The following is a 72,089-nucleotide window of genomic DNA, read 5'->3' as shown; positions in this document are numbered from 1 at the left end:
CAAAATTGTTTCAAGATATACAGAATTTGCATAACTCTTACATACAAACTTGGAACTAAGTTAATAGCTGTTATATTTTCCCCGTTCAGTCTTATATTCCTATATCTTCTTCTGTTTCTTCGTGTATTTCTTTGAAATTAGTAGCTGTGCGTAACTCTAGTCTCTAGGCTTGCTCTTCTTCCATTAGCCTCCAAGGTAATCTGCTTTTTGCAAGCATGGGATTATTGCAGAAAGGAAAGGGCAATTCATTAAGAAATCCAAAGCATAATTTTTGCTGCTAAGCTTCTTTGTGGTAAAATTTTATTGAAAATGTCAGAGTAATATAAGAAGGGATATTTCTAGAGTATGCGATTGAGAGGCACATAAGCAGATCAACTTATGAGCTCGCCCTCCATACAGAAGTATTACTGATTACAGTCTGTTCGTACGGAAAGACTCTTAAATACGGTACATTCGTAAATAGACCTAATATGTGTCATAGAATGACATCCTGGGAATTATTTCGGTACTATTAAAGCACTACTGTTCACTAAGAACAGAACATCTGCTTTAAATGCTGCTCATTTTACAGAGAGTGCACATCATACTGACTAAATTGAAGCGCCCTGCACACCAAGTCAGTAAGTTATGTGGTCACTTTTGGCATCTCAATGCCTACTGTACGTGCCGAGGCATTAAATTTCATATATATACATATACTACCTTCTATGCCCGGCTCCATGGCTGAATGGTTAGCGTGCTGGCCTTTGGCTAAGGGGTCCCGGGTTCGATTCCCGGCAGGGTAGGGAATTTTAACCATCATTTGTTAATTTCGCTGGTACGGGGCTGGGTGTGTGTGCCGTCTTCATCAACATTTCATCTTTATCACGACGCGCAGGTCGGCTACGGGCGTCAAATCAAAAGACCTGCACCTGGCGAGCCGAACGTGTCCTCGGACACTCCCGACACTAAAAGCCATACGTCATAAGCCTACACTAAGGGTACAACTTTACTATTTCTCCCCTGTCGATACTGACTGTAGTGATTTATAGTTATTCTCTAACTGTTGGGTTTGATGCAGTGTATCTAACCATACAGTTTAGGGACCCTAATTGCGATACGACGTCTTACGGTGTTTTTATTAATCTCGCACGTTGAGACTGTAGAGCCATGAGTTTTTCATGACTTACGAGAATTACGAATTGCCACTGCCTTATTGTGAAAATCCCTAGTGTTGCATTTGTGGTTATAAGGAAAGCATATTTTCTTTCTCTGTAGGGTTGTAAATCTTTTCTGGTAATACCAGGTAAGTAGAATTCTGACAGGTTCGAATAATACATTTTAATAACGTACTTGGTATGCAATGACGAGTTCAGCATTTCGTCCATTTCGTATTATAGAATGCATCTAGGATATATAAAAAGGAAGAAAACTCCGCGTAAATTCCTCCGAAAAATAAACAACTTTAACTCGTTAACCCCTCTATAAAGATCAGTTCAGTTGAAATGGAAGGAAATTTCGTTATCAACCTAACCTAACCTAACCTTACCTTGTTACGAATTTGGTACGGTTTGGAGACTTAGTCTTTGTGTATTCTTATTGAATTACGGCATAAGTACATGTAATATATTATATTCTGGAAATCCATGGATGGTGAAATCCGAGAACTCATAAAACCTAGTAAAATCAGCCATATTAGCAAGCCTTCCTTATACACCCACTTGTTTTTACTCTCTTCTGATAAAGCTACACAACCCATGGAACAACAGTACATTGAATACACTGGGACTTTTCCCCTGTCAAGAGGAAATGGAAATATATTTGCCCTGGTTTGCGTTGATGGGTTAACCTGTTTTACATGGATATTTTCTACTAGACTGGCTACTGACCAATTAACTATAAATTGCTTAAATTCTAACTTTGCATCATTCGGTCCAATTTCTTGTGCCTAGCAGTGCTAAAGCTTTTACCTCTAACCTGTTTAATAATGTTATTTGCTTTACGTCCCACTAACTACTCCTTTACGGTTTTCGGAGACGCCGAGGTGCCGGAATTTAGTCCCGCAGGAGTTCTTTTACGTGCCAGTAAATCTATCGACACGAGGCTGACGTATTTGAACACCTTCAAATACTACCGGATTGAGCCAGGACCGAACCTCCCAAGTTGGGGTCAGCGCCTCAACCGTCTGAGCCACTCAGCCCGGCTAACCTGTTTCGAAAGTTCTGCTTTGAATATTCTATATCTTATGTCACTGTCTCTACGTATTACCTCCAGCTTTCGTATGCTGAGAGATTGTACCGTTATCTTTGTTCAGTTATCATTGCTTTTCATCAGGATGATATCCGGCTTCATGGCTAAATGGTTAGCGTGCTGACCTTTGGCCACAGGGGTCCCGGGTTCGATTTCCGGCAAGGTCGAGAATTTTAAACTTAATTGGTTAATTTAGTTGGCACTGGGGTTGGGTGTATGTGTCGTCTTCATCATCATTTCATCCTCATCACGACGCGCAGATCGCCTACGGGCGTCAACTCAAAAGACCTACATCAGGCGAGCCTAACATGGCCTCGGACACTCCCGGCACTAAAAGTCATGCGCCGTTTCATATCAGGATAATCATTCCCTTTGGGTTACACCTTTACATCGGTTGTCGTACGCATTGAACTCTGCTGTTCGCAAGTCTCATAAATTCACCCCGATGTATTTAATGTTTTCCTTTGTGCCTAAATCCCCATTTCAAATTTCTGGCCATGAGTTGTTACTAGAGACAATAGTTCCTGGAAAAATCAAAGTCTGTAGAAAAGATCTAGAGAAAATCTTAGGGCCGCTCATAACAGAGTCGAGGAAATATACGGTCATGGCCGGGGACCCACCAGACTGGTTTATGGTGATAAGGTGTTTGTCAAACATTTCCCTGCCAGCAGTGGTAGGGCCCACGTTTCGGCCAACCTTGCCCTAGAGATATGATGGACCTTGCACCATTTTAGAGTTTTTGAACCAGTTACTCTTTCTTGTGGGTAATTTGGAGACTCAGAACACGTTGATGGTTAATCTGTGTCAATTTCTTCGTGAACCGAATCCAGCAACCCTAGTGGGTGTAATATTTTAAAAGGATGCACGAGTGTGGACTCCTCGTTTCCCGCTCTCATACTCTTCTCTTTTATCTCTTCTATTTCGGCAGTAGCTTTTTAATTCTCCTTGTCACAAAGTAGCATAGGCTTATCGCCTGATTCATTGGGCTTCGCGCCCCATGAGGTTCTATATGAGAGTAATGTCTTGGGGTCGCTTGGTAGGTGTCAGCAACCCTTTCATAATATGCGCCGGCCGATTTCTAAAATTTCATTTCTGACCTTCTTTCGAAATTGAAATATTTCTTCGCATATACGCAGTATGAGGTTTTCTCATATTTAAGTTCGTATTTTGTCCCTTTCACATGTTGCTTGTCATTGCCTTTCTTTACCGTTAAGAGGACAGCCAGTATTTAACTGTGTTTGTACTGGTACCTACGGTATTTCTAAAGATAGTAGGCAACTTGGATATATTTGGAGTGTACAGACCGGGAAAGGGTAGCACTGACGCGGATTCGGAATTATTTAATAGGATAGTCGGCTATGTGGGAAACGACATGGAAAGAAATGTGATTGTAGCGGGAGATCTGAATTTGCCAGGTGTCAATTGGAAAGGAAATACGAACGACAGGAAGCATGACCAACAAATGGCAAATAAGTTAATATGGGAAGGACAGCTGATTTAGAAAGTGATGGAACCAACCAGAGGGAAAAATATCCTGGATGTGGTGCTGAAAAAACCAGATGAGCTTTATAGGGAAACTGAGGTAATAGATGGTATTAGTGATCATGAAGCGGTTTTTGTCGTAGTCAAAAATAAATGTAATAGAAAGGAAGGTCTTAAAAGTAGGACTATTAGGCAGTACCATATGGCTGATAAAGCAGGCATGAGGCAGTTTCTAAAAAGTAACTATGATCGGTGGAAACGGTAAATAAAAATGTAAACAGACTCTGGGATGGGTTTAAAGCAATTGTTGAGGAATGAGAAAACAGGTTTGTACCTTTTAGAGTGGTAAGGATTGGTAAAGACCCACCTTATTATAATACAGAAATAAAGAGACTAAGAAGGAGGTGCAGAATGGAAAGAAATAGAGTTAGAAATGGCCGTGGAAGTAAGGAGAAATTGAAGGAACTTACTAGAAAATTATATCTAGCAAAGAAGGCAGCTAAGGATAACATGATGGCAAGCATATTGGCAGTCATACAAATTTTAGTGAAAAATGGAAGGGTATGTATAGGTATTTTAAGGCAGAAACAGGTTCCAAAAAGGACATTCCAGGAATAATTAATGAACAAGGGGAGTGTGTATGTGAGGATCTTCAAGAGGCAGAAGTATTCAGTCAGCAGTATGTAAAGATTGTTGGTTACAAGGAAAATGTCCAGATAGAGGAGGAGACTAAGGCCAATGAAGTATTAAAATTTACATGTGATAACAATGACATTTACAATAAGATACAAAAGTTGAAAACTAGAAAAGCGGCTGGAATTGATCAGATTTCAGGGGATATACTAAAGACAATGGGTTGGGATATAGTACCATATCTGAGGTACTTATTTGATTATTGTTTGGTCGGAGGAGCTATACCAGATGAATGGAGAGTTGCTATAGTAGCCCCTGTGTACAAAGGAAAGGGTGATAGACGTAAAGCTGAAAATTACAGGCCAGTAAGTTTGACATGCGTTGTATGTAAGCTTTGGGAAGGCATTCTTTCTGATTATATTAGACATGTTTGTGAAATTAATAACTGGTTCGATAGAAGGCAGTTCGGTTTTAGGAAAGGTTATTCCACTGACGCTCAACTTGTAGGATTCCAGCAAGATATAGCAGATATCATGGATTCTGGAGGTCAAATGGACTGTATCGCGATTGACCTGTCTAAAGCATTTGATAGGGTGGGTCATGGGAGACTACTGAAAAAAATGAGTGCAATTGGACTAGACAAAAGAGTGACTGAATGGGTTGCTATATTTCTAGAAAATAGATCTCAGAGAATTAGAGTAGGTGAAGCTTTATCTGACCCTGTAATAATTAAGAGGGGAATTCCTCAAGGCAATATTATTGGACCTTTATATTTTCTTATATATGTAAATGATATGAGTAAGGGAGTGGAATCGGAGGTAAGGCTTTTTGCGGATGATGTTATTCTGTATAGAGTAATAAATCATTTATAAGATTCTGAGCATCTGCAACGTGACCTCGATAATGTTGTGAGATGGACAGCGGGCAATGGTATGTTGATAAACGAGGTTCAAAGTCAGGTTGAGTTTCACAAATAGAAAACGTCCTCTCAGTTTTAATTACTGCGTTGATGGGGTGAAAGTTCCTGTTGGGGATCATTGTAAGTATCTAGGTGTTAATATAAGGAAAGATCTTCATTGGGGTAATCACATAAATGGGATTGTAAATAAAGGGTACAGATCTCTACACATGGTCATGAGGGTGTTTAGGGGTTGTAGTAAGGATGTAAAGGAGAGTGCATATAAGGCTCTGGTAAGACCCCAACTAGAGTATGGTTCCAGTGTATGGGACCCTCACCAGGATTACCTGATTCAAGAATTGGAAAAAATCCAAAGAAAAGCAGCTCGATTTGTTCTGGGCGATTTCCGACAAAAGAGTAGCGTTACAAAAATGTTGCAAAGTTTGAATTGGGAAGAATTGAGAGAAAGAAGAAAGGCTGCTCGACTAAGTGGTATGTTCCGAGCTGTCAGCGGAGAGATGGCGTGGAATGACATTAGTAGACGAATAAGTTTGAGTGGCGTTTATAAAAGTAGGAAAGATCACAATATGAAGATAAAGTTGGAATTCAGGAGGACAAACTGGGGCAAATATTCATTTATAGGAAGGGGAGTTAGGGATTGGAATAACTTACCAAGGGAGACGTTTAATAAATTTTCAATTTCTTTGAAATCATTTAGGAAAAGGCTAGGAAAGCAACAGATAGGGAATCTGCCACCTGGGCGACTGCCCTAAATGCAGATCAGTATTGATTGATTGATTGATTGATTGTACATGGTTCTTGGGAAATAGGAACACAAGTTAGCTCTTGTTATTAATAATGCTCTGAGAGCACTCGACCTGTTATAAGTTTTTCATTCTAAAAGTCGTATTCTCACATCAATTGTTGTTTAGAATGATCGAACACCGACTATTGCAATAATGGAAACAAACAAATAAACAAATAAACAAACAAACAAACAAACAAACAAACAAACAAACAAGTGAAACAAAGGGAGTAAAAGTGAGAAAAACAGAGACTAATTGTATTATAGTTTTGTTGTTTTGTGGTATTATTTTATTCAACGAGCCCTGTGATCCTGCCATTTCTTCCTGCACACACTGTGGACCATTGTTACAACTATTATTAAGAAGGCATGGACGAGCAAAGTAATGCTAAAAATATATGTAAAGGGCATAGGTTGTGATAATTATGGCACATTAACCGCAAAGTTTCTGGGAAATTTGTGTAGGGGACCTGTAAGATTGGCTGGCACACAAAGAGTTTAACTGCAAATGAAAGAAATACAATTTTGGAAAGATGGGTGCAATATCATGTAAATATTTTGAGTGTTCACTGCGTATAAAATGAGCTACATATCGACACATAATATTGATCTGAAAGTTGCGCAAAAACTGAAGTAATTCTATTGCAGATTGCTTTGCTTAATTAATATATTATATACCGGTGAACAGTTTGCAGCACCGAGTGTCATCACATTACAGTGAAACAGTACAGCGTAAACATTGAATAATTTATATTTCATTACCAGTAACTGTTCTAAAATAGAAACAACCTATCAATAGTGAGGTCAACTGGTTGTAACCTGTGTAGCTCCTGGTATGTTCACAGCCACGTCAGATTTTAGTGACTAGAGAAAAATTATTTCTTCTCGATTCTGTTAAAATACTTATATTGCACCTTGTAATTTTCTACCTATATTTTGTGATGAGTTATTTCATTCAGTGACCCGAAAAAGTACGTACAGTCATAATAACATGACCATGTTAGAATTTTTCTTTCATGAACAAGTTACTGAAAGCCATGTACGGTAGTTCATAAACGTGAACTGTTCAACGAATATTTCATAAACATAAATTTTAAATAAATAATGTAGTACGGCATCTGCAGCCTGTAATTCCGTTCAGTTTGTCAGTTCTTGAGATATTATCTATCCATTTCTGGTTACGTCAAGCCCGTATCATTGGTTTGTAGCTTTCGTACCTGTTTATTCCGCCTTCACGGGAACGGTTAGATAGATCTCGACCAAATTTCAATTTTAGACTACTCACACAGGAGCAGGTTTTGATATGGATATAATTTAAAACTTGGTGGGCAGACTGGGTGTTTTTATAGGAAGACTAAACAAGTTATTTTATATTTTATCACGCACTATTGATTTTCTGTAAAATCTGTAGACAATATGTGAAACGTTCCTCCATTTCAAGTCTTTCTTTTGTGCACATAATTTCGCTTCATCTACAAATAACGGAGAAAATTACTATTTTCCATGGGTTTAATGCTCTGCAGAGAGTGACGGACACCGTCGCAGAACGACAGTAACAGTTGCGATGGCAACAACACTGTCTTCCTGCAAGCAGGAAAGTAAGGTAATACAATTTTCGTATTCACTCCTGTACACTCGTGGTTGTTCGTTAGGTAGAAGGAGAGAGGGGCGTCATGTTGCCATTCTGCGGGATATTTGTGGAATACCATTGGAGGTTACAATCGTCTTCGATTAGTGCTGAGCGTGGCTGTTAATATTTGAAGAGTACCGTGGAGTTTAGCCCATTATTTTACATTGTAAGGTGTTATTTGTTATAATTTTTTACAATATTTCTCATCTACTTCCATTATCTATCTACTTGCTTCTAGCTTACTTCTTTAGGCTTATGTAATAAGTCATATTCTGATCCGAATACTTCTCCTCTGTTGTCACTTCCTAAAATCCATAACTCATATAATGAGAATTTAGTGAGGGACATTTAATTGAAAAAGTATTCTAAAATTAAGTTAGAAGAAGGGATACGAGGGTAAACACTTGTGCTTCCTTATATTCATCACGTCCTCACCGGAGGAAGAATTATGAAAGTGCGAAGACTGGCAGTAGCAATGTATATTTGCATTAAGATTGAAAAGAGAAAACCCTACATTTAAATTAAGGAAAGTCGGACGACCTAGCATTTACATTCTAAATGGTTACGCTGGAATGTTCCAGAACTTCACATACAGAGAGTTCACATGTTTAAAATTCTTTCATACCTTGTTAAAGTCACCTGGCAGTTACCCCGCTCCCCAGCAATTCCTACTAAGATATCTCTCCTTCAACTCACACACTCAATAATCCACTGTCGCAACAATTTAGTCTCAAAAGACTCACTCCTTTTATAGAGGACTGGCAGAGATTTCCAGAAGGAATTAAGTGAACCTAATTTTAATAGGCTGATATAATTTTGATATCAAGCCCTAATATTGGTAGATGAATTTGATCATAGTGGGGTGATAACTGCAAAAATGTTAATAAATCATTGAAGACAAATTAAGTATCGAACATCAAAATACAAAAGAAATCTTGGTAGTAGTTAGAGTTTCTGAACACTAGACACCGCTAGAACATAGATACTAGAAACATCTTGTCCCAAAAGATAAAACTTCTGCCCGTGCTTTTGCAATATGATGGTTCAGTCAGTAGATCATAGGTAACATCACAGTAGAGATCAGGCAATTTTTAAACGGACGGGGAGGCCTAACTCATAGCTCATATAAGAATTCACGAAATGGGTTGAGAGGTACCTTCATCTTAAAGATATCTTAAGTCAGGATAAGGGGTTCATTCTTTTCGAGCAGTCTCATCGGACTACCTTCGTACAATCGAGTACATGAATGAACTCTGTATAATATATGTGTAACTAATCCTGAACAGAACTTTCTATTACAAGTACAATGAACCCAAAATGGGATGAAAACCCAATTAAAAAGGTCAGCCACCCAATAATCGTCACAAGATTACATAACTTGTATTTATTTTTAAATTAAAAGCGCTCATAGGCTTATAAACAAAGGTCAAATATGTGGACATACTCTTTGTTATATGTCCTCAGTTGAGTGGCAGAGGTGAGATTTGCCTATACTGTTACGGACCAAAGTTGGCTTACTAGCTAATTACCTTATTAGCGCTGAACTGCCAGAAAAATATAATGAATAACATAGAGCTCTTCAGCTTTGTTAGGAGTCACATTTTGTAGTGCATTGACTATGGGGTTATCTAAAGTGGCTGAAAATGGCGCAGGAAGGCCAAGGGATCAGGATAACAAACGATCAGGGGGACGTAGAATATACTGGTCATGTTGTGATAAAAGGATTGGCTCAGAATACAATAGCGTAGAGATCTACTTCAAACTGGGTAATACCTTAGCGTTCGCAGTACTTCATCAGGCCATAGGGCAGCGCTACAGACATGCGTTTCCTAAATTTTGGTGAGGTGACCCATAGGGAGAGTGCGTACAGTATATGTCTCTGATAAGACTCTAACTAGAGTAGAGTTCCAGTGAAAGGGGCCCTCACCAGTATTACTTGATTCGGTAACCGGAAAAATATCCAAAGACTTCAGCTAGAATTGTTACGGGCGATTTCCTACAAAAGAGGGGTGTTACGAAAATGTTGCATAATTTCGTCTGGGAAGACTTAGGAGAAAGGAGGCAAGCTGTTCGACTAAGCGGAATGTTCCGTGATGTCAGTGGAGAGATGGCATGGAATGTCATTAGTAGACGAATAAGTTTGAGTGGTGTTTTTAAAAGTAGGGAAGATCACAATGTGAAGATAAAAGTTCGAATTCTTTGAGCATATATTCGTTGATAGGAAGAGGAATTAGGTATCGGAATAATTTATCAAGGGAAATGTTCGATTGATTTCTAAGTCCTTTGAAATCATTTAAGGAAAGACTAGGTAAATATTCCTATAGGGAATCTGGCACGTGGGTGACAACCCTAAATACAGATCAATGATTATTAATTAATTGAATTGATTGATGGTTGATGTTACTGTCCATTTATCTGCAGCCAAGAGAAACGTGTCATATTTGTTTCCTCCACTAATGCTCATGCACGTCATGTGGTTAGTCTCATGATACATGTCACACTTTCCTGTAATACAGAAGCAAGCGCATCAGAACAAGTATGGCTCTCTACAACACTACCCATTCATCATCACGTTCCAGTCCAAGTTCGTTGTCTTGTGATATTCTTAAACGAATATTCATTCCTTTTTACGCAACAAGGATAATAAGCATCTTATGAAAACACGAGGTCATTGCTTTTAAATACTTCCATAGTTTTCATAATGAATTGCCATCGTCTATGCAGTTCCGGGATGTTTATCGGTAAGGGATGTTCAGAGATGATTATTGCTTTAGTCCGTAGTACAACTAGATAACCATCCTCGGGCCGCTCAGAAATACCTCCAATGCTTCAGGAGTAGAGCATTTTTAACTTTTAATCTGTTTTTATTTTATTTTGACATATAAAATCATGTTGGCATGCCTGGAAGTTTTATAGCAAGGGAAATGTATATTTTAAACATTCCATGTCTTCAGTTTAAAGCGCAAAGAGACGTTTTGGCAAGTTTTATGTATGGTACATCATGCATAAACATTAGTTTCACAATCGAGATGTTACTATGTTCAATACATTCAGTCTATACAAAATGTGTAATTTATATTTTCTTGAAACTCATTTCATACAGATTATTTTCATCTAGGGTGTTGTTCATTCAATGATAGCAAATCAATTCATCACTCAGTCTACTTTCATAGTTTTAGTTTCTCCCACCTGAGAGGAACTGTATCGTCACGACAACAATTACCAGTAATCACTCCAGGCTACTGATTGGAAATCTGTACAGCAGTTCTTGTCGAAACAAAGAAACACTTCACATTTTGTGCAACAGACCAATGTGAATACGCAGAATCTAGGATACATTCGTCGCTTTTATTCGGTATGCCTCTTGGGGCAGTGATCGGTTGAGCTTTGAATCTTCAAACGTGGCTTTAAATGCGGTAAAACGAATTCCAAACTTCAAGTAAGTGTAGTATAATGTAACCTCTTCCGGCTCATCATATCGTGGTTGCGCCTAGAACAACCGCTATGTGTTATATTTCAGGTTTGAACTGTGACCAGAAAGGTTCTGTCATCTAATGCTCAGTATTGCATGAACTATGTATACCAGAGAATTTTCGTTCAAAGTGATAGATTTGCAACGGGTCAGTATTCTTGCGATAACTTTGTCACATAACGGTACTTTCGAGGAACAATAAGGGTATTTCAGAAGCATGCAATAGTTCAAGAATTTCACTCCATCTTTTTAAACCTTGTTGAACGCTATACCATGAATGTAATGTTTAACAGTTAGTCATTATCGATCATTCCTGGATACAGATATGATTATAATATAGGGTTGTTCTTACAATTTTCGTCTACAGTACAGAGGTTTGTCATTTACAGAGAGAAGCTCATGCCTGTAGCCAAAAGCTTTTGCACTCATTTTTATTGGTGAGATTCTTACACATAGTTTTACACAAAACACACACACACACACACACACACACACACACACACACACACACACACACACACACACACACAGAGAGAGAGAGAGTGTGGGAAAGCTATTGCTCATAGCTGACTACTATTCACGCCGAAACTGAACGTTTTGTGACTGATTCCTCTAATCAGGGTTTATTCAATTTGATACGAGAGGAATTATATGATCAACTGAACACACCTGAAAAGGAGAATGCATAGGGTCGATTGCCATACAGGATGCAATGAGACTTATTGAATGGTAATTTGATTAGCTTAATTCATTGCCCAGTGAGTTTGTAATAGGAACTGAAGTATGTGGTCAATTGTATACACATTACGAGTAATTTCTCGATGATAAGTTGAATGGGAATAACATTTTTAGACTTAGAATATGGAGTAAAATATTTATTGTTCTGTTTCATAACGGTACAAATCCTCATGATGCAGGAATTTGGACGGATACCGTTAAGAACTTAGTGTTTTCATCTAATTCTTCACGGTAATCTTTCATGAAGGCATGTACGGATGGCTTTGTCAGCTCAGTCTTTACCTTTAAATTGTCTACGTTTGTAAGTTTTTCGCCTAGATGATACAAAGTTATCAGCCTGATAAATACATTGTGAACATTTATTTATTAACAACATAGCCACTTGCGCTTGTGGAGACATGGACCTACAGCTAGCCGAGGAATTCTAAGCGCGGAGAATGGTCTTCCCTCAACAATGGGGTTATAATATATTCCCACATGTGTTATGGCTGTGACAATAGCATTAGTAGCACGATGATGTGATGAGCGTGAAGAGACAAAGCACGACCAACGCCATGAAGTGATAACAGCAGAATACCATGAGACAACAATCGCTATACATGAGGTCATTTGCTTCAGAACCTCACTACACTAAGTACAGTTCACGGAGTCACGCTAAGGCATGACTCACATCTCAGCATTCTCCACTGCACATGGATGAAGAACAACTAATTAAATCGCACTACTCAGTACCTTTAACTATTCTTCAATACCTGGGACAAGTTCAACATACATACCGGGAAGGCGGCCTGAAACACGCTTTTACTAATGAAGTGTGAAAGTAAGCCTTGGTCATTTCCTTAGGTATCCTGTGGTGCCATTTGTATGGCTAATGTACAATTCATGTACGATATAATTGATAAATATAATTTAATATAATTAATTGTAATTTATAATAACTTGGGAGCGTGTGTTGACGATCACTTACTTGTGCCAGGCTCCCCACTTTAGTCTATCCTATCCGATCTCCCATGATCAACTCTAGTCCTTTCCCGATTCCGACGATATTAGATGTCGAGGCCTACGGAGTCATTTTCACGTCCTCTGTGACCCTTGATTTTCTTTAGCCGATACCTTAATTTTTGGAAATGTTGGACTCCTTTCACTTTCTCGAGTGGGGCTGGTGGAATGCATCCACGATATCCCCTGTCTGTCGTAAGAGGCGGCTGAAAGGGGCCCAGGGGCTCTTGACTTGAGAGCGTGGATTGGCGACCGCCGGGACCTTAGCTGAGCCGTGGCATTGTTTCCAGTTACTTATGACAGACTACTTATTTTCACCAGTTCTATTGGAAATCCCTTGGTCAACTGTTTTCTTCTCAGACTGCAATGGTATTAGAGCATTCGAGGCCTAGGGGTTCTTTCATTTTCACGCCTTCGTGGTTCTTGTCTTTCTTTGTCCAACATCTTCATTTTTCCAAGTATCGGATCACTTCAATATACATATATATTTACAATCTGCTCTACGTCGCACCGACAGAGATAGGTTTTATGGCGACATGGGATAGGAAAGGGCTCAGTTTGGGAAGGAAGTGACCGTGGCCTTAATTAATGTACAGCGTGGTGTGAAAATGGGAAACCAGGGAATAACATCTTCAGGGTTGCCGACAGTGAGGTTCGAACCCACTATCTCCCGAATGCAAACTGATAGTCACGTAACCAAAACCACATAGAAACTTGCTGGGTTCCAAAATTTTCTCTCTGATTCGTATTAATAGAGGAGGGTTACCTGGTTGTAGCTTACTTTCTCTTAAAACAATGAACACCACCACCACCACCACCACCACCACCACCACCACCACCACCACCACCACCACCACCACCACCACCACCACCACCACTTTTCGCACCACGTGCACATCAAACTCTTCATTAAATACTGCGTCAGTGTCTACCTTGTAAAATGACGCACAACTTTGTACGAGCGATCGAAGACTCACTGCCAGTTGACCGCGTGAAATTAGTGGAGCCATTTGAAGGATTCGGCATAGACATCGCAGGCCGCCTTTATGCAAAGGTTGGAAGCGCACCACAGAAATATTACCTTACCTCTTCACATGCGCATCGACTAGGGCGTTGCGCCTGGAACTGTGTTCTGATATGACTATATACACCAGAGGCGGATCCAAGATTCCCTAGGGGGAAGAAATGATGAGTTTACATTTTGTAGTAAAACGACATCACAGAACCGTACTTACAGGCTACATACTCCCTTCAAAACATTAAATGCTTATAGTTCCATACATATTAATGAATATTAAAGCATTTAGAATTCTCATTGCACTAAGCATGCAATATTAAACATTTTCATACATAAGCAATGTGAAGGAAAATCTTCAAAGAAAGCGAATTCTTATCATATGTACACTGTTCTACCCTTTCAGCCTACAAGATGGGAGCCAGCTGTCCCAGGGCCGAATACAGGTGATCCAAGGAGATATTTTGAAATTAAAAATCTATAGTTAAATAAAGAGACACGAAAGGTAAAGGGTAAAACAAATAAAATATTGTGAATGAAAACTCTTTGCAAAACTAATTTTATTTCAAACTTCGGCGGTACGACAAAAAATGAAGCACTATATAAAAAATAAGTCATTGTTAAAAATTCACAAGGCAAATTGACATGAAAGTCTACTAACAATCCATTCAGATATTGAATACATCCATTATTTCTTACAAATCTCATTGTTCAATTGAGCACAAAAGCATCAGTTATTGAATATGTTAAGTCGGTTTGTTTTAATCCCATTTCCACTCATTAATTCTTTCGTCGCCATAAGACCTGTCTGCGTCGGTGCGACGTAAAGTCACTAGCAAAAATAATCTTTAACACAGTACAACACTCCCTCAAAATCTTGAAATCCTAGAGAAAAATATTCATCGAATGGTTTACAGTTTGTTCACATCACTTTAAAAATATCTCTTCACGGTCTGTTTATAACAAAATAATTCACCGACGTATTGTTGGGATATATATTAAATCATCATTTTGCAGAATCATTCCTAAGACTTACTAATGTGAACCGAACACGGACTGAACGAGTATATCTGATCTAATTCACTGACATGAGTAGATCCAACAAAAAATTGAATCACATTAACAAACACAACTAGCTGTCTAATTACTATATTCCTCCAACAAGGAAATTTACGTTAACAAAATCACACTAATAATAATTCTGTAGCGAAAGATCCTACGTGATATAAATCCTCCAAAAACTTATAACTGCACTGGCTTTACAGATGGGAATGGAACCCCCGCCTCAAAATGAGGGCAACCAAATGGAACTGAGTCAACAATCAACAAACTACCACAACCATAAAACAGAACTTGTATTGTCAAACACACGTACAAGAAATGTAAACCACACATGTAAACAAATAAATCTATGATGACAACCATCAGTGAAAACCAAAGTCCATTTAACTGGTTGAGAATCGAAGCGATGTCCCTTAAGACATCCAATTACAGCATACCTTAAATGCCCTGACTTATAAACAAATATGATGTTCAGATGACGTTAATTAATTAAATAAATTGTGCTGTGGTTCTACTGAATCAATTAGAATTGTTTATGAAATAACGTATTTCATATCCTTCAATGACACTATCTCTCTGTTGAAGTAACACACATACCAGCATTTCCTCTCGCTATCTCCATAAATGGCAAGTACATGTTAGCTCTTTATTAAGAATACCTTATAATTTTTGGCCTACCTCTGGCTCTTTCTCAATTTCCACTGGTTCAATATCTCACCTGGATTAACATAATATTCCTCAAATCACGATGATCTGGAATACACAATTTCTTGCCTCTGTTGTAGATCTCATGGTATCTTATCTCATGTCTCTCATTTACTTGTCTTCCCCTCACTGTCGTTCTGATGTTTAAAGTAAATCTTATCTCAACATGTCCCTAAATAAATCACATAAAGAAACGTCGAAAAACATGAGTTACCTCACAGCACAAATCTTTATCTCAACCTAAAATCAAATCATCTCTTCACATACGATGACTCTATATATAAGCTGTATTATTGGGTACTGGGTCGAGTCCATTGCACAACACTGATGGGTTTTCTCGAAGAACAAAATACACATTTAACATGATGCAATTACATTAACATGCTCACAGAGACTACTTTAAGTGTACATAATGACATCTGATCATTATCCCCATTACATTAATACACGCTGTCCGACTCGTTGGCTGAATGGTCAGCGTACTGATCTTCGGTTCAGAGGGTCCCGGGTTCGATTCCCGGCCGGGTCGGGGATTTTAACCTTAACTGGTTAATTCCAATGGCCCGGGGGCTGGGTGTTTGTGCTGTTCCCAACATCCCTGCAACTCGCACACCACACATAACACTATCCTCCACCACAATAACACGCAGACACATGGCAGATGCCGCCCACCCTCATCGTAGGCTCTGCCTTACAAGGGCTGCATTCGGCTAGAAATAGCCATAAGAAATTAAATTAAATTTATACACACTGATATACGTGTTTCATTAACACAGAAGATTGTTTCGACACGCGCTCAGGAACATACTTTAAAGATAAAATTAACACCATTACTCTAGAATTATTTGCACAAAAAATAACGCCCCCAAGGCATTAGTACTACGAAATAACGTATTCAAGCCTAACTGTCCCTTGCTACATAATTAATTCAGATAAATTCAAATGTTACATGCATTAAATGACTATGTACAGATTTACATGATAACTAGCTGGTATTGTTCATAAATTAAATTAAATCAAATGTACTCATCCTCGTCCGCGTCGTTCCATGTTTCAGTGATGCACGAGTTTAGGCCATCAGGTCAGCCCAACGATGCCATGTTCATTCACTCCATTATCGCACTTGAAGTACGATGGTCCTTAGAGTTCTTCTGCATGGTCAGATTCTGATGGGAACTGTGCCGAAACGATACGATTCACGACACAGTTTTGCAGTTCGCGTCGCGCAAAATTCGAAATACACCGAGTATAGAAAAAACAGACAGTATCAATTTTCAAACAGCACAGACAAATACACAATAAAATAATCATTTTCACGATTCCGTCTGCGTAATATTTCAGTCCTGTAGTCTATTCTCCATGGGAATTTCTGAATTATATGTGTTATTTCGTGCGTGTCCTACTTTTCACAGCGAGGAAAGAGATGCTTCGTATTTTGACTTACCGCTCAGAAAAAAAGTTTTTTTATTATTGATGTAATTCTCACTCATCGCAACGCTTCCATGACGTCTCAGTGTATTTAAAAGATAGTTTTCTAATTGAAAGGAAATTGACTACGCACATGGTATTCCTTGGACAGAACATGTAAGTCATTTGTTATTTGTGTCCGCAGCTTTTGTTCATTAGCTTATTTCATTTCATTTTTATTTTAATAAACCCTTTTATTGGATCCTGTTTGTTTTATTGGGGGTTATGCCTCTGTTACTTCCTCCCCGTAATTTAAGAGGCACAGGTTCTGCTCCAGGCAGTTTTTCGCCTGTTCCTGCCGAGTCCACGAGGTAAGTATTCGTGTTGTGGTGAGTATAAATTTACTATTGACCGGTGTGGGTTGGCGGAGAGTTGAGACGTTTCCATGAAGACAGGCGTCAACCAGGCAACGTCCCTCATCTGACAGTTGGGGATATAGTCCTCCTCCTAGAAGGCCTTCGACCCAGACACATATAGGAAAAGTCCAGCATAGAAGAGCTCCGATTTGGAAGGGATGCGGTGATTAGGACCACCATTGTTAGGGATATGAACGGGGTCAAAGTAACGAATCCAATTTATTCAGCTGGTCTTCCCCCTGAAGATTGATCACGGTGGGTAGGATGCTGGGAAGAGTAAGTGACATATTTCGGACATATTCAAACACGACAACTAAATGTTGCATCTCTATACAATATCTTTATTGACGTTCTAATGAAATGTAATAGGGCCTAGTATATATAATTGCTACGTAGGTTGTCCAAGAATAACTGTGCTGTGCAGTGTAGAAAAGAAATGGGATTACCACGGTGGCTTAATCTGACCGGATATGTCAACAGTCAGAACATTCGTGTCTGGAGAGCACCGATAACCCCGACGCGTGGAAGGAAATGCCTCTACTCGAACAGAAGGTCGGGGTATGTTTTGCCTTAAGTCGGTAGCGTGTTATCGAACCGTATTTCTTCCACGATACCATCAACGAACGACGTTAACTCACTGAAATTTTGGTAACATTCGTGGGTCAGCTCAATTAGTGTGAGTTATGGAGGGCTGGTTCCAATAATAGGAGGCAGCTACCCACTCAACAAATAAAAAATTTAAATTAAAACTATGTTCTAATCGTCCCGTGCAGACTTATTTGCAGGCCGGAGGATCGCTTTTTCAACATCTACTGTAGATAATATTTCACTGCTCTAAGTACAGCATCAAATTTTGAATGTCACACTTCTACTTCACTTTTCAATTTGGGAGTATTCTAGTTCCGTCCCTCACAGCACGATGTGCCAATTTTAAATGAATTGAGAAAAATTAAAAATGGTCTATAATGGAGTTACGTACATTTTCCACTAACCGGCTGGATTATTTATGACTAAAGCAAAAGTGTAACGAAAAAGAAACATAACACATCCTAAAATAACACAAAAACTCCTATGAATATATGCCCTATGGTCCATCGTTTACGATCTACACCTGTCTTAGCTATTAACTGGAATGGGAGAGGGGTGAGTTCGTATTTAGAATTACGTTTGTAGTCACGCATGCTGTTACGGACATTGCAGTACTTCGTCACCGAATACGACGCTTGGACAATCTTTTTTTTTTTTTTTTTTTTGCTATTTGCTTTACGTCGCACCGACACAGATACATCTTACGGTGACGATGGGATATGAAGGGCCTAGGAATTAGAAGGAAGCGGCCGTAGCCTCCGTACGCCCTAATATACAGTATGTTTAATTATTATCTATATTCTTTTAGCTATGTTCTAATGTAGTTCCATTTACAGCTTCGCTCCTCGCTGAATAATCTAATCTTCCATCATCACTTGTGTATCATCAAAATAATACTATCCTAACTGGTTTAAATGAAGGTTTACTTTATTTCGTACCTCCACCACACCTCAGGCATAATAACTGAAATTGCTTCTTTTGACAATCTATACATATATGTGAAACGTAGGAGTCACCAGTTGCTAGAAATCTTAAAGTTATACCTAGCCTGTCCATTATGGAGGCGGCTTTCCGATAGTATGCATCATTTCTTGCAATTTCAGGCCCAATTGATGTCAACAATAAACGAAATTAATGTGGGGGCGCTCTCAAGGAAAGTTTCAAAGACTGCTGCTTCATAAAATAAAAGTGCTCTCTTCAATCTAACCACCTTTACAGTATTTTTCTTTGGCACACTTTGTGTATGCGTTTGCGTCCAATTGTACTCACTAAAGTAATGAAAATTGCAGTTGTAGGTATTTTCTTCTTTCTGACTCTATGCATCGTAAACTCACAAACAGCTTTGTTGGTATGGACATACTGTTGAAGAAGTTTGTTAACAAAAATATATTAACTATGTTGAGAAATGTTTGCATTAACATTGTTTACTAATTTTGTTTTGTTAGCATTGTTTATTAACTTTGGCGTGAACTATTAGTCGTAAACGATCCACGTGGGGGATGTATTCATGGGGGAATTTTGTTGTTGTTTTGGGATTCCCTATCCAGCCCCGTATTGCTTCCCACACGTTTGGAAACATTCTGTATATCAATTTAACATGCCTTTGCTGGCGAGGTGTAGTGTTTACAGTGCACTATGTCTTCTGGTATGGGCTATATCAAATTTGTTACTTTCATTGACCTGTCTCAGTCTCATCCTTGGCTTTGACAATATGAAAGTGACTGAGGTATGAGTGATGCTAGTAATACCATTGCTTATGCAGACAGTCCCTGTTATGAATGGTGTGAAAATATCGCTCATAGGGTTGGTTGGTGCATGCATTTCAGTGGGCTTGGCAGACTGATATGTAATAGCAACGGCTGGCTCTGTGAGGAAAGCAACGGGAAACTACCTCACTCCTCATTTCCCTAGTACGCCTCTTCAGTGATGCCTAGGCTATTTATGACAGCTGTTGGTGGAGCTGCAGAGGATCAAACCAGCCTTCGGGCTGAATACCCAACATACATACATACATACATCAATTTAACGTGTCAGCGAGATATATTAGGAGGATAAGAAAGAAAACATAGTTAGTAAGATAGAAAGGAAATTACACTAATATGGGTATACGGAAACTCCCAGACAGCTGCTTATTCAGCCTTTCCGGATTTGTATCTCTCTGACATTTTCAGGAAATTGTCCAATTCATGAGATGCGAAAACTGTGGGAGAGTAAGTTGGCATGGTAATTCTATAGGCGAGTTAATAATAATTAATTTAATGTTATTTGCTTTACGTCCCACTAAGTACTTTTACAGCTTTCGGAGACGCTGAGGTGCCGGAATTTAGTCCCGCAGATGTACTTTTACGTGCCAGTAAATCTAAGGACACGAGGCTGACATATTTGAGCACCTTCAAATACTACCGAATTGAGCCAGGATCGAACCTGTCACGTTGGGGTCAGAAGGCCAGCACCTCAACCGCCTGAGCCACTCAACCCGGCCGTGGGTGAGTAATGCAAAGAGGATGGTTTTACTTGCTTGGGCATTTCCGTCATGGTGTGAGGACTCGTATTGAAGGAATTGATCAGATAGATACGATGTGAAGAATTTAATGTCTTATGAACGATACTGAATGAGCAGCATAGTGGCTTTCATTTCCGAGGGTCCCGAATTTAATTCCTAACAGGGTGAGGGATTTATCCAGATCTCGTTAATTCCCATAGTTCAGGTGTTTTTAACATACCCCACATCACACCACTAACCACCACAGATAAACGCTATAATGAAAGCATTCCTCCAGATGGGATTAGCATCAGGAAAGACATTCGCTCCTAAAACTGGCCTTAATACACATCTAGTGCCCACCCCAAGTAATTGGGAAAAGTCGAGGAAGAAGAAGAAGATAAATAATAATAATAATAATAATAATAATAATAATAATAATAATAATAATAATAAAAAGAAGAAGCTAACGAAGGATAATTATTACGTTGTAAGTACGTGGCACGCTCAGACATGGCCGAGATCGATAAGCATCTGATGACAATTGGGCGTAACAACTAGAAGCTCAAAGTAGTCAAAGGAAAACGCGGGTTGCCGGGTTAAGTAGGAAGTCTAAGAGAGAGAAAGTCTCCCATCTGCTCTTATCGTCCTTCTAATTGCAGCCGCGACGACTGAATGAAATTATTTCACTCCCATGGTAATTGCACAGCAGGGCGCCAAGTGACACAAGATTATCTCACTCCAGCGAAAAGCGCGAGAAGTCATTGGGATGTGATGAAACTGGAATTAGGTGAAGTGCAAACGAGATTGTTAGGATGACAGTGTAGCGAGCCATTGTCAGCTATTGGTCACGCGTTGCACGGAGCAGGGAGCAGTGACGTAAATCTGTGCGTGCTGGGAATAAGTGAGTAGGCAAAGGGATAATGAACTAGACGGGCTTGGTTACCTCGGTAGGAGCATTCCGTACCGTAGTTCGATTATTGCTTCCAAAAAGCATAGGCGAATGGATTTTATTAACTTTCCTTGATATGCAATGGGACAGGGCCTACCAAGTGCATGAAGGCACACTCCACGATAGGTGGGTAGATAGAGTTGATAAATATGTTCTTATATTTTATCCATTATTGATGTGCCTGTGGAGAAAAATTCCCGTTAATCATCACTAATTCTTCAGTCTTCTTGAAAAATAAATTATATTTTCATAATTTGTTACGAAAATTACGTTCACAAATTGTAGGGGTGATAACCTAGTGGCTTTGCCACAGGTTTCTCATCAAGCAAGACGCAGTTCGAAGTCCAGCCAATGCACGTAGGATTTTGAAAATGAGAGTTGTTCCTCTGGTTCGAGTTCCAGGAGGTTCCGAGGCAATGACACAATGTCTACAGTTATGTAAAACTGCAGGCTGGCTTTTACAAATCGTAGAACTGAATCTGACATCATTCGTATTTACTAGTGCAGCTGGATTATATTTTTCCTTTGTCGATTTTTCTTGGTCAAAATGCATGTTTTCTCGGCCACTACGGTATGATATTTTGTTAGTGATTTGCTTTACTAGGTTAAAATATTATATTTTACCTTGCAATTACAAAATGGCCATATCATTGCACAGTGATCGTTGATTTTTATATTCGATTGACATCGGGTTTTATTTCTGAATCACCCCATTTGCTTGACGATTTAGATGTAATCTAGCTTTCATTTCCCTATTGTTAATTTAGGGGTAAAGTGGAAATCATCCGTCACTAATGTTTAGATAGAGATTTAATTTATATTTCATTTTTAAGCTGTTGCTAACCAGGGGTGAATAAATCCAGTGATTGTTATCCAGGAAATAATTACTCCGCTTGTAACCCGTTATGATCCTATCCGGTGCGACCCCGAGATTGAGCCTCACTCCTTCCATGATTGGTTGGTGCCACACCCAGTCGCTACCGAACATCTTCATATCTTCATTTGTTACGTGATTCCAAGGCATTCCTATACCCATCACATGGAGTGCTAGTTCATGTTGTAATGTCGCTGATCTGTATTCTGTGGGACAGAAAACAGCAGGAAGAAAAATGGTCTTACAGAAATATAATAATAATAATAATAATAATAATAATAATAATAATAATAATAATAATAATAATAATAATAATAATAATAATATGCCTTTGCTGGCAGGACCTAATGTTTACAGTGTACTACGTCTTCTGGTATAGATTAGTGCAATTTTATTGCTTTCATTAATCTGTCTCAGTCCTATCCTTGGCTTTGACAATTTGAAAATGAGTTCGACAATAAGTAACGTTGGTGTAAGATGTAGTGAGGCATCATACTTAAGCAAAGTTGTTGTCACCTAAAGCAGTGCATGAGTTGTATTCATTTGAGTAGTTGCTTTATAGTATGGATTTTTCGTAATTAATAGTAGAACTTCACAATTTTCAGGAGGATAGTTCCGGCGAATCCAGAAGCTGTTAAATCATTTCCAGATCTTCTTATTTATGTATGATGGTATCAGCTAGATAGGTGTGGCCGATATGAGTTTCCAGGAGATGCTGGTCCTGTTCGACTGAATGTATTATAAAATCTAGTTGCATGTCTTTGAATGATATATGATCACTTGTGCAAGAAACCGCAGCGTTGGACATTGGTTATTAGGAAACTCAAGTTGATAGATAATTAGTTAATTTATGCGAGAAACGATAATAATGATGGAATATAGAAGGATGAAATATTGGATCAGTGAGTGGTAAAGACGATTGAAATGATTGACTTTTTCTCATTTTAATTATATGGTTGGTGGACAATTAATGATAACGGAAATTTTTTATGGATTGTGATACTAAGCCTTCAGCAAGTTCCATACTTGATTTTATTACAAGTTAATTTTGAATTTGAATTAATTTTACTAACGTGTGATTATGTGATAGTATCAAGCAACAAAGCATTCAATATCGATTTTATTTTCATACTTTCCAGTCATGTTGTGATGTAAGATTATTGTTATTTAATTTTACTTACTTTGATTAATTAAATTCGAAAAATCCCTTCAAGAAACTAACATTCTCGATATCTTCATTTATTATATTAGGTATTATCTTAGCCTTACATAATTAATTGAACACTTCCTTGCTATGATGGTAAGAGCCTAAATTCAAGTAAAAATTGAGATCTAACCGGTGCTCGTCGAATGTCCATGCAATGAGTGGAGACTCGTGCATCTCCGCTGATTCCAGCTGAGGCGTATTCACATTATCTTCGAACCCCTAATTGAATCGAACCACGGACGGTTAGATGAAATTGACGCCCAACGTACAGGCAAGAACATGGTTTAAAGTGGTGAAAGGCTCATATGTGTTTCGGAATTATGCGAAATATGGAAGTGGAGAAGGTATCCAAAGTAAGAATTAATTACATTTTATACATTTTAATAGATTGGAAGGATAATTCATAGGTAAAACTTTGTTGGTTAAAAATTAATGACTTGTTTAAATTGGAATGTCCGCAATTGATTTACTCGTGTTTGTCATCTCAGTGGTTATTCATTTTAGAATTTATTACGGGTCTAGAGGGAGCTAAACATTTAAGTGATTGAGTTTATACTTATATTTATAGGAATTAGCAGGTAGTGTTACGAAGTGACATTTGAAGTATAGTGTAGGCAATTGAAAGACTATTATTATTGAATGTAATTTGGGAATACAATAACTTCCTAATTAGTAGAGTGACATTATCATAGAGTACATTCCTGAAATGTCAAAAGCATATGGAAAAGAAATTATAAACTAACGATCTTGTCAGGAATTATGAAATGCGAACCAATGTTGTTAATGGAATAGCTTTAATGGGATTTTGTTTCATAAAGAATGTATTATAAAAATTGAGATTGAAGGTCGAGAAAGAACTGGTTAACACGTACTAAGAAAGATCTAGTTGTGAGTGTGGATTTTGAAGTTGTATTCAAGAGAAATATTGGGAGGATATAGTAGTAATAAGAATAATAAGGTCCAATATTCATTATCAGAAACAAGGCGAGTGTTTTAGATTAGTATTGAGATATTGTCTGACACATATATCATTGTACTAATTCCGCCTATACAAGTTTCAGGTCCAAATGCTCACGATGGTTGAAGATTGCCTCTGTAATGCCATGATCAGATCTAATATGTGGGCTTGAGCAGGATTAGTGTCCTGACAGGCCCGGGTCTATGATAAAATGAATACCAAAATTGAGACCAACGAAATGGAGGGACAGAGAAAAACGTCAAGAAGCCATCAACGATAAGTATTCAAGATATTGTCTTTCTTTATTCTATCATGTAGAACGCATAGCAGTAGAGTAGAATCGGTGAGTCGTGAAAGGCACTAACTGATATTTTTTTGGGTAAAATGAGTTATACATTGGATAGTATAGTTTCGAGGAAGGCGCATCGATTGGTGATGAAAGGAACTAGCTGCGGTAGCTGTGTATGGATGTAATGCATAACCTTTTCTTTAGAGTTGGTGAAGAAAGGAGCTAACTGCTGCATTTAGTTCTGTTCAATTCCAAACGTTGCGCCAGCTGATGTGATAGTGGCTCCATGGTGCAGTGCTGAAGGTTGCGTGACAAAGAAAATACGATATCTATCTGCGCAGTTTGTATGTAGCAGAGTTTATTGTGTGTAAAATAGTATTTTTTAAGGTTTTCTGGATTTATTTAGCAAAACTATGGAGTTTGAAGAAGCACAAGATGAGCTAGATATTCTAGATAGAGGTAAGAAGCGGAAGAGAAGACCTGAAAAATGGAAGTGTAATATTAGGAAAGAAAAGGTAGTGAAAGGGCAAGCCTACACTAGTTGTTCAGGTAAACTAATTGATGACAAAAAAAATCATTATTCCAATATGTGAGTGCAAACTCCGGCAGTGTTATCTGAAGTTCACAGAAAATGATCAAATTGTCATTCTCTCGAAATTTCATGATTTCAACAACAAAAGTAAACAAGACCTTCATCTACAATGGCTCATGGAAGCTTCTGATATTAAACGCCGTTCCGATCATGCAGAACATTCAAAAAGCAAAACCAAGAAGAGCAAGCTTTAAGTTCTGTGTACTGCATAACTCAAACCGCATAGAAATTTACAGAAAAGCTTTTATAAACCTCCACTGTATACAGGTTAGATTCTTTTTTAATCTCGGGCTCCAGACCAGAAGATGGCAGGGGTTACAACAATAAGACCATGCAATTACGGGAGATATCTGCAAAGATATTTATGATCACATAAGTTCATTCCCTGTTACAAATTCACACTACGGAGGAAAATAATTCAAATACCTGCACTCTGAATTAAATGTAAAGACCATGTACAACCTCTTCAAAATGTCTCATCCTGGAACGAATGTTAAATATAGCTTTTATTTATCATACTTCAATGCCAATGTTAATTTAAAATTTGGGAGAGCTCAAATTGATGTGTGCAGCACGTGTGAAGAGCTACAAACTAAATTAAAATCACCTCATCTGTCTGAATCAGTTAAACGTGTGTCACAGGGTGAACTGGACATTCATAAACGAAGAATACAGAAGTTTTACAAGGAGCTACAGAAGTGTAGAGAACTAGCTTCCAGGAATGACTCGGTGTGTGGACTAGTCTTCGACAACATGCAGAACTTGTCTTCTTATGCATCCCAGTGCAAGAAGTGTTTTACTTGAGACAGTTATCTGTGTTCGTTTTTTGTGTAACAAATCTGAAGGACAACAGTTCTGTTATTTACTTTTACACCGAAGGAGATGGGAAGAAAGGTGCTAATGAAGTGTATACGTTCTTGTACCATTATATTGAAAACTATGTTCCTGCCAGTGCCAAAACGTTACATCTATTCTCTGATGCATGCCCTGGACAAACCAGAGATCATACTGCCATTCGTTTCTGTTCAGGACTGACAGAATCTGGAAGGTTTGACGATATTGTTCATCGTTTTCTTGTCAGAGGGCATTATTTCCTTGATTGTGATAGAATATTCGGCATGATGAAACGTGCTATAAAGAAACATGACAGAGTTTACATCCCTAAGGAGTATGTGGCTATAATAGCTAAAATAAACAAACAGATCAACGCAGTAATTATGGTGCAAGGAAATGAAATCCTTTACTTCAATCAAAGATGGCCATCCTTGTAAAAGAAACAATGTCTTTTCAGTGAATCCTATTCCCATGCTGTAAAAAGAAACCAAAAGCAGTCCTTTACACCAACATCTTTTAAGCAGTTAGAATACTCAAGGAAACACATTGGGACTATACGAGCTTACCCATTCATAAACAGCTGTGTGCACCATACATTCCAGCTAAAGCAACCAGGTGCACGTCCTGAGCCAGGAACTCTGTTCACCAGCCTTCAACAGTGCTATAGAAATGGGAACGTTCCTATTAACAACAACAAGATTGTTGATCTTAAGAAACTGACTCAATACATTCCACCCGACGATGACAACAGACATTTTATGAAAGACTTCTGCAATGGCCTACCACAAATGCCTGTAACATTGATGATGATGATGATGATGATGATGATGTTGTCTAATATGTGTACAGTTGTGTTTCAGAAGTTGAAATTTATGTTATAAGTTGGAGAAATAACAGTAACATAATATAACACACCAATTTTTGTCATATAATCTCATTCAGAATTAAAAGGCACTAAGTACAATAAGGTAATTCCGGTAGAGTTGCCGCACTTTTTATGTCTTTTGTTATATCTCGGTATATTTACTTTTAAAATTGTTGCAAATTCATCGAGCATAATTTGAAAACATGTACATTTGATCACAGATGAACAAAATGCTGGCAATTGAAAGTAAATGGGAGAAAAGAGAGAACAAAGGAATTGTTGCATCTGCGGCGTCTCTCCCTGGAACCCGGTATAGATGCCGACTTTGCTCGGGAGAGATGCCGCAAGTAAAATAATTAATGACAAAATCAAATTTAAGCCAATTTCTTCAACTTTAATATAACCGAACATTAGAACGTACTACAAGACAATTATATCCATATAATATAATCATTCAATGGAAAAATAATCTATCTGATAATTTACAACATTGAATTAATCATATTTTAATTTCGATTTACTATGAATGTGCATGTGCAATGGATTCTTCACTGTGTTATACAAAACCCCACGGCACTTAACGCCCTTGAAAGTTCTCTGGCCTGCCCAGCGACCACTGCTCAACCCGAAGGCCTGCAGATTACGAGGGGCCGTGTGGTCAGCACGACGCATCCTCTCGGCCGTCATTCCGGTCTTTCGAGACCGGGACCTCCATCTCACCGTCAGATAGCTCCTCAATTCTAAAGACGTAGACTGAGTGGACCTCGAACCAGCCCTCAGGTCGAGAGAAAAATCCCTGACCTTGTCGAGAATCGAACCCGGGGCCTCCCGGCGAGAGGCAGACACGCTACCCCTACAGCACGGGGCCGGCGTGTTATATAGAAGGAACATCAAAATCATAATGAATATAATTCTGTCCTGACACAGTAATTTTGAATTTAATTTTCACTTCGGTGATTATTGAAGTAGCTATACCTGCTGGACCCAGAGAACCTTGTTCCAGATTTCCTGACTGCATTCTAAGTTTCAGTGTTTCTTCCGGAATTCTATAGTATCATTCTGCCTTCATGATCAGTATTTCCTTTGCTTTCATTAATAGTCTCTCTTAAATTTTCCTCTGTCCATTCAGGTCTTTTAACACTGCTCTTACTTTTATACTGAGCAGGCATGTCGCAATTTTTTGGTGAAAATAATATAATTTTATATAATAAAACAATGTTACCAATGAAAGCAATAAAGATATGTTATGTGTGTTAAGAATCGTGAGACGATAAAATATTCGAATAAAATACCGGTACACTCTGAATAGCATTGAATATGTCCAGATCGCTTGTAGAATCTGATAACAATGAGTCATCTCCATCGGACTGTTGTGCGGCAACTCTCCCAACTATCAGGTAGAGACGCCGCACCCTCCTGTTGTCGTACCTCAAGGCTATCATGGCCCAAAATTAGCTTACTGTCAACTACAGTTATGCTTCTGACTTCTACTGTACTAAAAACGTCTGATTTAAGCATTTGAAACCAACTTAATATACAATAAATTAATACACGGAAAAACTTTGTCAGGAGGAAACGCGTACTCGCTTCATGATATTGGCTATAATTGGCGTAATATACGAGCAAATTTCGTCACACTCGCAGACAGTAGTTCTTCCTTAGAAACTGAAAAACCACACATAAAGCCATCTAGCTGTAACGATGCGAACCTTTAGTTACAGTGTATGCGGCATTTCTACCGCAGCGGCATCTGTCCCGGATTTACCTTACATTCATGTCTAGTTTATAACTATTAAAATACACAATGGCAAATGTTACTTCTATTTTCTATACTCAGTGGTCCTTTCTGCACTACTTGGAAAAATAAACTACATCAAATTTATAAAACTGTAATACTCAACAGTTTTTATCGATTTACCAGAAAGTACTCAATGCGTAATTAGTTCCTTTCACGACTCACCCATTCTGTAGATTTCTCTTTCATTCGTCGTGAGGTGACATAATTAAGAAAACTTGAGCAACCTAATGTGATCGTCGCAAACATTCAGTGATATCCGTAATTGCGGTTAAGTTTAATAAAGTTATACTGGAGTTATTTGTCCCGTGCAATGTTCAACTTGTAGAATACGCATTTCGTCGTAAATTATCCCGGGATTTCTTTGTAACTGACGTGAATATAGGAAATGTCATCTTCATAATTAAAATGATATAGTAGTACTGCGTAGATGATCTTGTGAGGGGATGTGATTTTAATGTCGATTTTAAGGTCTTCTTATGGGATCTTTCGTATTCGCGTGCGTTGTGCAGATGCGAGTGTTTCGTCAGATTAATACCATGATGATTATGACATGTTTTGTGGTGATGAATTTGTTCTTCGGATAAAGCTGCTTTTGTATTTCTTTGGAATGGATAATTATGAATAGGCATGGTGCGCACGAAGGTATTGTGAATTATAAATGATAGGATCATCGATAAAGTGTTTATATGGTAAAATGAGGTTGCTGTGATATATTATTTGTTGAAAATAGGTATTACGAGAGTGTAATATAGTCTTCGAGATTTTCACTGAATTTAAGGTTAAGAATGATTGATTAAAGTGTTCATCATGTGAAGTTAAGTGACCCCAGATGTAGGCAAGCAATAAGGTTTGATGTTAATGTTTTCACGTAATGTTTCCGAAGATTATAAGTATTGAGACATGTACGCCGTCACCAAAACATTAATTTGTGGCACGGCACGATGCGAATATTAAACATTTGAACGGATAATCACTGATAGGAGATCTTCGAGAATAAGTAACATTGGTATAAGATGTAGTGAGGCTTCATACTTAAGCAAAGTTGTCACCTGAAGCAGTGCATGAGTTGTATTTATTTGAGTAGCTGCTTTATAGTATGGATTTTTCGTAAGTAATAGTAGATCTTCACAATTTTCAGAGGATAGTTCCAGCGAAACCAGATACTGTTGAGTCATTTCCAGATCTTCTTATTTATTTATGATGGTATCAGCTAGATAGAGGCTGCCTGGCCGAGGCGGTTAAGGCGTGCCCGGTTCGCCCGGAAGGACGTAGGTTAGAATCGCCGTCAGGAAGTCGTAAAATTTAAGAAACTAAACTTCCACTTCCGGCAGTGCATATCGCCCTGAAGTTCACTCAGCCTACACCAGAAATGAGTCCCAGGTTAATTCCTGGGGGCAAAGGCGGCCGGGCGTAAAGCTAACCACTCTACCCCATCACGTGCCGTGGTTAACTCCTCCAAGGGCCTTCATGGCCTGAACGGAGGTGACTTTGTCTTTGGCTTTTTGGTATCAGCTAGATATTGTACATTTTAGGTGTGGAGTATATGAGTTTCCAGGAGATGCTGTTCCTGTTCGACTGAATTTATTATAAAATCTAGTAGCATGTCTATGAATGATATATGATCACTTGACAAAGGTGAAAAATGAGAGTATCCTCCTAATTCAATACAATAAATATTCCGTCATTACACGGAATAAACAAATTCATGACGGAATATTTATTGTATTGAATTAGGAGGATACTCTCATTTTTCACCTTTGTAAAGTGAAAACCGTCAATACGGAATGATTCTAATATCTTGTAATAATATGATCACTTGTGTAAGAAACGGCAGCATTGGACATAGGTTATTAGGAAACTCATGTTGATAGGTAATTAGTTAATTTATGCGAGAAACGATAATAATGATGGAATATAGAGGGATGAATTCTCAGATCAGTGAGTGGTAAAGATGAGTGAAATGATTGACTTCTCATTTTAATTATATGGTTGGCGGACAATTAATGATAACAGAATAATTGTATGGATTGTGATACTAAGCCTTCAGCAAGTTCCATGCTTGATTTTATTGCAAGTTAATTTTGAATTTAAATTAAATTTTACTAACGTGTGATTGATTATGTGTTAGTATCAACCAACAAAGCATTCAAAATAGATTTTATTTTCATATTTTCTAGTCATGTTGTGATGTAAGATTATTGTTATTTAATTCTACTTACTGCCTTTGCTGGCGGGACCTAGTGTTTGTAGTGCACTAAGTCTCCTGGTATAGGCTAGAGCAGTTTTGTTACTTTCATTGATCTGTCTCTGTGTTATCCTTGGCTTTGACAATATGAAAGTGACTGAGGTATGAGCGATGCTAGTAATGCCATTCCTTATGCTGCCAGTCCCTGCTATGAATGGTGTGAAAATGTTGCTCATAGAGTCGGTTGGTGCATGCATTTCAATATGGCTTGGCAGACTAATATATAATAGCAACTTCTGGCCCGCTGAGAAAAGCAACGGGAACTACCTCACTCCTCATTTTACCTAGTACGCCTCTTCAGTGATACCTAGGTCATCTATGACAGCTGATGGCAGAGCTGTTGAGGATCCAACCAGCCTTAAGGCTGACGAATGAACATACATACAATTCTACTTAATTTGATTAATTAAATTGGAAAAATCCTTCCAAGAAACTAACATTCTCGATATCTTCATTTATTAAATTAGGAATTATCTTAACTTCACATAATTAATTGAATAATTCCTTTCTATGATGGTAAGAGACTAACGTTAAGTAAAAAATGAGATCCAACCGGTGCTCGTCGAAGGTCCATGCCATGAGTGGAGACTCGTCGGTCTCCGCTGACTCCAGCCGAAGCGTATTCACATTATCTTCGAACGCCTAAATGAATCGAACCGCGGATGGTTAGAATGCGTAAGTTGTTTCTTTCTCACAGAGCAGTGCGAAGTTGGTGAAATGTTTAATAACTTATTTTTTTGTTTTTCCATTTAAAATTCGGATGCATGGCTGCGTGGTCGTAGTCTTGGCCATCGGCCAGTAGGATTTTAATTGAAAGTGGTTAATTACCCTGGATCGGAAACTGGACGCTCGTGCTCTCTCCAACATTCCTACAACTCATACGCCACACACAACACTATCCTCCACCACAATAACACATAGCTTCCCTTGCATGGCAGATGTCGCACGCCCTCATCGGAAGGTATGCATTAGGAGGGCTACATCCGGGTGAAACAGCCACCTGAATGATTATATATATTTTTAAAATGAACAGAAAGGATTCTAGTTTCAACACATTGGAAAGCTTGGCGCTCTTGGAATGTACTGACGTGGACTTTAAATTCATTTCTAGTAATTTTTTTGCTGCTGGTTTAACGTCTCACTAACACATCTACAGTTTTCGGCGACGTGAGGATGGGAAAGAGGTAGGATTGTGATGGTAGCTGCCATGGCCTTAACTAAGATACAGCCTGATGTGAAAATTGGGAACCATGAAAAACCACATTCAGGGCTGTGGACGGTGGGATTCGAACCCACCATCTCCCTAATCCAAGCTCACAGCTACGCAACCCTATCCCCATGGCCATCTCACTCGGCTTAAATACATTTATTTCTCAGCATTAAAGAAGGGGAAACTCGTACGTTATTCGTAGCAGAATAGCTACATTCTAGTGGCTTTCGATATATATCTTAAAGGTTGCCCTTACGATCCAGCAGACTCTCTTATAAATTCTTACTACAGAAAGATAAATAGATATGATCTTTATCCACCTGGAAAATTGAGCATTCATTGGGTCACTTTAAGGCAGAGGGCTGAGTTATAGTTGCAATTATATTGAGAAAAATATTTGCCTTTACTTTCTGAGTCCAATATCCGTTCGAGATTTGAAATGTGATGTAATATACGATTTCGCATTGCCTCCGGGGCTATGAAATATCCACTCGCCCCAATAAAGACGCTATATTGAGATATTTGTCATCCAGCTATGGAGGTTATTATATATTTTACCTGGGCCATAGTCTAGATAGACGTATAAGTTGATTCTTAGCAGTGAAGATGTAAACTTAAAAGCTTTCCAGTCTGCCTAACAACATAAATGTCACACTTTAAAAACTTACCTGCAAAAAGACACATTATTAAAAAAGGAATAACATACACACTACTGAACAAAGAATGACATGGTTTTTAAAAGAACATCAGGTTCTATCAAGTCACATTCAATATTTGGAAATTTTTATGTTTATTTCTGTCCAAACACCTATGAATGTGAAATTTGGAACTGATCTTAATGAAGCCCTGCTTTTTCACTATTCCATTATAAAATGTGAGGCGTTCGAAAAACCGTTGCTCTTTCGTTGTCTCGAATCCAAATGGCTGTCAGTCCACTGATCCTCCATTACGTCACGGCCCCCACCATGGTCAGGCCAATGTCATGCTGCACTTCCCCTACATGGTGCTTTTCTCTGTTTCCTTAGTATTGTCATTGCTGTTGCTATATTTATTATTATTTCTCACATTTCATTCTTCAAAAACTACGTAAGGGTTCTTAAAGAGTATTTAATGGTCGGCCTATTATACGAGTAATGTAATTTTTTATTTATTAGTTTAAAAAAATTATTTTAATATGTTACTTTTAGTGATAAATAATAATCTATTAATAGATCATCTCGAGTATCCAAGATGGTGCGAAAATTTCAGAGAATTTACTACAGATAAGAATATCCTAACTCACATTCCCGACCTTTAATTTAAAGATTGCGTCTTGTGGGATTCATTCAGCGCTAACGCAAAAAGTGTGAAATGTTGTTCAGATGTTAATTCAATAGGGCGAATAGGGGGGAATTGTTTTAAAATTTATCATTGTCGTTGCTATCCTTCTTCTTCTCATTATTATTAATAATACTCGTGTTAATTTTTTTTGAAAACCACGCAAGGGTCCTTAATAAGCCTGCTTATTATACAGGTAAATTTTTAAAAATTCTTCCGTCTTAAAAACCAAATTTTAGCAGTGGCACGGGTAAAATGGATGCCATACAAGAAGCACCACTTGGATTAGTTGAATTTTTCTTTTGTCCTCTTTACCAGTTACTTGGGGTCGTCAATCAGAATTTGGCCCAGTTCTGCGGCCAGGTACCCTAACTGGCGCCAATTCTAGGTTGAAATATGTATCTACTATTCATGCTTCTGTGGTATTTGGTAGCGTGCGTGTTATTCGCAGATGTACAGAAGTGTATTACGACGCAAATAACCATTCCCCGTGCTAGGGGAATTAGCGATAAACAGTTTAGATTTGCGGCCCGGTCGTTAATCAAATCTGGGGCCCTCTGAACTGAAGGCATCTACACTGACCATTCAGTCAAAGAGCCGGACTCCAAGAGCATCAATTATAAAGTGAATATTATAAAACAGGTGAGAGTTCCCGAAGTTGGACCGTTGCCTAAGGTGGACCTCTTTCATATTTCGCTGTGTGTTATTAACTTAAGCCTTCAAGTTGGCTCCACTAGTGAGTAGTATGGTCAGTACTCACGGTTGTCAGTCCACTGTCCCTCCATTACGTCACGCCCCCCACCATGGTCAGGTCAATGTCAAGACGGTAAAGAGGTCTGCGGTCAGTTGGCTGGAGCCAGTGAAGCAGGAATAGTTACCATTATTGTGATCTCTTCGTTTATGTTATAAAATTAATATTGTGCTACAAATAATAAATCGCTGTATAGAATACGACAAAGTATAATAATTATCTATGTTATATTATATAAGGGCCTTTAATTATAACTGGACATCGCAAAACTAGTGTTAAATTTTGTATATTCGTGTAGCATCAGATTTTCTTACATGGCGTCCAGTTTCCAGAGTTGGAACACTGTCTGTATCCTAATTCGGACCGGTCTGTTTTAGGAGACCATTATAAAAATTCATATTTTATTGCAATTTTACATTAAGTAATAATTAGGGGTCATGTCTTCAGGTTTTCAAGACGGCAAACAGCGGAATGTACGGGAAATGTACAGAAGATGAGTTGAAGGTTACTATGGACTCAATGAGTGTGCCTGTGTATATGGAGCCCATAAAGCTACATTAAAGAGACACGCTGACATTAAAAACAAGCTCTCAAATTAAGTCATTCGGACGAGAATCAATTTTTACGGCTGAGATGGAGAAAGTCATCGCTGACCACCTTCTCTCATTTGAAGAGAGATGTTTCGGGTTTACTATCAAAGATGTTCATAAAATTGCATTCGAATTATCTGAAAAACACGAATTACCTCATAGTATCAACAGAGAGAATAGAATGGAGGAGAAAATGTTTTATTCATTTATGAGGAGAATACCAATGATCCGAGCTAAAGGGTTTAAGGGGGAGAATGTTAACAATTTCTTCAACCTTCTTGTGAACATTGTCGATGAGAAAGGAATTATTGCTAACACTGTATTCAACTTTGACGAGTATGGCTTTACAACGGTGCAAAAAAGACAACAATAAGTCATCGTGCATAAAGGCAAGCATCAGGTAGGATCCATCACAAGCGGGGAGTGAGAAGTAAACACTACAGTTGTTCGTGCTGTCAATGTGGCTGTATACTCTTTCCCACCAATGATCATATACAAACATCAGATGAAGCAGCAAGAACTTGAAAATGGTGCACCACCGGGCAGCAAGATTGAAATCTCCGATACTAGTTACACACATTCTTAGTTCCTTGTCGTGGCTTAAGCACGTCAAAAACATATGAACTGTAGAAAGGACTCAAATGTGCTCCTGCTACTTGATGGTCGCGTAACACCAGCAGAAATCTAGAGGCTGTTGAGTATATTCATGATAGTTGTATTATCATATTGCAGTTACCTGGGCATAACACCCACAGAATTAAACCACTTGATGTTTCGTTTTTTGCACCTCTTCAAACGTATTCCATTCATTACAAGACAAACGGTTACGCGAAAATGTAGAAAAAACTATAACACAGTTTCAGATATCCGGACTGTTGAACAAAGCCTAAGGCCGAGCAGCAAGACTTGGAGCAGCGGAGATTACATTCCGCTCAGCAGGAATTTGGCCTGTGAATAGGAATATGTTTTCTGATCATCATTTTTCACCAGCAGAACAACAACCCAAACAACGGATTTCAAAGTCTGACAGACATACAAGAATAAAATATCTATTAAAGAACATCATAAAATAAACACAGGCCTATGTACACAATACACAACTCCTCTGGTAGAAGAAATATGTAGATGGCTGTATTTCATGGAATACTGTGTCTGACGAAAATTCCGCGTTTGCCTTGGGAGTCGAACCGATATTCTTCTCCTCATCACCAGGATCGTGTCACTGAAATTCCTACCTATTCAGTTTATAGAAGAAAGAGGAAAGAAACTTTGTTTTAATCTGGCGTTCAAATAAATCATATTCCCATACCGAATCAAATATAATTGAATTGGGAATTCAAATGCAGATCTCAATCTGTTAACTACGGGCATCTTTCTTTTCGTAGTAAGATCTGACATATTTATTCCTTTCTGTAGAGCTTGCCCTAAAACTAAACTAGTGGAGAGGTCTCCCCGCCTCCTGCATATTTCCGCCTCTTCTTGAAAGGTGAGCCACATCCCCTTTAAAAACACAGACCCCTATATAAAACCACAATTCTAAAACCTAGTCTTCATTTAAACCACAATTCATATATTTGTTCTTACGTACCTTACTCATACGCTTACCTTTCATCAAGTCAAACCTTCATTTATCCTGACAATCCACAGAATTTAATCGTGAGGGACCAGAACGCACAGAAAATAAACACAAGGTTTTACTCTAACCTATTTACGACACATCATTAAGATTCTTAACGCGACCATTAGTAACGGTGTACGGATTATTATCCTCTGGAAGAAATTCCCCATCTAATTTGGGGGAACATGTAATCGAGCCCCAGGTATGTCACACATCACACACTATTCCTACAACCTATTATACCTTTCTACGAACATGCAGAATTTCCTTAAAATCAGAGTGCTTTGCTATAACATATATTTAAACATCGGTCTGTGAAGGCATATAGATGACCCTAGCTTCGTGCGTTAAGAACTTGAAGTAAAATGACCCAAGTACAGAGAAGAGGAAAAGAACCGCTTGATGTCCTAAACAAAATAACAATTTTTGCTCATTACATAAAGCACTCTAAAACTTTAGGATGTCTTATTCTTTAACCCATACTCATGCATTACTATCAAATGGAATTACGTAAACCTTGAAATAACATCATTCTCCCAAATTTCTCCCCTATCTAAATTATTTCTACACATGAAATAAGATGACCAACTCAAAATTGCTCTCTAGTTTCAAACATCCATATTTATCTATTACAACTCTATTCTACATTATTTACATTTTTACAAGAAATTAAATCCCGCATTTACAGGACTATATAATACTTCAAATCAATATACTTATCGTATATTAGGATGTCCATGGTTCGAACCTCGAAGAAGCACCTGGTGGATGGTTTATGACTGCATGTTAATGGCATGGATCACCAGATCGAAATTTCCTCTTCCGACCTACATTTGAACATCCATGGTCTTGCGTTGGTATCCACAAAAACTGGCTAGTACAAACAAATGTTCTATTAACCACGTCTTCATTCGTCACTTGCACAGTTAATATTGAAGTTGGAGTGGAATTTATTTAATTTTTCCCAGACATTAGTCATTTCTCCTACATTGCTTATAACAATCCAATTATTTCTCCGGCACTATTTATATAGATATATTTATTTCTCTAATACTGTTTTTCGAGATCTAGTAATTTATTCCTCTGACACCGTTTATAGAGAACAACCTATCTCTCCAACACTGTTTATAGGAATCTTTCTATCTCGTGTTTTACTCGCGATACACAGCCTCCACGAGTAATACTGAAATGCAGTCGTTCTATGACTGCTTTTTTTTACACACCGCTTTTCCATTCGCAAATAATATGCGTACACAATATATCTCACATATAAATATTTTATTCTTACTATCTCGCGACACAACTCATTATTACTCGTGCACAAAAGAAATATATATATCTGTAGACTCGTGACAAGGTCGGACGTCTGCTTCCCTCGAACACTCGTTAGTAAATCTGTGCTCCTTCAATGAACGATTCCATAAGTAAACTACCCCCATCTAGCTGTGCGAGGGTTCAATCGTCCCCACTCCCATATTCATATCTGATGTTCTGATGGTATTCTGACATTGGTGATGCTGTCAAAACGTGTAGCTCATAATTCCATGACAGATTATCACATCCTGCAAGTATTTCGATCCACTGACGCATACCTTATCCTCTGCGGCACAGTTTTAATATTACAGAATGTTAATAATCTTTTATTAATTTTGTCAGAGGTCTAAGATGCTTACATGTGACTTGCCGATCTTTGACGTATTAATTGATTCAGTCATGCCGAAATATTCTGTCTTAAAACAAGTTAGGATGTTGGCACTACTGTGTTAAGAAAATGAATCCTGACGAGACTCACAGAAAAAAGTCAAACGGCCATAAATGACAGAAATCACGCAGCAAGCTATCCTGGAGAGGGAGAAATTTAGATTCAAAGCTCACGAATAATAAACTAATGAAGAGGACAAACTGAAGGAAACGCCTGGAGCAGCTTCGACCAAGAAGGGAAAGCATAACCACAGCAAAAGGAAGGTAAACAAACCCGTCTGAGTTCGTTGCATAGTCTTACATGATCATATCCCAAAATAAAAATTATAATATACGAGAATTCTGTGTTCAAAAAGACAATTAGGTTAAATTTACTTAGCGTATGACGTTTACTGCCGGGAGTGTCTAAGGACATGTTCGGCTCGCCAGATGCAGGTCCTTCTGTTTCACGCCCATGCTTGACTTGCGCGTATGGGTGTGAGATGATGATAATGAGATAGGGAATAGGTGGAACTTGGTGTTGGTACATAGCCTATTCCTGTCGAATAACACCAATGGTTCTGTTCAAGTCTTAACGTCCTCACCAGATTAACAAATCACCACCAAGAGCGTTATGATATGCCCTCAATGATATGAACACTGCGGAAATATTTGGAATTGAATCCACGCTTTTGGCACATAATCTAGTGATTATCAATTGTATACCACTAGCTCTCCTCCCCTGCTGAGTAACATTATGGTGGTGACATTTTACTTCACCAGCAGTCCTCGAACGGGCTAAAGACGGTGTAATAGCCTATAGACGTGACGCCTTAATGATAGTGACCACCATGCGGGCTAATGGAAGATCTGAATCACCATCGCCACGAGATATTAGGAATGAGGAATTTTCTTTGAAATAAATCCGAGAATACCGATCTATGCACCCACCATGGATTTCTCTTTGTATTAATACAGATTGCTCTATAACTGTATATTAACCTTATATTCCCTCACTTATATTATAACCATTCATTTCATCATTTTAAGAATGTAAATTTGATCTTTGTTTAAACGAAGTTATTTCTTTACTTATACAGTCTATGTCTTCATACAGTGGTAGGTTACAGTCCTTGACGCTCGCTTACAGTTAACAACAATAGCATACTGCACTTGAGTGTAAGTATGTATTGCACCCTACAAGGAAAAAATACAGCTTATTCCAGTTGCTTCTGGGGTCTCTAGGGCCACTCTGCCTCATTCTGGATGTGTAGTGCTATAAAGGCTGGATGTCCTATCTATTTTTACGTGAAAGTGTGCACTAGGACTCGACAAGGATTGTTACTTTGACCCATGTTGTCCTGGTAAAAATGCAGCAGGTAAGCCACTGAGCTACTTTTGCTTCCAATAATAAAATTCGTGGTAGTGTTAGGTACAAATGTACACCGTAATTAGCTGCGTTACACTAACAGCTGAAGGTACCCACTTTTAACTCCAACTTGTATTCAAACTGCACTAAAGGATGTAAGATAATTGCTCAGGAAATTCTTTTGAATAAAGGATATACCTTAATCTTAAGGTAGATACATTTAGCACCTGTTTGCACGTTAACCTACCCTCAGTGCTCTTGTTTATATTCCTTAAGGTACAAGAAAAATATTTTAGAAATATGGGTTGACATTGTGGTCTATTATTTCAATAATAATGAGGAAAATCTCTCATGAGGAACTATTAACATTACTTATGAGTAATTTCTAAATATATAGGAAATCTAACCGTCGTCATTTGAATTTAATTTTTAAAAAACTCTAAAATGAAACGGATTCTTATGGTTATCCTACTTTTTATTGTACCTGTCCAAGGCTTTAGTACATAAACAACCTACCGTGGTTCACAAATATGACGTTAAAATGGAGCACCATCGGTGAGCCTCGAACTCAGCCCGGTTGTCGAAGCCTCACCCTCCCCTACTAGAATAATTCGCTAGCTGAGTCGGTATCGCATTTTCGGGTCTGTAGACCGTCCGATGGGGCGGTAATTTCTTTAATAATACTCTCTATAGTAGAGGAATATTAATTATGAGAGGAACACTATTTCGTTACTAATGAGAAGAGAAACTATATCTTGTAAAACAGTTTTTAATATACTAGTGAAACACACCTTATTTACAGGGATATGCCATACAACACTGTACATGTGATATTGAAGGTTATCTTGACGTTAATGTTCGGTAGTCTCTCTCTACACTTCATCATACGTTCAATTATTCAAACTTAAGAGGCGTTCCCTCTTGATCTATTTACACTTAAACTTAGAGAGGCGTTTTCTCTCTGATTACTTCACTTTACACCTACACTGATCACTTTACACACAAATTTATTCAGTATGGACATATCCTGCTCTAATCCTGTTTATTTGCCGAGGATTAATATATTCAAACTATATCAGGTTGTGATATAGGCCTACGAACACATATGAACTGAAATCAGAATATGTTTACTAGGTACACTCCAAATTCTTTGAAAGTCGTATTACAACACTTCCTTAAGTTAAACGTTGCCAAATAGGCAATATAATAAACACGCTCATTTCATTAGGATTTTTATCAATACATATATCAGGACATTATTTACTCAACGATGTTACCAATGGACAAGCATTTAGCGACTTCAAATACCCAAACACCACAAACAGAGTATCATAACACTTCCTGCAAGAAAAGGAGCAAGAACAAATACATTTCACATACACACATTGAATCACAGGTGGCCTTAGTCACCTGCCGCTTGTGACAGTAAGCTTTACTGTCTCCCGCAATGAACTCAGGACGTTCTGAGGCAGGGTATATCTGACCTGGAATTCCCTAGACGCTGTGAATAATTAAAGAAATAAATTGGAGGGGTTCTTCTTTTTTTTTGCTAGGGGCTTTACGTCGCACCGACACAGATAGGTCTTATGGCGACGATGGGATTGGAAAGGCCTAGGAGTCGGAAGGAAGCGGCCGTGGCCTTAATTAAGGTACAGCCCCAGCATTTGCCTGGTGTGAAAATGGGAAACCACGGAAAACGATTTTCAGGGCTGCCGATAGTGGGATTCGAACCTACTCTCTCCCGGATGCAAGCTCACAGCCGCACGCCTCTACGCGCACGGCCAACTCGCCCGGTGGTTCTTCTTTTAATGCATGTTGGAATCTGTGCGACGTTGGCAATATTTAAATAGATGCACGTAATCGTTGTATCCAAAGGAAAGAAACTCGCCATTTTAGTTGTTTCCTTTCACTGAAGGAGACACTTTCACTCCCTTTAAAGGGAGCCATAAATCTCAGCTGTTCCCTGCCCGTGACACACTTCCAAGGGGCGGCCTGCCAGCACATCCCAGACAGTTATTTCACGGCAAATAATCTATTCACTTCTTTCAATACTGGCCACAATGGCATCACAACAAATCCCGGATTTATATTCAGCCGTAATCGGCACATTCATATCGCGATATCCATATCGCATATCTTAATAACAGATTCCAAGGGAACTTCACATTTTCATTTCACACTGTATATTATGGCTACAGCCTGTTCAACCATCTCGTTTCTCCTCTCGGTACATTGACTACGATGCAGATTTAATGATGATCTCCTGCCACAAGGGTTCAAATTACCTCACGCACTCGCGAACTAAATAATTAAAGATGCAATATACCCACTGTCTCGATGCCTTGCTCCAGGTGCCTTAGTTACTAATTAGGAGGGATCTCTACCAGGTGAAGCGCACCAAAAAAAGTGAATTACTGAAAAATCTTGATGACTCGTATATGCTATGGAAAGATGATAACTGGAGTCATTTTTACAGAATATTTAAGCCCTCTCTACTTGACAGCGCTTCACACTTAATTAATCTAAGGTCCTTATAATTACGTCATGCATTACTAACCCTTATATACAAAACATGGAAGTAAAATATGGTTATTTCCAAACCATGACGACTGTATTTAATAAAAACCAAAAGAAATGAGATTATTATTATCCCTCTGAAATAGGATATTGGCGATCTGCACTATATTTGCATGCAACTTTGCTTTTAAATTTACAATAGAAAAACGACTTTCAAAGCTACTTAATATTTTGGAAGTGTACTTAGCCTTTCTGGATACCGCGAACACAGCTTTACAGGGAGGCAACCATGGTTTACTCGGCTTCCATCACGTCATCAGCGATGCGAAGACCTGTGATGACTTCCTGGCTGGTCACGAACATGACAGCGACGTTCCAGACGTTCACTGCTGCCAGACGAAATTCCGGCAAACAGCTAGATGTCTCGTTCCCTCTGGTACACAGGCAAAACTCTGGCATTCAGCTGGATGTCGACGTTCTCATAGACATGTAAATGAGGGGAAGTTATCTCATGTGAATGCGTTAGTTTATTGCACATCACAATTTGAATATATGGTTGGATCTGCTCAATAACACGAACATTTCAACACAATGCCGGTAATGTCTCTGCCGCCCGACACTGTTCCCTTCTCATATACCTATTCTTTTATAAACAGCATACAGCTATTCTAGGCCCTGAATAAAGAATGTCACTGGTTAGGCCACTACTGGGTTAAAATTTCTCGTCTCACACGACCGCACTTCATGCATATTCTATTTCACCTAGTCATGCGTAAGTCAGGCTCTCAACTGCATTATGTATTTATATACGTGACACTGCCCTTAATTATGTCGACACTGAGCCGTTCACTCACTTTCTTTATATCTCTCATTTATATCGAGCACACACACACTCCACGCACTGAGATACCTGGCTATTGAGGTTAATTGAGCCGTATTAGTTTAGGCATATATGAGACTCGACGCACGACCTCTTCGACACACGGACAGCGGTCATTACGGTTTCGTACTGTTCCTACTATATTAATTAGCGGCACGCTGTGCTCGCAAAAAGCTTACTTAGATTGTGATTATTTCCGCAGATATTCACAGGCTTCAATAAATTACTGCGTTACACTGTTCACAAAAAATTATTTCTTCATAAAGGACTCACACACAAATCACGACGAACTACTACCGAACTGGCATTGCACTGAAAATGAACTGGGTAGTGTCTGCCTCTCAGCTCTTGAATATATAGGCGAGCTACGCGAGAGGCTCGGATGCTGAGAGTGAGGGAAAATGCAATTCCTTCTCACAGTTCGGTCCGGTAATATGCAACGTAGAGTGACGAACAGGGTATCAAAATGTAGCTCCTGTATTCCCATTTTCACTGAGTGAATGTTTTTGAAATAGCTTCGTAAATTCTCAAGCAATCTCAAAAGCGTCCTTTTGTCTCTGTCGGTGAATGATGACGAGCGCTGGGGATTCCTTGTGTTCGCTGGCACGGTTGGGTCTCAACATCTGTTAACCATTAAGACGCGCCCTTGTTTACAGCGTAGTTACCGCTCTGTCAGTCAAGTAGAGCACTTCTCGGTCTCGTAATTATGCGTAAAATTCCTGATTAAAATGAATGTTTGCACTTAATTATCCATTGAGTATCTTGCGATTTATAAAAATTAAGAGAAAAAACAGCTGAAGTCGATAAGTTAGCAGTGGTGAATGAGCGAGGAAAACAGGGTATAATGTTAGTTTTTACGTTGGATATACTCTCTGGGCTCAGCTAGTGACCTAGATTCTCTGTCACGTGATAACGCGTCTCTTTTCATCTCGCTCGCGGTTGGAGTGAGAAAACTTCACGTACAAGCGCTCTTGCACTGCCTTGCTGCTAATTACCAGCAACTAGAGCTAGGTTGCGCGACTCTGGATACTGCAAATCGAGTCCTGGACCGGGTGAAAAAATTCTAACTTGGGCAGTTTTTATCGTAGAATGACGCGGAAAACAGCATATTTCATCTCCTGGATATCATGACATACCATAGGTGACGTTGTGAACGGTCACATTATTAAAGAAATCAACATAACTTGAAACATCTAACCTCAATATTAGTAATACATTCCTAAGCATTAGTACTCAAATGTCCATTCATTTGCGTTTATTAACTATGTAATAAATATTGTGCTTATATGCGTTGTTGGAGAATGGACATGCGCGAAGGCCTCTTTAAATAGATTCTTAAGCGGATAAGTAATAATGATATTTCCTCATGCGGGGAGGCTACCAAATGGATATCATGAAATGTGACAAAACTCGCGTCAGGTAATAAACGATCTCACCAAATGGCGTGGAACGTCTGAAGTCGTGGCCAGTACCTCACAGCGAGCGAGGACTGAAGGTACAGTACATGGGTGACATACCTTAATGCTAATTAATCTCCTGTTTGTTATTAGAAAATATATCTCATATAGTAGAAATAGTTCGTATTTAAACCATTACCGGTATTGTATTAGTACTCCATGATATATTTCATGGCTTTGGGCAATGATGCAGGAGATACAGCGCATGGAGGTTTGAAACGGCGCAGCGAGGTGTCTGGGCGAAAGGTAGAACAAAGGAAAGTTGCAGACTCCCAGGGTCCATATTAACGGGATAGCACGAGTCTCAGCAGACAGAGAGAGAGAGAGAGAGAGAGAGAGCGTAAAATTATTCTTAAGCACACAGTGCCCATTCAAGGATATTAACATTATTTCAAAACTCCGATATTTCTTATTAGTGTAAAAATCTTTAACGGCAACACCTGAATTTAGTACAAAATTTAACGGCATATTGGGTACTACTAAATTAGCCACTATAATAATAATAATAATAATAATAATAATAATAATAATAATAATAATAATAATAATAATAATAATAATAATAATAATAATAATAATCGTATGGCCTCAGCTACCGTGTGCAGACATTTCGATTTGACGCCATCTGGCTGTTTGATCGTCAATTGTGACGTTCCGTTTTACTCTAGGCCTACTAGATGGCAGACAGAGTAAACCGGATTTCTCTTGGGCGTCTATGGCTGAGATTTAATGAATTTTGCCGGGTAAACACCAAATGTGTCACCAGAGATCTTTTACATGCCGACTTCGTACAACATGGAATATCGACTACCTCTGCCGGGTTTTGAACCCGCTATCTTGGGATCCGGAGGCCGACACTCTACCACGGATCCACAGAGGCAGCTAATTAGCCACTGTGAAACTATGCACAATTGCGAGTGGACATTTTTGAAGAAGCCAGACGCTAACCTTGTAACCAGGCACCCCGAGGCAGGAAATCTTTCGAAGGGCAAAATACGCGATGGGTTTATTTGATTAATCGACGATCAAATACATTCCGCCAGGTACTAATCGTCAATGAGAACTGTGGGCTACTTGCTGATTGTATGCCTATCACCTGGGTCATAAGATCCAAATTTGGATGGGGCTGAATGCAGCGACCCTCACTTGCTTTTGTCTAGTTTACTTACGCAAAGGCACACGACACCACGAGAGACTTGTGTTCCAGCTACCGGTGCCGTTCGCGGGAGTTCGTTTTCTTTGCGTGGTGATGAACTAAAACAATAAGCAGAAATACTGTGCTACATTACTCAAGGTGATGTTTAGGAACATTTAATGTTCTACAGCGCATTTGTGTGTTAGTGGCCGAATTTAATAAAATTGTTTTGACATTTAGAGACGGGTCTGTTAATTATTATTATTATTATTATTATTATTATTATTATTATTATTATTAAGTTAAAAGTGTGCTAAAAACAGCTTCGGCAAATCCATATGTCCATTCTACTCGACCGATTTGCTTCACTTTTGTTTTAATCTCTCCGGAATTACATGTCGGTGAATTATAAGCTCGTGACAGGTATCTAAGTTCATTCGGATTTGAGTAATAATAAAATAAAATCATTAAATGATCACTCCAATAATAGCAGGTGAAGGCCTACACTAGCCCGCAATACATTCTGCGGTTAGCGGGTTGCATACATTTAAGGAGCAATATCTTTATATAAATACCCTATCCGTGAAGCTAAACGATTAAAAATGACAAACATGCAATTTTAACCAAACTTGGCACGCATATAGCTTGATACTATCTGTAGAGAAATGTCGTGGGAGTAAGACACACCTAGCACCCGTAGGGGTGAAATGAAGTGGGAGAAAAATAATTGAAAACCACTTAGAATCCATAGTTTTCGGGGTCGCTGGGGCGAGTAGTGACACTCTGGATGACATTTAATTCGGCCTTCATGGGCATGCGGGTCATAAGGGGTGGGATAGAAACTGTCCAGAATGACGGGTATCGGTACTGTATTTTCGGTTTTGGGGTTATCTAGACTGATTGGTGACAATTCCAATGACAGTTGAAACCGTATACTTTATACCGATAGCGCTACGTATAAATACATACTGCTATCACTTATTTGTATAATCTGAAAGATCAATTACTCTACAGACAATTTGGGCTACCACAAGTACGAAGTTCCACGCGAAAAAAATAATCTAACATAGTTCGTAATAACCGAACGAGTAGCTCCGCGGTTTGGGTCACATAGCTGTCAGCTTGCATGGTGGTTCGAGCCCCACTGCCCGCAACTGAGAAGACGGTTTTCGATGTCTTCCTACTTTTCACACCGGGAAAATGCTGGGGCTGTACCTTATTTAAAGCCATGATCGCTTCTTTCCCACTCCTAGACCTTTCCTAATCCATCGTCGCCATAAGACTCGGTGCGATGTAAAACGGATTTTTTTTACAAAGTACATAATGTAGCAGCCAACTTCACAGTGAAGAAATCAATAAATAACACTTCACACATCATAACATGTAATACAAGTCCTAAAAGTAAACCTTTAAAATAGTACTCGGGAAGGGCACAGAGCAATTTTAAATTAAGGCAAGTTATCTGATGTACTTATAACAACTGCTGCGGAGCAGCACCGATCCCCTAGATATTGTTATTATTATTATTATTATTATTATTATTATTATTATTATTATTATTATTATTATTATTATTATTATTATTTCGTATAGGCCAGGTAAGTACCACGACATTCAACTATTACATTTTGGCATGGGCTTTGATGTTTGCCCAGTAGTTGCGCATCCTCAGGCTGTGTTGCTCCTTCCTCTCTTTTGTCCAAAGGGTGCCAGTCTTCTTCGTTGGTAGTCTGTCCTGGAACTCCTTATGTTTAAGTATCTTCCTGAGTGTTGTCCGATCCTTTAAGTTTCTTTCTGTTATTCCCAGTTCCTGTAGATCTTTATCCACTTCCATCAACCATAGTGACTTGGTCTTCCTATTTTGCCGGTAGCTGAGAATCCGGTTGGTCAACCTGGTCGGATGCATCCTATAGATGTGCCCATAGAATGCTAGGCGTCTCTTCCTTGCTACATTCGTTATTCTTTCACAGTACTTGTAGAGCTTTTGGTTAGGCCGTCTTCTATAACTGTCACCTTTCTTGACTGGCCCCAGAACCTTCCTCATTATCTTTCTTTTCCGGATTTCAAGTTTTTCCATAAGTCCCTTCCTGTTGAATGTTAAACATTCTGAAGCATATAAGGCTTCAGGGCGGTTGACTTAGTATTACGAGAGAGACAGTTTTTATTATAGGTATTCTTCGTCAGTTGGTAGGCCATTTCAAGGCTGTTAACTCGAGTTGACAAAGCTGTTCTTTCAGTGAGATTAGATTCTCCCAAGTACTTAAACCTGTTGGTTTTCCTGATCTCTCCCTGGTCCAGATGCAACGTACAAGGAGATTCACCGATGTTCGTGATGAATTGTGTTTTTTCAAGAGACACATGTAGCCCAACCTTTCCTGCTTGTTGTCTGAGAACATTTAGTTGTTTCACTGAAGTTTCTATTGAATTAGATATAATGGCCAGATCATCGGCTAACGCCAGACAGTCAACATTGAGCTCATTGCTCTTATGTACCAGATAAATGTCACTTGGAATCTCCTTTCTAGCTGATTCCTTTCGCCACTCTCTTATTACCTTTTCTAGGGCACAGTTAAAGAGGAGAAGGGACAAACCATCTCCCTGTCTCACTCCTGATTTAATTTCAAAACTTTCTGATATGGTTCCTCTGAACTTTACTCGTGAACTGGTGTTGCTTAAAGTCAGTTTGATTAGGTTGTGGGTCTTCTCATCTAGTCCTAGTTCCTGAAAAATCTTCATAAGAGTAGGTCTGCCTACTGAGTCATACTCCTTTGTAAAGTCGACGAAAAGGACAACGTATTTCTTATCGGGCATTTTTGCTTGATGTAATACTGATTGAAGATTGAGTATCTGTTCTGTACAAGAGCGTCCTTTTCTAAATCCTGTCTGTTACTCTCCTAATTGTGGGTCTAGTTGAGATTCGGCTCTATTTAATAAGGCTTAGGGAAAATTTTGTATGTGACAGGTACCAATGAGATTCCTTGATAATTATTGATGTCAGTCAAGTCTCCTTTCTTGTGTAAGGGATGAATCAGTGCATTGGTCAGTCACTAGGTAATGTTTCGGTCTCCCAGATGTTTTGTAGAATTTCTGTCGACTTGCTTACAGTCTTGTCTCCAGCCTGCTTCCAAAGTTCGGCTACTATTGGATCTTCTCCGGATGCTTTGTTGTTTTTCAGAGACTGGATGATTTGTATTACTTCTTCTTTGGATGATGGTTGCGAGTTCGGTTGCTTGATGTTGTTTGGTAAGTAAGAAATGGTATCAGATGATTCACAATTAAGGAGATCCTCGAAGTACTTGGCGAGAAGGTGGCAATTGTCAGAGTCATTATAGGCTATCTTCCCATCTGGTCCACGGAAATGGAGACTGGGTGGACTGTAGTGACTAAGGTTCCGTTTAAAGCCTCTGTAAAAATTTCTGGTGTTGTTCCTCTTGAAGGTATCATCCAACTGTGTCAATTGGTCTTTTGTGAATTGCCGTTTCACTTGTCTGATGATATTGGCAGTTATCTTCCGTTGCTCTAAGAACTTCACTCTGTTGTCTTGTGTCTTCTGTGAATTCCACTTTAATCAGGCCATCTGCCTCTGCATTACCCCTTCTTCACATCTAGCTGTCCATCAGACATGTTTCTTCTGTTTTAGTAATGACGCAGTCTCTGTTGCTACTTTAACTAGATTTTCCCTCAATTCATCCCAGTCTCTGCATTATATTCTTTCCATTTTCCCTGTAAACTGTTTGCAAGTTGCAAGTTTTCTAAATCAAACTTACTAAGTTTAACTGACTTGGTTCTTTTAGTGTTCCTAGGTGGAAATTTCAGCTTTATTTTGGGGAAGTAGTGGTCGGAGTCCAAATTTGCTCCTCTTAACACTCTTATATTCCGGATCTCTCTATGAGCTTTCCTTGCAATGGCAACATGATCTATCTGAAATTCTCCTAAGAGGTTGTTGGGTGACGTACAGGTCTTCTGTTTCTTTGGTAGTTTTTTAAAGGCCATTGACTTCATTACCAGGTTGAAGGCTTTGCAGAGTACCACTAGACGCTCTCCATTTCTATTTGTTCGCAAGTGAGCTGGGTATTCTCCCACAATGTATCTAAATTAGCGCTCTTTCCCTAACTGTGCGTTGAAGTCCCCGAGTAAAATGATTGTATGACGCTCTGGGACTTTGCTGATGATGTCCTCTAGTTCTTCACAATATTTGTCGGTACTTTCAGGGTTACGTTTATTGTCTTCTTTGATAGGTGCGTGAACATTTACTGCAGTGTATATCTTGTTTGTGCACCGGGAAGTTAGAAGGGATACTCGACTATTGGGCTAGTTGAAGTCAATTACCGAGTACAGTATCTTATGGCTTACAATAAACCCAGTCCCCAGGTGTGGCACATTCTTCATTCTCCTGCGCCCTACTTTTCCCTTGAAAATACGGTACCCCTGCGAATCAAAGTCATGCTCACCTGTATACTTGGTTTCCTGTATTGCTGTGAGTAGTATCTTGTGGTGAGTCAAAGTGTCAGCTAAATGCTTCAGTTTGCCTAGCTTAAGTAGTGAGTTGATGATCAATGTGGATAAATAGTTCTGTTCCTTATATCGGATCTTATTGCTAGTAGTTCCAAGACGCTCCGACTCGTCCTCAAAGCATGTTGGTGTGGGCTCCCCAGAATCCGAAGGCCTACTAACACCGCCTAAGGCGGAGGTGGATTTGATACCACCTGGGATAGTTACTTCAGTGAGTTTGTCCTTCATGCTTTAGTTGAAAATTGTCTTAGGAGACCGGAGGTTAAACCCCTTGATCGAGTTACTACCGAGGTTGTGAGCTCCGGTAGGTTTATTTAGGGTTTTCTCCCTTAGACTGGTTGCCTTCCCAGGCTTACAACGGAGACCAATCTTCCTCACAGTCGTTCTTCCGCCTTCCTTGCCGTTGGATAATGTAAACCATCATCATCCGCCTCAGAAGCCGTTGACTGTTTTTCTCTTAAGTTTATTATTGTATTATCGCAGACCACAAAGATGGCTCCCAGCAGTAGGCAAAGATCTGTTGCCTTGGAAACGCCTCTGGAAGAGTGGAGTTGCATATCTAGTTGGTAGTATCTATGAATACCAAGAAAATTTAGCGAGTGGGTGGTTGTTAGGGCAAGGTTAGCAACCAAAATACACTCTTAGTAATTTATCTATGGAGCAATTGTAGCAAAATCCAGCATGGAGGAACTTAGGGCAATAAAATGAAATAAAATTATGCCCTCAAATCAAATAAAACAAGCTCTAGACTCTTAAGATAACACGTTTACACAACCACCACACCAATTAAATGCTTAAATACTCCCTGATACCCACTAACACTAAACAGAACGCGAGAAAATATGTTAAGATCGCGGAGCTCCACTACACATGATCTCTTCCAGTGAGCTTCTATTATTATTATTATTATTATTATTATTATTATTATTATTATTATTATTATTATTATTATTATTATTATTATTATTATTATTATTAATTTGGTTATCCTCCAGTGTCGGCTTTTCCCTCGGACTCGGCGGGGATCTCACCTCTACCGCCTCAAGGGTAGTGTCTTCTAGCTTCAGGCTCTGGGTCGGGGGATACAACTGGGGAGAATGACCAGTACCTCGCCCAGGCAGCCTCACCTGCTATGCTGAACAGTGACCGTGCGGGGAGGATGGGAATATTGGAAGGGATAGACAAGGAAGAGGAAAGGAAGCGGCCGTGGCCTTGAGTTAGTTACCATCCCGGCATTTGCCTGAAGGAGAAGTGGGAAGCCACGGAAATCCCTTTCCAGGATGGGAGTCGAACCCACCTCTACTCAGTTGACCTCCCGAGGCTGAGTGGACCCTGTTCCAGCTCTCGTACCACTTTTCAAATTTCGTGGCAGAGCCGGGAATCGAACCCGGACCTCCCGGGGTGGCAGCTAATCACTCTAACCACTACACCAGAGAGGCGGAAAGTATTATTATTATTATTATTATTATTATTATTATTATTATTGTTGTTGTTGTTGTTATTATTGCCAGTGGGAGCCTCAGCGCCGCGAGAGGCAGCCTACTACTGTGCCAACAGTGTAAGACAAACGAATTTAGTGCGGGTTAGCTACTTATTGAAAGGATAAAATAAAGAGAAAGTTAAAATGTAAACCAAGCCGGAATACAGATAAAAAAAAAACCTACAACCTGTTTTCCAGTCATTGACCGGGTCAGGAATGGAATGAATGAAGCAGATATTAGTACGATGGGGTCGCCACTCCCAAAGTGATTTATTAATGACTGAGATGCTATGAAATGAGAATGGAGAATGTTGCTGAATGAAAGATGACAGGGAAAACAGGAGTACCCGGAGAAAAACCTGTCCCGCCTCCGCTTTGTCCAGCACAAATCTCACATGGAGTGACCTGGATTTGAACCACGGTATCCAGCGGTGAGGGGCCGACACGCTGCCGTCTGAGCCACGGAGGCTCCCGGAATACAGATAACCGTGCTTAAACTCAGTGAGAGAAAATAGTTTTAATATCATTGTGGGTGATAAGTTACGTGTTTCTAACATTCTGTGTTAATGCAACAGCCTTCATCAGTGGGGAGCCAGGCACGAACCATGGACCAGTAGGTGGTAACCCAGATCTGGAGCCCTTACGTCTAAAGGACAAACGCCGTCGTGACGGAATGCTAAGGAAACTTAGCACGGGCTTCAATGAGGCTCGAATGGAATGCACAATGCAGTAATGAGACGAGTACGTTTTTCCATAATTAGTTACGAATGCGTAGCTTGTAAAGAGTTAATTACTAGAATGGATGTAATATTTAACCTATCAAGGGAAAATAGCGTACGAAGCAATTTGAGTGCGTTAATTTAGTTCATTGAAGTAGACGTCATAGGTGGGATCTTTGTAATATTCAATTTTTTAACTATCAACTATATTAAATTTTAATTTGGGAATTCAGTAGATGGGATGTTTTCAACTAGGACCATCTAGATTTTAGATTTTGACTTAGTTCAAAAGGAAGTGAATTAGTTTCATCAGTTTAAGGTCATGCAATGAAACATTAAACTGTGGCAAAGCGTACTTTTGCATGTAAATAAGAGTTTTATTTATGCATGGATCAGGTATGCACTCAATTTTCTTATATAATTGGTAGGAATTATTGTATCATAGTGTATTTTGATTAGAGATGCGCCGCTGGCGGACTGCTTTGCCGGGTTTAAACTAACAATCACTCTTTTAGATAGGCGCCTTCCGTAATGAAGCGCAATTTTTATTTTTCCCATGCAGTTAGAGAAGTGGTTTTACTTAAAATAGTGACAGGTTTAAAAGTTAAGGTGAATTGTTTTACTTGAGTATGTATGGGTTATGAAACCAATGAGACATGGATGGCGTGGAATAGCCAGCGAGATAATAGCCTTGTTAATGATGTAAGGATGATACGACGTGACTTTTATTGTGCTAGTGGAATCGGCACTGACATTTTATATGAGATTAACTGTGCCTGCGACTTCTTACACGTGAAATTTATTTCTGACTTCTTTGTATACAATATTAGTATCATTGGAGACATGAACAAAGAGTGGCATTAAACAATTTCGCTGGGCTTAAATTTCTCAACAGAATAAATATGTCATATGAGCACTTCTCTGGAAACAATTTTTGATGTTACATTATTTTCTGGCATCACCGGGCGAGTTGGCCGTGCGCGTAGAGGCTGTGTACTTGCATCCGGGAGAAAGTGGGTTCCAGTCCCACTGTCGACAGCTCTGAAGATGGTTTAACGTGGTTTCCCATTTTCACGCCAGGCAAATGCTCGGGTTGTACCTTAATTAAGGCCACGGCCGCTTCCTTCCAACTCCTAGGCCTATCCTATCCCATCGTCACCATAAGACACATCTGTGTCGGTGCGACGTAAACCCCGTAGCAAAAAAAATCTCGCATCAAGATATATTGTCTTTCGGGTGATCCAACTCGAGATAAGCCAACATAGAACTGTCCATGCAAAAAGCACTTATCGTCAAATCGAATCCCACAAGTGAGAATATTTGTCCGTGACTTACACTACCGCTCAAAAGTTTTCGATCACCTATGCACAAAACTAGATACTTTATTTCAATGTACAAACACATCGTAAAACTAAATAGACCAACAAAATATATATTTTCTCTCTCTATCATTAAGTAGAATACAATATGTTTTATATTCTATCCTCTTCAAAGTATCCACCCTTTGCCCTCCGAACAGCTGCACAAACTCTTGGCATACTGAAAAAAAGGATTTTGTAGTGTTTGTGTAGATATTGCAGTCCAACAGCTCTGTAAATTATTCCATAGCTCTTCAACATTAGCTGACCTCAGTTTTCGAGCCTCCCCGTCAAGTTCATCCCATAACAGTTCAATGGGATTTAAGTCTGGTGACTGACTTGGCCAAACCATATTTTTCAGATCCCCACATTTCTCTTTTCTATTGACAGACCCTCTACACAATTTAGAAGAATGTTTGGGGTCATTGTCCTGCTGAAGAACAAACCCACGACCAATAAGCCCCTTGCCAGATGGAGCTGCATTGTTGAACAGTATACTGTGATATCCTTCATTCTTTAATATTCCATTAATTCGCACTAGATCACCGACGTTATCACCCGCAAAACACCCACACACCATAACCGACTCTCCACCATGCTTCACCGTAGGTGTCACACACTGACTCTTCATACGTTCTCCAAGAAGTCGACGAACAAACATTCGACGATGGCTCCCAAATACTTCAAACTTCGATTCATCCGTGAATAACACCTTGCACCATTGCTGCACGCTCCAAATTTTATGTTGCTGTGCCCATTGTATTCTTTTCACCTTACTTTGTGTCCGTAATAAAGGTTTTTTGGCCGCTATGCATCCATTTAAACCTCGTTCACGAAGACGACGTTGCACTGTTGAGACGGAGATTGGAGCAGCTCACATATTATCGACTTCCTCGCGAATTTCAGGTGCCGTACGAGTCCTCTGACATTTACTCTGTACACATATGAACTGATCTTCCCTGTATGATGTTACACGAGGTCTTCCAGAACGCAAAACACTTGTATTGGCACCGGTTTGCTTGAAACGCTGCAATGTATACACCACTGTAGATTGGGCTACACCAACTTTTGTTGCTATTGTTCTACTAGAATACCCTTCGTGATGCAGAGCTGCAATTACAGCACGTTTTCCAGTTCCAACCACCTGCTTCCGTCCCATTTTGGAGGTAATGTGGTATGCACGTGATCAGATACGTAAACACGCTGCTAGCTGCATACATTTTACTGAAAACTATGTGAACTGCTTGCTACACAGAGAGCTGAAGGATTGAGGCCTGTTCGAGTGGACACGTCTTGGGTAAAGACACGTCAGTGTTGTTGTGGTTACCCATCAGCGACCCTCCATGCGGAGAACCGGTCAAATACACAACAGAGTCGTTTCGTCCTTACATGTTTATGCTTGTTTTGTTATCAGAACAGGGCTATGATAGATTAATTAAAACTACATCTCTGTTTTAACCACATATCCATAGTTCGATAGGTGATCGAAAATTTTGACCGGTAGTGTATTTGTTATGTTGGAAAATGACAACTTCACTGGAAACTGTAAGCGTTTAAAATATATTGGTAATTAAATTGGTGACATCGAAATATACGGAATGTGCGCTAGTTCTCCAGACGCTGGCCCGGTAAGAATGCTCGTTATGATGACACAATCTCGCAACTTTTTTATTAATAGCCTTGCGCCATTGCACATGTAAGGTAGGCTAAAAGTTCTTAACAGCATGACATCAGGACATGTGGTGGCAGGCCATACGGATTAAGGGAATTCAAAAATTCTTCTGGGTAGTGTACTGCATCTTCAATATTGTTGACTTTATCAACTGAGTTATAATGTTTTATTTGACCAGGAAAATTTTGCAAAATATTTTTTTAATTTCATTGACACATTTTTTCTCTTGAACTTAGCCAATGGTGATCGTTTTGTAGAAGATTTTGTATGTCAGGATATATTGCATCCATAAGATGTTCCAGAGTGTGAACTGTGTGACCGAATCTATCGTCGGGTTCGATTTCAGCGCTACTACCATTGGCGCTTGGAGAAGGCATTTTATACTTCTCCAAGTTCAAGCAGCTGTAGTGGGAAAGCATTATCGTTATGTTCGATTAAATGTGCTCTCATATTAGTGCGCAAATGAAGTGTTTGAACTGAACCCCATAACATAGATGACTTAAAACATGCTTCGATATTATCTGCACGTGTTCGTCTTTCTACGACAGGACGTGTTTGTCGGAAATCTCCAGTAAAAACTGTAGTTATTATAACCATGATATTGTTTGAAATTTTGAGATCTTTCAGCGTACTGACCTTCGGTTCAGAGGGTCACGGGTTCGATTCCCTGTCGGGTCGGGGATTTTAACCTTAATTGGTTAATTCCAATGGCACGGGGGCTGGTTGTATGTGTTGTCTTCATCATCATTTCATCCTAATCACGACGCGCAGGTCGCCTACGGGGGTCAAATAGAAAGACCTGCACCTGGCGAGCCGAACCCGTCCTGGGATATCCCGGCACTAAAAAGCCATACGACATTTCATTTCAGTTCGATTCACTGAAATTTTCCGGTTACACAAGTACCATTTAACCACAACTACCCCGGTGTATTATGCACGCCTTATGCGTTAAAACAAACTTAAGTCATTAATTCCATAAGAACATCAAAGAGCACCAAACCAAGTATCAGTCAAATATTCGCTGACACTCAATCGCAGGTGGTAAAATAAGGCCAAACACTGATTTTCGTATCCCCTCCCGAAACCCTCCCCTCTTAACCTATCTAGTTGAGTTTTGATGCACTTGTTATGTTACCTTACTGCTGATTCCACTAAAAACAACACGATAGACCACGCCAAGCTGGGTAGTACAACTGCTACGACTTGATGAAAAATGTTTTTCTTTACTTTTTAATGAATCATTAATCAAATGAACCGCTACCACCAGACATATCTAGCCTATGTAGTGTTGCCAAGCTGTACGAAATGCATTCTGCTAGGTAAGGAAGTTATTAACCTCTTTATCATTTGCTATTTTTCGTGTATTGTTTGGAGCTACGTACCACGCACGCTGATAGTAGTAGCGCTTTTTCTACTGACTTGATTTACAAATATTTAAAATTCAAACTGAAAATTATAGGTTGTAGCATTCCGTCGCTAATGTTTTAATTGTAAAGCCTGTGGATTGAATTCAATAATAACTTACGGATCAATACGGTTATATATTTCCTTCTATCGTTACCATGATCGCTGCTAACTAATCTCTTCCTGTCTCCCTTGATAATATAATTCTAACAGTTTTATCATGTATTTCCATATATCCAGTGAAGTGATATTTAGGTGAAAACTTCGTTATTTGACTGCGTGGAATTTCTAAATAACCAGCTTCTTGTACTATTTTACTGTGAGGCTATCCATCTATTCTGGTAGAATATGTAATTTTAGTGCCGAACTGAGTATCTCAGACGGCAGAGTGCTGGCTTTCTGAGCCCAACTTGACAGGTAATTACATACATATTTAATTAAACGTAAGTACCATTTAACTTAGCGCGAATAAAATTGTTTATAGCCTAGATTGTTGTGCCTCATTCTCCGACTTAACATACTAATTTTCATTAAATTCTCTTCAGTCATCACTTCCTCTTTTCTTATTCTTCAAGAGATCATTCCTTTACGATGTTTTAAACTTTTAAAATCATCTTCACAATTTTCCTTTTCGATATGGACCGATGACCATGCGGTTTTTAACCTTAAAACAATCATGACGGAAACCATTGCCAGTGAACACGACTGAACCATAGTTCCTTGTTAGCAAAGTTCGGTTGATATGGACTACGCAACAGAAGTCTAAATTCATGAATTCTATTACCATAGTCGGATGGTAAAACATTATAAGCAAAGCCCGGGTTTTTATGTAGTAACAGGTTAGTAAAAAGTGTCGGCCACCCGTTCTTCCATAATGTAGCAAGAGTAACATAAATTATAGGGGTTCTGATGGGCCGTACCCCTAATATTTATGCAAACTCCATAGCATTATCGTTGTGAAGGTAGACTATACTTGCTGCTCGCTTCTGGAAGTTTGCATACTAACCTATTAATGCATAAAAATCCGGGCTCTAGTTGTAAGACATAAATGATCGGAAATTATTTCTCTATAACTCCTGATATGTAGTACAGTACTTTTTGACAGGGCCAATACCCATTTTCTGCATGTCATCCCCTCCCCAGCGAGTAAGTGGCATGCGTACAAAGTTTGCTTGAGAGTTATGCTTGAGCATACATGCAAACATCCATTATCTTGAGCATATTTGACATTCCGACTGGGGCTGAAATGCGATTTAAACGGCATTCTTATTGTCACGTTTCCTCTCGGGCACCTTGAAAACTTTGGATTCGACATTAATATCTGGGTGCTAGGGGTGTCCTGCCCCCACAGTTGTTTTTTCAGACAGTAAGTCGTATGTGTACCAAGATTGGTTGAGAGCTATGCTGGAACATACATACTTTCATCCGTAAATCGACCCCTTCTCACCTCCGTGCCAATGGGGCTGATCCCGGACTTAAATTATATCTGGAGTGTGACTCTTCACTTCAGCGACCCCAAAAACGATGAATTAATATAGGTCATTTTCTATTATTTTTATACTTCACTTCTTTTCCATTCCCACCCAAAGGAGTCCTATGAGTTTCTTACACAACAGTATATTTTGTTCCAGATAGTTAGTCATACGTGTACCAATTTTGGTTGGCAGCTATGCCCAAACGTACGAACACATGCATAATATCCCTGCTGTAGAATCCTGGAGCTGACGTCACCATGGTTACAACAGTACATTTCCTTATCCAATTCCTAGAGCAGGAGTAGTGTGCTGCCAATATCTCCATAATGGCTGGTTTTCGGGCCCGTAGGGCTTACCAAGTTTTGTTCTTTGCGTCAAGGGGCTTAAAATGAGCTTCGTCTTGTCCTTGTACGACAAATTCGGTATTTCTTCTACATTAGCCTATTATTTTTATATCTCTTCCGTCACCCCGCCCCTTCGAATTGTTTTGAAAATAAAATACAGCCCATGCCCCTCAGGGCTAATGTATATTTACATTAGTAAAATAATTTTTAGAATTGGTCCAGTAGTTCCTGAGATTAGCCATTACACACAGACAAACTTTACCTCTTTGTATATTAGTATAGATAATGTCCTCAGAAAAACAGACACCGGTACTAGAAATAGCTTACGACATTTTCGTGCGGAAAGCTTACGTGAAAAAAAAGGGTCTGTGGAATGAAAATATCAGTCAAAAGCCTTGAAGGACGGGCCGTGTCTTTTATAAGTTTTCAGTGCCAAATGAATGGCCCTTTAAAGCGACGGGAACGAGAAGCACACCACCCCAAAGTCATACTGTAGTCGTCACAAGAGAAATCTACTGTACGTCTTTTAAATGCTTTAATATTAGGAGATAGCTGCGTCTTAAGGATGTATCATTAATTAAGGAGTTGTATGTGGTAGGAACCCCTTTCCTCTTAAAATAAAGTATGTAGGGTTTTGTTTTCAGTGACCCTCCATTACGGAAGAAGATCAACGGTTCGAATCCCTGGCAAATCAAAGTGAAGCCACGCCCGAATTAGTTAACCAGTCCAGAGATGTACACCCAACAAGTGCTTGGATTTTTGTTTTATCGTGTCTGTGTTATACATTGTTCTTGTGATATGTATTGTTTTCTGGTGGGCGAGTTCTGCCTCGTTATTTCATAGGATCTAGCGTTCATTGTTCTGCGGCCCGAGAATTTTCATCTACCAATTTGATTTAAATGTTTTTTATTATTCTTGAAGTTTTAATAATATGATAAGCATTAACCACTCAAATATCTTCATTTTTCTTTCTTGTTTCTGTGTATATCTTTGGTTCCCAGCATCGATGGGAGAGTATTATTTAGTGTTGGCTAACGCCATTCATAGTTGCGGTATTTTTATATAGTTTGCTAGTGTTTTGAACGTTGCACTAAAGTAGTAAAGGTTTTCGATGACGGAAGGATGGTAACGGGCTAGAATGGGAAAGGAACCAGCCGTGGCCTTAATTATGGTACAGCCTGGTGTGAAAATCGGAACCATGGAAAACCACCTTTAGGGCTACTGACTGTGGAATCCAAACCCACCATATCCCTAAAACAAACTCATAGCTCCGCGACCCTAACCGCGGTGCAAACTCGCTCGGTTTAAAGTTACGCCTCTCCCAAGGAGCGAGCATATTTAAATGCAGTCACCGTCAGCAGTGATCTTGGAGCCTAAGGAGACGAAACTAGGAACTACCTTCATTGTTTCTCCTTCTTTGTTCCAGCAATTTATAGGTTTATTTGCCTTGATTTTCATCTTATTGACATTCAGCATTAGTCCAGCTTTTGTACTTTCTTCTTTCACCTTCAGTAATAGATACTCTAGCGGGATTGAAACCTGAGATCCTTGATAACACTTCAGCCCCACTCTTAACCAATCCGCCACTACAAAGAGCGTTTAGCTTCAATTATGTTGCAAGACGCACTAGTACCTTCATTTCTTGCACACTACGGGGTGGGCCGATGACCTCAGGTGTTAGGCCCCTTTAAACAACAAGCATCATCAAGGGGTGTCCAGCTCCATGGCTAAATGGTTAGCGTGCTGGCCTTTGGTCACAGGGGTCCCGGGTTCGATTCCCGGCAGGGTCGGGAATTTTAACCTTAATTGGTTAATTTCGCTGGCACGGGGGCTGGGTGCATGTGTCGTCTTCATCATCATTTCATCCTCATCACGACGCGCAGGTCCCCTACGGGTGTCAAATCAAAAGACCTGCATCTGGCGAGCCGAACATGTCCTCGGACACTCCCGGCACTAAAAGCCATACGCCATTTCATTTCATCAAGGGGTAGTGGCCCCGTCTTCGAAGGTGATACGCCATTTGGTACCATTATCTATTACGTGATACAGTACTAGTTTTGCCATATTTCACAGTGCTTCATGAAGCACTAACAACTGAGGAGCACGTACTCTCGAGCACCCAACCTGCAGAAGTTGCATCCATCAAGGTACAACACTATTCAAATAACAGAGACGTCGTATTGCATAAGAACAGTGCACTAGGAGAAAACCTGAAGAAGAACGACCAGTTACAAATTAGACTAACCATAACTCCTTCAATGCTTATCTGTCATCATTACAAAAGGTCGTTCTGGATATCTGGAGACGATGTTTGAAGGTAATTAGCTTATGGAAAGCCATGTCTCCATCAACGATCATGCTCAATTGGAAAGCCAGCATTTCTAGCTATAGTCCGACAATGTAACTTCCATTGCAGCAAACGTTGACATTTGCCATTATGGCAGAATCCAGGCGAGGTACTGGCAATACTCCCTAGTTGTATTCCCAGGCCCAGAGTCTAAAGCTCCAGGACACTGCCCTTGAGGCGGTAGAGGTGGGATCCCTCGCTGAGTCCAATGGAAAACCAACCCTGGAGGGTAAGCTGATTAAGAAAGAAAGAACAAATTTAGCCTAAGTGTTCTATTTTATCCCACTACTCCTGACAGGCTTTCCATAGGCCATTGACGGTGCGTCGACATCTAATTCCTAAGCCCCTACTTAAGAGTCCATATGTACAAAAGCCCATATGTGACCCATCGGTTACTTTCATCGGAATGTCAGTAAAAGGAAAGGCACGGATTCCAGTTTCCGTCTCAATTCTCTCTAAGAACACAAGTGTCGAACGAGAGGTGTGGCTGGATGCTTCATCTTGATGCACCCATACCTGATTTTACACCCTCACATACAGTGCTGGGATATCTGTGTTGTAAAGGGGTGTTAAAACCTCTTGCTGTTAGTATGTATATTTGAAATTATTAGTGGCAAGGCGAATGGTTAACTTGCCATTATGGCAGTATCCAGCGATGATAATAAAGCCCATTGGAAAACTTTCCTGGCATTCTTTATGCACTGTTTGATCATCTCTAGGGTGGTGGTAAATCGAGCGGTGTTTGTTACAGTCACTAACTTACACATTTGCTTCGTCTAATGTCATCACATTTTTCCATCTGTCTGCTGCGCGATAGCCCTCATAGATATTTCGTGCGTTAGTGCAACGTTCCGAAATCTGACGAGACAACAGCTTGTGAATTCGTTACATATGCGGCTTTTCTAATTGTAAGTCCTAGTTGATTATGATGTTAACTGTTGAAATAGACATCCCCAATTAAATTGCGATAGTCCTTTGGGGGTCAGGGTTACCACCTCAGACAAGAGCCTTCAGTTTCCTCACCACTTCTGGTGTACGGCTGGTGGCGTGTCGTGGATTTGCCCGTTTTTCTCTTCTGGAATTAAGCCCAGTCGCCCTTTGCCTTTTTTTATTCAATACAGCACTGATGCTGTTCTTCTATATAAAGAAATCACGCTTCTTGCACATTCATTGGATTGCACAATAGTTATACTGTGTTTAACATCGGAAAGGGCTGTTATGTAGCCCTCCCAGTAAGGGTCAATCCGCTTAGGCATCGTTACAGCTAATGCCATGAAACTTTCAAGTACTGACGTGAATCATCACTCTCCGTTTTGACGTGTTCAAATTGATAACAGTGCCGCCAGGAGCCCTCAAACTCGTCACCAGAGATGTCGAACTCAACTGAGTAGAGGTGGGTTTGATTCCCACCTCAGCCATCCTAGTAGTGGTTTTCCGTGGTTTCCCACTTCTCCTCCAGGCAAATGACGGGATGGTACCTAACTTAAGGCCACGGCCGCTTCCTTCCCTCTTCCTTGCCTATCCCTTACAATCTCCCCATCCCCCGCAAGGCCCCTGTTCAGCATAGCAGATGAGGCCGCCTGGGCGAGGTACTGGTCATCCTCCCCAGTTGTATCTCCAGACCCGGAGTCTGAAGCTCCAGGACACTTCCCTTGAGGCGGTAGAGGTGGGATCCCTCTCTGAGTCCGAGGGAAAACCGACCCTGGAGGGTAAGCTGATTAAGAATGAAAGAACAAATTTAGCCTAAGTAAATGGTTTCATTAGGTCAAGCATTCCATGTAGACGACAAGATATCTGTTAACTTTCCGGTAAAAGGAACTAATTAGTACAGACATTTATAGCCAAGCTGTTCTTAGTTATTTATGTAATATAAATGGAAATGGTACACAGACGGTTCATAGCTCGCTAAAATTGTGTTTTACGTTAGAGAATACCACCTGAGACGATCTTAGTATGATTAATAATCATTGATTAATTTATTAATTAATTGATTTCACGTCCCATTAACTACTTTTAAGGTTTTAAGACGTAGAGATTCGCAATTTTGTCCCTCAGGAATTCTTTTGCACTCTACCGCCTGAACACTCAGCCCGGCACCTGACTGTGGTCTTTGGTAGTTCTTTACCTAATGTCGCAGAAAATACTTCATACGCTTCATGAAAATAACTTTCTGCCATTTAGGTTAAACATACTGCGCAGTATAAACTACTATTCATTTTCTAACAAAAGCTATTCCTGTATTTACTATGTATAGTATATAGTTTTGGGAAACACTATTATCATCCCCAATGTACGATTTATGGCGTAGTACAATTTATTAAACAAAATACTATGATCCTGCAGTAGCATACAGGCTCACGTATACTGTATACTGGCGCACGGGAAAATATGAACTTGTTAAGCAGTAAAGGAGAATTATATCCGATCTCCGCTATGAATATTAAAGAGACTGTAATATAATAAAGGAGCTGCACGAAGACATCCACTGACGTAACACTGTTCCTCTAATTGAAATAGCTGCCGGTTATCCGAAGGAAAACTGGAAAATATAGAGGAACATGAGTAGTGTATTGTATACCCGGAAGGGAGAATTTAATTTATAATGTGTACTCAGTGTTTGGAAAATATCGTCGACAATTATTTTTCTAAAGTATTTCTGAGAGTGTATTACTTACTTCATAAGGCGTAGGATTCAAACAGAGGAAGAACATTATTAAGTTGTCTATTTCCGTATAACTATATATATTCAATTTTAAAAACATCAAAATTCACCAACGAGCGAACAGAGACACGCTTAAGGTGGTTTAGTCAAAGATGACCCGTTTAATAAGCACAAAACGAGGAGGAAGAAAAGAGACTTGTAAAGTATGCATACTATACCTAAACTGTTAACGAAAAATGATAGTTTAAGATAAAAGCTATAAAATATTACAAAATATTAAATAGGCTAATTTTAGTAATAGTATATTGAAAGGATCTGATTCACCCATAACTGTCGAGAAAGATGCAAAGTTGACCAAGAGAAGGTAGAGGGAAGATAATAGTGCGAGCCACAAACGGACATTTGGAAGTAATTTCATACTCTTTTGGTGTGCTATGAGTGCTAAGCAGATCTTTCAGGTTATAAGTACCTGTATGTCCAAAATGGCTGGCATATAATAATCGAGCCTCGATGGATTGAATTTAGGGTACTCCGAAGTTCTTTACAAAAATTATTTTTGGAAAAAAGGTGCAGTAAAATAATTTAACGCTATCAGTCGTGTTTTTATTTATCAACCTGTAGGCCCATCGCGTTATATGTTTTCAGGTCTGTATTTAAAAATTAAACGTACTTAGTCATATATCTGTGTACACGTCATGAAATGTCAGCTGTTTCGGAAGGGTGAGAGACAGATATACACAATTTTTATGCACAGAGAATAAGATAGAAATTAAATTTAGTCTCCAAAAACGTCCAAAGAGGTAGTGAGACGTAACAACAAAAACATTATTATTATAATATTTAATTTTGCAGGATCTGGAACCCTTGCTTTAATTCGTAAAATTGTAGTCTCATGGGGAATGACAAGAGTTACAAAGAACATGCTTATGACCATTTTGTGAAAAGCTAAATTCTATATTCACCTGCAGGAATTAATTTTGTGATAAGATAGATATTTGCGCACTATTTTGGTTCTTCGGGAATGAAATATGTGTAATTTCAGTAAATACCTATCTATCGTCGACATTTTGGAAAGATTAATTATTTAGAACATGCTTGTACCTGAACGGAATATCTGAGAGATATCTATACCAAACCTCAGCTTAATTGGTCCAGTAGTTTAAGCGTAATTGAGTGAGAAAGAAGCAGATTATCATTTTATTTTAAGGTACTACATGAATTTTGAAAATAATTTCGCATGTATTACTTTTTCAGTTCAATACTATTAAAGATGTTAGTTTTGTGACAGTTCCTCTGGAAATATTTGTGCTAAATTACCCATTACAGACTCATTCCATTATATTATAGTACGCAAACCCTTTCTTGGTACCTGAGCTCCCTAGTGCTGAATCGGAACTTGGTATCAAGAAAAGGTTCGCGTACTATAGATATGTTTTGACAGCAGCCGCAGCGTGATAACTAATCTCCTGGTTACTGTCAGGAGTTCTTGAGTTCACACACTGCCTGTAGAAGGAATACTCTTGTAGCTTAACCTACTAATGGGCTAGTATAGTAATCCTGTTTGATGTTTGCTCTCTAAGAACCAGTATAGTCTAGTTCGAATTATTTATATGCGTATTTATTTATTTATTTATTTATTTATTTATTTATTTATTTATTTATTTATTTATTTATTTATTTATTTATTTACTGCATTCAACAGGATTACCTCTCTTCACTACATATATATGAACACGAACACCGGAACATTTTAGTCACTGGCCATTTCACCCTGTGGGTGAGGGCGATAAGGTACATCCACGGTATCCCCTGCCTGTCGTGTGAGGCGTCTAGAAGGGCTTCTAGGGGCTCTTAAATTAAGAGCGTGAGTTGGCGACCTCGGGGAAATTAGCTGAGTCCTGCATTGCTTTCGCTTACTTGTACCAGGCTCCTCTCTTTCGTCTCTCCTATCCGTCCTCCCTTGGTTAACTTTTATTCTTTTCCAACCCCAACGGTATAAGGTTTTTGAGGCCTAGAGAGGTCTTTCAATTTCACGCCGTTCGTGGTACTTGCCTCCTTTTTCCGATATATTCATTCTTCGAAATGTCTGACCTCCTCCATTTCTTCCCTCTTATTGGTGCTAATAGGGGATGGTTGTCCAGTTGTACTTCCTCTTAAAACAGTAACTACCACCACCACTCACTGGCTTCTCAGCACGTTCGAGTCAATGGATAAATAATTAGTCACATTCCTGTGGTTCGTATTCCACTTAGAATATGGTGGGCTTACTAATTCTATATTAGCTTATAGGGTGGTAAGAAAACATCTTGATCCCACTGTCGGCAGCCCTGAAGATGGTTTTCCGTGGTTTCCCATTTTCATACCAGGCAAATGCTGGGGCTGTACTTTAATTAAGGCCACGGCCGCTTCCTTCCCATTCCTAGGCCTTTCCTATCCCATCGTCGCCATAAGACCTATCTGAGTCGGTGCGACGTAAAGCCCGTAGCAAGAAAACATCTTGATCATTTTATCGTACTCTAAAACAGAGCACTAGACTCAATTTTCACATAAATTTAACATTTTATTTTGCCGAGCTGAGTTGTTTGGACGGTTGAGGCGCTGGCCTTCTGAGCCCAGTTTGGCAGGCTCGGTCCTGGCTCAGTACGGTGATATTTGAAGGTGCTCAAATACGTCAGCCTCGTGTTAGTAGATTTACTGGTACGATAAGGAACTCCTGCCGGACAACATTCCGGCACTCCGCGTCTCCGAAAACCGTAAAAGTATTTAGTTAGGAGTAAAATCAGTAACATTTTTATTAGTTTCTATTTAATGGATATAATTAAGATAATTTTTCGGTATTCCATACCTATAATGAATTTGTAGAGATATTTACAATTCTGATGGAACAAATGGTTAAATTTGTAAACTAATTGTTAATAGGCTGTGATCACGGTTGGGCATTAGACCACGTTTTACGACCACGTGCCCTTCCTGACACAAACTCTATTTGGAGGGAGGTAATCACTGTTGCTTGTTTCTGTGGTGTTTAGTTAGGGGTGTGTTGTGAGTGTATGAAGTAGGTATGTATTGAAATAAACATAAACACCAAGTCCCCATTTCAGTTAAATTAAACAAACGTAGTTAAAATCCCCGGTCTGTTCTGGAATCGAACCCGAGACTACCTGACCGTTTACCCAAGGAAACCAGATATTATTATTGTTATTATTATTATTATTATTATTATTATTATTATTATTATTATTATTATTATTATTATTATTATTATTATTATTATTATTATTATCGACTATCACTCATAAGCCGCTGATTCCAAAAGGTTTCAGCCTCATCCTATGTGCCAATTTACTCCGCCCCGTATTCGTGATCGCAATTCAGAGATATCCAACAAGTCATCCTGAGACTCAGAATTTACTTACAGTAGGATGACAAGTTCGTTTTCTCTCCTTATCTAGGAAACAGCACGTGGGCCACCAATGAAAGTTCTTGCGACGCGCAGTGTTGCTTAAATTTAGAGAGCTAACGAGATCTGATGTTTCAACAAGTTTACGCTATTAATATTGTTGCTTTACATATAAGAAAGATAATGTTGCTGTCGCTTCGAATCCTCGCAACTCCAGCAACCATCGAAATGGAGATTTTGAGTATATCGAATTAAAAATGTCGGTCCCAGACGTCCATTGAAACTCATGATGTAATAAATATCGGTTTTCGTTCTAATAGAAAAAATGAGAGAGAGAGAGAGAGAGAGAGAGAGAGAGAGAGAAACAGGAATATTGTAATGCTCGTGTTTCTGTGAACACAAAACCTAGTAAATTGAACATACAAAGATATTTTTTATGTTACTGTACACACAATCTGCTGTACGTTGTACGGACGATGGGATAGGAAAGGGCTAGGAGTGATAATGAGCGGCCGTGGCCTTAAGTAAGATACAACACTAACATTTGCCTAGTGTGAAAATGGGAAACCACGGAAAACCATCTTCAGGGCTGCCGACATTGGGGTTCGGACCCACCATCTCCCGAATGCCAGCTCACAGCTCCGCTACTCTAACAGCACAGCCAACTCACTCGATTTTGAAATGTTAATGTGTGGATACAAAACTTTGTAATTTCGTGACTTGGGCATGAAGGTAGCCACACAACTTCGTGTGTCCAAATAATCAATGAATTGTCCGATTCGTTGGCTGAATGGTCAGTGTACTGGCGTTCGGTACAGAGGGTCCCAGGTTCGATTCCCGGCCGGGTCGGGGATTTAAACCTTAATTGGTTAATTCCAATGGCCCGCGGGCTGGGTGTTTGTGCTGTGCCCAACATCCCTGCAACTCACACACCACACAACACTATCCTCCACCACAATAACATGCAGTTACCTACACATGGCAGATGATGCCCACCTCATCGGAGGGTAAGCCTTACAAGGGCTGCACTCGGCTAGAAATAGCCATACGAAATTATTATTATTATTATTATCAATGAATTAACACCGATGACTCGTAGGTGTTATATACATTTTTATGACATGATGTTCAGTTTTCAGTTATTTGCATAACAGCAGAGTACTCTATTTGCATTAACATGGCATTAATATTTTTTCTAATTCCTACAGAAAAGTTACGTTCTATTTGTCCTTAAAAACTTTTTATTTGTAGAGATACGAGGTTTTGGAGTAACAGCGACGATAATTGTGATGCTCTGAGTAATAATGACTCTAATTACAATACACCTACCTGAAACTTAAATTCATTGCGTAGGTAAATCTATACCGAAAACACCTCTTCAGGACATAATTAACATTTGAAGAGTGCCTGCTCAAAAGGCGTTGTTTCCGCCTTAAGGAAGTTGCGGGAAAAGCGCACAAATCGTAGAATAAAAGGCACACGGAACGTACCATGATAGACAGTATGGTACAAATTTTAAGGAATTACTTGTTATAAATAATATATTTTATTGCAGCCAATGGCCAAAAGATATTTACGTTATTGACACATCAGTCATCTTTGCAGAAGGCTGTTATCGTTTGGCGCCGACAAGTACAAATCATGGCATGATAACGTTCACAGTTCTTACCACAACGTTCACATACACAGTCTGGTTGATGGAATTTCTTAATTTTACACAACGTATAATGCAATCCGTGTATTGGAAAGCGTGTAATTAAGTGTCTGAGCTCATATCCTCCTTGCCGGTCTTTGTAAAACATTGCGTCCGTCGAGTAAAATTCGCTCCATATGTCTCTCTTCTTTGCTCTTAATTTCTCTATGAACTGTCGATATGTTGGTGTAGTTGGTAGCAGTATGTGATAACGGAGATCCTCTACGTAGAAAGGTTCGCGAGTTAACTCATATACAAGCCTTGAAGGCGTACTATACTTCGAGACACATAGTGCCTTTTTCAGAAACGTAGCTTTCACTTTTTCTAGTTGAAGGAACTGTTACATGTTTAGATGCGGCCATACAATTTCTAAGCCATAGGTGATCGGTGGTGAGACTTTGAGGTCAAATAATTTCAGAGCTGTAGAATTATTTGTTATTTGGGTCTGGATTGCTCGTGGCATTCGATAGTATTGGCTACTGCAATGCATATGGAAGAAATACTCATTTTTATTGTGAAGTGGAAATAGCTAGCACCGTTCGAAGAGATACTCCTCATTTATAACATTGGCACCTTGAATTTTAGGTCAAAGAGAGGTGATGTTAAGATATGAACAAATAGATAGACGACCGTGTGTACCTTGTACTTCGATGTTCCGTAATTCCACTGCATTTAAAAGAGAGTATGAATTGATGAAAACTGTCTGGTCGAGAGGGACGATATGAATAATCAAGCTCAAACAAATGGAAGCTTTGTCAATATCAGCGAGGGTCACGTGATCACGTCGTACGTGCCAAAGCGTGAGTATCTGGGCATTAAAAGACGGGAAGAGGACGTTTAGTCTTCAGATATAATGCACCCTGGAGGGGGTATGATAAGCGTCATGCAATTGAAACTATGAGGAATTAATGAGGAATATATATTTCATTTTCAGAATAAATAGTATCTTACTGTACGTACAGTAAGAACAGGCCAGGCCGAGATGGCAGGTTTCACCATACCACAGACTCTTGTCTCCAGTGAGATTAACAAACACAATGGGGGGACAGAATTAGGTTTCTCAGAATTTGTCACAACAAGGAAAGAGAGAGGCTAGCTTGTTGCCAAAGTTTTCCTAGCCCGGGGCAGTCTTGGTAGTAGCAACAGCGCAGGGAGCCGTGTGCAAAATTCTGAGAAATGATGGCGAGGTATCTCCATGTAACTAGCCGGAGTGGGACACGGGGTTGGCACTAGAAGAAAAAAATATGAGCCTTCCCGGTCACGTGGTCAAGGTGGACCAATGGAAAAATTCACTTGACCAAAGCAAGGTGACAACTTCGTATTGTAAGAAGCACTAGCGAGGCTAACTCCGTGGATTAAACTTATAGAAAAAAGTCAAGTATCGATTCACAATAAAGTGGAATTTAGGAGCCTTACTATACCATAAAACTTATATAAAGTTAATAATTGCGGGAGATTGCATGGTGTGATTCTGAGAATTCATGGACGCTATTCGTTGATTGGCTGAAGACAAAGGACGCCACAATAGAGCGCGAAACCCCGAGCCGGGTTACGGCAGCTAAATTCGCGAATATATCCATTACCAGCGAACGATAATAGTTGAGAATTGGTATAGAGCATTTGAGAACATAATTACATCATTGGATCATATATATAAGCCACCGGCCAAACTGCAAACTGTCGTATGAAGATATCGGGACTGTGCGTTCCAAGATGACCTCCGTTGAACTCGGAAGAGAGGGGATACAAGTATAAATATGAGGTTGTACACTAGGACGGGAGTACTTCTAATATCGTGTTCGAGCGGTCACCACGCCAGGGCTGCGAAAGTACTTCCGATATTGTGTTCGACCCGTGACCACGCCAGTGGTGTGCAAAAAGGTACTTCTGACAAAGTGTTCGGGCGGATACCACGCCCGTGGTACGTGACTACTTTTGACAAAGCGTTCGAGCCGTGACTACGCCAGGGGTGCGAGTGTGTACTTACTCATGGAGTAGAGTTCGAAGTATTATATTGTTACATAGTACAGTGATTCATGACTTGATGTAGCTCATAGTACAGTATGGAGCAGTATACTAGTATGAAGTGTTTCAAATAGACCGGACTCAGTAAAGCATAACTTACGGAGTGTGAGATTCTACCAACAGATTAGGAAGTGCGTTACATGAGAACGGTCACGAGTGTTTATGTCACCTAGTAAACAGTCGATTCTAAACTGATACCTGGTCAGCTACACGAACGTGAGACGGGAAATTCAAGTGCGCGCACGGGCCGTTGTAAAGGGGATCCCGAGGTATCCCACGTTCCTAGTGTCCGGGAAAGGAATGAAGAATGTAAATTTACATTAAGTGGGCTAGATACAAGGCCGAGAGTGTAAAATTTGTGAATAGAATTTAGGGTGGAAATTATTCCAAAGTGCAACAGTTAATTTATTTGTTTTTATTCAAAATGTGTAAAGTTGGAAAGGGTCAAGGATTAATTCTTCAAGCTGGCATGAATACCAGTGAAATGCATTGCTAAAAACCGGAGGGGCTATGGCTTCTCGTCCGGTTTTAGCAGACTACAATGGCAGAGTTGAGTACCTTTTAATGTATTAATAGATAGCTATCGTTAGGGGGAGGAAATCATATTTTATCATGGTAACTTGATTGTGAAACGAGCCGTTACGGCTCGTATAAATTCAAAGATAGATAGACAAAGGGACAAATTAATATGTAGATTAAATCAAGCACTCATCATAAATTTGATTATTAAATAGAGTATAGTAGGGTTGAGTTGTTCAGTCAAGTGCTTGAGTTGTTTGCTATGATTATGGAGCACGTTTCACATAAAGATAATGTAAATATTCATTTAGAAGTGCTTCCAAAGTGGGTTTCCGTTATCGGAACTTTTATAGATATTAAGGCATGTTGTTAAGATAATCCAGAGGTAGGATTGCCAAGTGATTTAAATGGTTGTGGGACGGAATGAAGTCCATTGATATGTGTGTAAATATCGCGAAGTTCGCCAGTGGACAAAATAATGTTAGTCTGTACAAGTGTCGAAGTAGGACATTAGAATTTGGTAATGTGTAAAGGCGTGTTTAATAATAATCTTTGAGAATAAAGGCACGGGCCTAGTTGGATAGTATGATTGCAAATTAAAGTAATTTAAATGTGGAGATCACCTGTGCCGTGAATAATTATAATTTGTGCAGTGAATCCGGTTTTAACACTAAATGTTTGATTTAACGTTTTTTTGGACTCCATAATGATCATAAATAATTTTGGTAGAAACGAGATAGGCACTGTTATAATGTGGTCACGCTATGTTTGAGATCCAGA

This window comes from Anabrus simplex, chromosome 1, assembly GCF_040414725.1.
Source record: "Anabrus simplex isolate iqAnaSimp1 chromosome 1, ASM4041472v1, whole genome shotgun sequence".
NCBI classification, from domain to species: domain Eukaryota; kingdom Metazoa; phylum Arthropoda; class Insecta; order Orthoptera; family Tettigoniidae; genus Anabrus; species Anabrus simplex.
The sequence above is the reverse complement of the archived record's forward strand: the minus strand, read 5'-3'. Positions refer to the sequence as shown.